The following is a 72089-nucleotide window of genomic DNA, read 5'->3' as shown; positions in this document are numbered from 1 at the left end:
TGAAAGCACAACGTGTTTCCCACAGTTACTCAGGCAACCGTATCACCTTTGAACATGTGAGAATAAAAAACCTTTACAGGCTTTGCTTTAATATGACTTGGAGCTTTAGCACTCCTTTTTATTAATGCCGACCATATGGGCAGAAGTAATGTTGGCAGTGAGTACACCAACACAAAGTGGGCCAGATTTCTGCAGTATTTTTTTTACCATGATGAAATAAAAGTGTTTACCTGATGGACTCGTTCTCATTGTTCAGTGTTTCCTCCTGTTCTCACAAAGCCATAAAACCAGTAGCAATAGTCAAGGTCACCAAGATGCTAAAGTTACCCAAACTCCCCCCAAAGGCAGTGAGCTGGGGGGTGTCCATAAATGCTGGAGGAGTTTGCCGACGCCATAAATGGAAAGGATACGTGATCTATGTGCACAAGTAGCAGCTGGGGCTATTCACAACAGAAGTGCATTTTCTACATGGTCCAGCAGTCAATGCACAATAGCCCAAGAAGGCAGCATTTACAGTGTCCTTCTACAGCTGAGGCATCATCACCCTGAGCTTTTTTTCAGATTGTCTTTGACATAAAAATGCTGTCATATAACGAAAACTGGGGAGGCACCGCTGAAAGATGGATTGAAAATGTAGAGGGAATATATTGCAAGCTTTATATTTGATGTCAAATAAAAGTGAAACAGAAGATGTGGAAATGCTGGCTGGTGTCAGCATGAATCTGCAGAGAATAGCAAAGAAGGCTAGGTGCACCAGCAGAAAAGATAAAGGCAAAAAGGAGAAACAAAACCAGGGCATATGGTTTTAAAAAATACGGTTGTACAAAACTTAAAATGCACAGAAGGTGGGGGGGGGGAAGACGTGTGAGGTGGAACTACTGAGAGCTGTCTTTGCTTTGCGTCATCATCTCTTCAATGACATTGATCAGAGCTGATTTGCATTACACTGAGGATCCCACTTTCAAATACTGAGGCAGATGAGCAGCGAAGGGAATCAAGAGATTTCCGCAGGGCGGCTTCCCTCCCTCTCCCACACACGCCTCGTACAACAATGAAGCGTTGTGTGACTCACAGCTGGGGATTCCTCGGGTGGTGAATCTGGGCTGCTACAGTACATCCTTGCCTCAGCACTTTCATCTGGATTGAGCTGACAGGTTAAAGCCATCAATGAATCCCTCTCTTAATTACCGCCATAACAAGCAGCCATTAGTTTGAGCAAGGACACTGGTTTGTTACATGATCCATCAGGGATGTTTTTGCAGCAGCCATTACTGACCCAGCATTATCGTGCAGACTCCCAGTTTCCTATTCTCACCCACATGCGCAAACTCTTCACTGATTGCTGCAGAGTGTGGCTGAAAAGACACTAATAATGGCATCCTATGCAGCTCTATGCCTATTATAGGGTGGTTTTTACCCGTCCAATTATATCCAGAAGGTGCTAGAAATGTCTCAGGAACAAAATGGCAAAAATGAACACAGTTGGAATCCACCGCAAAATAACAAGTTCTTCAGCCATTATCCACCAACCTATTTCACATTTCTACCTATATAACTTAAACATTTAATCTGTAAGCCCTTTTTTCCACTGAAATAGTCTGAGATCAGTTCAGGTTCCACTTTTAAGGAGGCAGTTATTTTGTATACAGCAGGATGACAACACTGCACTAATTTGTAATGGCTGCACAATACCTTTTATAGTAACAATGGATCATAATATGTGTAAAGTGGTCGCTGAGGGTGATAAACTCCCCCCAAAATTATCACCATGTTCCCTGCAGTAATTTAGCTTCTTCTTTTTCATTTTATTGTTTTGGTTTTACAAAGCACACCTTCGCTGTTTTCTTCTTCCTCATTTTCACACACAGTAGGCAGCTGTTTCCAGCAGACAAACTGTTAACAACAAGTCAGGGATCACTAAAGGCAGTGAAGCATTTAGCTGCCAAGATATTCAAAGCAAGGTATTTTTTTAAGGAGTTAGTGAATACCAAAACAGAGCTGCAGGGGAGGTGAGTATTACAGGGGACTCAATGAATGATTATGTTGCTGTGTGTCTCCTGGATGTGTACATGGGAAATTGTTGGCTTATAAATCCGCTGTAGATGATTTAGATGTTGCACTTCTTGAACACCTGAGTCTCAGATCTAAATAAATGATTCACTGACCAACCCGGTGTTATGAAATCCACTGAATATGAAGCCCTGGCTGCACCTCTCTCAAGTCACAATGACAAGGCACAACTGAATTGTGTACTGGGGAGCCAACCACAACCATTAGCTTACATTGGCGACCTAATGCTGCGTTCGAGACAACTCGGAACTCGGAATCTCCCAGTTGAAACTCTGATTTCCGACTTCAAGGCGTTTCAGATGCACAACGCCAGCCAGGATAACCAAAACAAACTTTGCGTTCAAAGTGCTTAAGGCAAGGCATTCAAACTCTGAATCTGAATCTGAACAGGGCACAAAAACAACTTAAAAAAAGAAGCATTTAAAAAAAATAATGAAACAGATCATCGAAGAGAAACAACATTAATTTGCTGTGTCCACTCCACACATCCCCCGCATTGACAATGCATTTGAATCGATGTTTCGGGGTGCGATGCCGAGTTCCAAGTTTGCGTGAACGCAGCATAGTTAGGTAACCACAGCAACATGCAGATATTCTGAAGTAGACACGTAGCTAAATTTATCACTGCTAATTTTTACACAAAATAAAAACAGACCTTTTAAATTGTGTAATCATCAAGTAACTTACCGGTACATAAGGAGAAGAAGAGAAAAGGGGGGAAAAGCCACTTCCGGGTCAAGATGGAGGCATTTGACGGTGTGTAAGTTATGGAGGGAAAAGCAGAATCCGTATTAGCATTAACGTTAGCTCTGTGAGGCTGGGGAAGAAATTCATTCCGTCGGTACGAAGATGCTACATGAGCCGGTATGGAGCCATAAAAACTTTGTGGACGTTGTTGTGGACTGTCCACCTGCACCCACTGGCCCTGTCAGTTTCTTTGGAGGCGATTACAGGTGGTTTCAGCAGCGGTCGAAATCCTGGAAGATCCATATTACCTTCGGACTGTAAACTGGACGGTGCCATCTTGAGCGATTTACAAAGAAGGGGGCGGAGCAACGGAGAACGGCGCCACAGCTGCTCAGGTAAATGTCTGCATAATAGAAAAGAATAGAAGAGTACTTTATTAAGTTAATCCTTTTCTGGAAATTATGGTCACAGCAGCTGCAATAGAATAATAATAATAGGAGATTTTTTTTCTTTCTATTTTTTTTTTGGGGGGGGGGGGGGGGGGGGTAAAATAACTTATGGTGCGTTCCAGGCAACCCGTAACTCGTGTTTTTCCGACCTGTTCCTATGGTTACCCGTTAGAACGTTCAGTCAAACTCGTAACTTCCCACCTGTGAACTCGATCTGCTCCCAGTTCCCAGTTAGTAACTCGTAACTTGCCTGGAACGCTACAAACTCGTAACTGGTGACTTGAAGTCGTGACTTACGGGTTAAAAAGCCTGCCTGGAACGCACCATTAGGCTAGCAATAATATTACGGGTACAGTATAAAATTGTAAGGAGACAAAATATTTACAGTAATTGAGTTAGTGCAGGATGAACAATTGTGCAAGGTAATCTAATGTACAAGCGCAGGTGTGCAACTCTTTAATAATAATTATTATTGTACTATAGCCTATTAAAGAGTCTGTTGGCTGCTGGCAGGAAAGACATCTTGCTCCTTTTGATCTTGCATCTTGGTGGTATCAGTCTGTGACTGAAACACCTCCAGCTCAAAGGATACTCCTACTGGTGAGTGACTCTGATTTTTCACTAAATGGAGAAAATATACTGTATATTTAAAAACCAAACATAATGCGCCTGATTAGCCGTTCATTTGAAAATATGAGATCAGCCGCAAAAGGGCAAAGGCAGGTCATTATCGCTACAACTGGACAAGATGTTGTTACTAGAAATTATATGGTGCCATAAACAATGATTCAGTGTGTTTTAGAGTGGGCTGACCTGGCCATTGGACAGAAAAAGACATAGCAGGCAGTACTGTGGCAGGTCAGGATTTCAGTTTCCCCCTCATACCTTAGATAAAGAGACCATTTTCCTGACGCCAGGTTATTAGCAGTAACTGAATACATGGATTTATGACCATCCTGGTTAACAATCCAGTGCAATGCCATGGAAGTGTCAGCTTCTGTCCCCAAGCTATTTGTCTTGGTCCTCTGTGTAATTTAATCAAGATTAAACTAAAAAGGTCTGAAGAAAGGCCCATACAGCAGATCTTTGACTGTACTGAGGGAACGCAACACACACTCACGGGCACGTTTATGCACTCGTATTCACACACTTTTCTCTTTGACTGCAGTGGATCTGTAAGTGCAGAGGTTTTTTTTTTTTTTTTTTTCAGTCTTCCTCTCCTCTCGTCTTATCTACTGTCAGCGGCCCTCAGAAGGTTAAGAGGCATCTTCAGTACTCCTGTGACTGATTCAGCGAGCGACGAAGGAAGAGAATCATTAGACAAGCCATTAATGAAAGGAGTCATTGTCATAATACATGTCAGACCGTCCACCTTTTAGCGTTTCCCCGCAGGTTTTCTCAAACTCAACGCTTGTATTATACTGTAGGATTCATTTTTTGACTTATTGATATTCACAGCCTGTGTCATCCACAGACACAGAGTGGTAAGAGCACTGTCTCTCTGAGAAAATCCATACTTAGTCTTCTATCAGAATATACAATGAGTTAGGGTCATTTATCTAATGTTCACAACAGCGCCCCATCTCATTCCAGAAGCTCTCCTTCCAGTGAGTTAAAGCAGGTTCATAAATCATTCTTGGATGTCTCATACACTGACCTCTCTAACGTTTTTTTTTTTATTATCAGTAACCCGTCCTGGAGAATCCTGAGTTAAATGTCAACCTTTCAAAACATTCAAATTTATTGTTATTGAACATCCATTCATTCATTCGTCAAATAAATCAAGTGAATTTCCCTGTCGCTCAAACCTCATTCTTCCACCTCTACTTCCAACTTCAAATTAAAATAGTCTCTACTTTATGAAAACCTAAACACTGCCAGCTATAAATAAGTGATGTGTTAAAGACTTTGTCACACAGACTATTATAACACAATTAATCTTCTGACCTTTTTCCACTCAAAACATGATGCAGCAGAAAAAGCAGCAAATCTATTTTTTGCCAGTTGCACAAAATGAAGTCTCACTTGAATGACTTTTCAGGACGCTTTAATACAACATAGAGCCACTGGTTATTATCATATATATTATATTAATATAGGCTATATATATATTTAAATAATAATTAACACTTAACAGTAATTACAGCCTTCTACCATCAGCACGCAGATACAGATCACTCCCACTCTGGTCAAAGAGGGCATCATCCAGTTTCTTCCCTACCTCAATTCGACTTCTCAACTTTTTGTTGTGTTTTTGTCATATTTTCTCAACTATTGAGAAAATCTCTGTGGGGAGACGGGTTTTTTCAGGAGAGGAGCGTATCTAAACCTTGCTAAAAAAGAATAAGGACCCTCATAATTTACAGATAATATTATATATAGACAAAAGAATTGCCCCTTATGGATTAGCAAAGTTATTTGTTTCATATCGTATCATATTGTATGTTTCAGTCTCTATACTAGCTAACTAGAAAAAAGTGTCAAATTACAATTGTTTAAATTAAATTTTAGTTGTTATATGTTCAGCACCATGGAGAGAGTCAGTTTGTCCCAATAGACCTTTCTCGTGGCCGACATCTTGACTTTGCCAGGTGTACATTAATGACATTAACGGAGGCTATTGCAGTTGTTTGACCCCCTAGCTCATTATTGACTGAAGTCATCTCAGCAGGCACTTCAATGGAGCAGACCCGTCATTAATCATAACACCTGTGCTTTCCTTCCTCTGATGATTAAAACTGTCTGGAAGAAGAAGAAAAAAAGTTATTTAATTTGAAATAATTGTATTTCCTTTTTGTTTGTGCATACACTGTATATTTTTCTTGCTTTATTAGTGACAGTGACCCAGTGCAAAAAGCATCCTGAGCCGAATAACAGCAATAATAGGAAAGTAAACGATTTTTGGTACATTAACTGCAGATGAGTTTCCAGATCAGTAGAAGTGATTATAGTATCATCAGTGCACCAGATGAAATCATAACTGCTGTTAGTGTTGTTGGGGGGTAAAAACAAACAGAAACAGAGAGAGAAAGAGGGGGAGGGAGGGACAACACATCTGAGGACAGTGCAGCAGTGTAGCCTACTGGTTGTTAATGTTTACTCACAGTCCTGATAATCATATGGGTTTTGTTTTTGTTTTTTTATAGCGACTGAAAGTCCATTTTTCACAGATATGCCATTTGTTATTCATTCAATACGTAAATGCATGCAAATTGCAAGTTTCCAGATAAAAAAAAGACAAACATCACATGCAAACACAATAAATAGATAACTAAATAAAACTTTTAATAGTAGAGAGTTGGAGAGCATAGAAAGAGAAGCAGGAATTCCCCCTCCAGGATGGACAGATCTATCTTGGGCGTCGTATGTTTGGGGAATCAGTAGCTGAATCAGAATCAGCACGTCGTTGATGTCGACCTGCTTGTTTGGTGCCGTGCTCCTCAGCCCTGTATACGAGGCAGGGGGAGGGGGGGGGGGGGGGGGGCGTTCTCACTCATGCGTGTGACGACTGTAATTCGACGAGAAAGAGAAACTGCTGAGTCGGCGCTGGCTGCCTGTCTGGGGAAGGTCAAAGCATTCCCGTGTCACTGACAAATGAGCTGTATTTCAGGCTGCCACTCGCTGCCGTTCTGCTCTGTTGTCTTTAAAGCAGGGACGGAGGGAGGGGAGGATGCACACACACACACGCTCTGCTTTAGCCACTGTGCAGACACACACACACACTGCAGTCAGACACAAAAATAATCTGAAAAGTTGGATTGTAATGTGCAGAAAATGTTGTTGCTGAGAGACTGAACGTGGATACTTTTCAGGATAACAGTAGTTGATATGGATTGCTAAGCAGCAGAGCCAAAAACCCATTTCATGATTGATGTATTGAAGTTATAAACTTTATATTAAGATACATACATTAGCTTTACTGCTTTGCTTCTGTATTTAAACACACATAAATCACTCCCATACACCGTACCAGTGATTCATTTGTTTCATCTTTAAAATGACAAACCTAGTGAACAAATGTGCACGACTCCTTCGAAAAGAACCAAATAATAATTTAGTGCATATATATCTCAGATGGATTGTAACTGCAGGGTTCATGCAAAGTCTCAGGCCCTCTGGTCCACAGTCACATCTTCATTCTCACTGCTACACACACAGTTGACAACTAATTTGTGCAGTGCTCAATTGGTATGTGGTCAATGAATGTCAAACTATTCGTATAAAACCTATTATCTTTTTAATTTATTCTGTGTATTCAGTGTTATATGCCATTTAACCTATTTTTTCTTTCTTGTACCTTTATATTTGGATCACAGAAAGCATGCAATCTTTGCATGGAGTAATGCTACCCACCTCCAACCTCGCTCATGCATGACACATAAGAGTGCGCAGCAGCAGGCCTGACAGATCGTATCTAATTATAATAAACACCTGATTATCGGTTTCAGTTTTCTTTTTTAAGCCTTTTAGATTTAGCACATCCGCACACACCCTTAGCTTCGACTCCACTGAACTGTAAATTAGTCTTAAACAGCAGGCAGCGCAGGGTGGTAAATGACAGCAGGTAAATCAGAGTCTCAGTATCACACTAAGACATCACGCTCCTCATGTGAAACTGTTTCAATACAGGGATACTGCTGCGTTTTACGGTGGCAGCTATGAAAGAGATTCTCCGTAATGAAGCTTCACACAGTTCAGTGGCTCAGTGTTTCCTCTGTCAGGAGACAAGTTGGATTCTGTAAATCAATTATGGTAATAGCTCAGCAAGTGTAGCATGACAAAGTACTTTGATCGGGGACTGGAGATGAGTGTGCGTATGTGTCTGTGTGTGTGTGTGTATGTGTACATAAAACTCAATTTAAAACAAATAGGAAAGGTTGCCTGGATGAATACAGTACTGTATATACACACTATATACATACAGTACTTGGTTTTGACCAGGGGGCGGAGCCAGATCTTAATCTACAATTAACCAGAATACCACACTGCCTCCTACTGGTCACACTGGACACTGAGAGATTCACTAGTTTCCCCAGTAATAGGTAAAACCTCCAATAACTAATAGTTTAGTATGGCAATACAAGTATCTTTAAGTTTCTACTAATTTTCTTTCTTTGGACACAAAACCACCACTTCTGCTGAGATCCATAAACATACAATTTGCTTGACCCATTGCTTTCTTATATTGTTACATGATTGAAGTCAAACATGTTTAACTATATGTATTCTCTTTTCTTTTTTCCCCAGCTCTCAGCAGTCTATATTCATCACAATACAATGACAAATATGCATATATATTATATGCATGTGAAAGAGTGTTGATGTGAACATTGATTATGTGCAGAGAGTTGATCCAGTCCAATGCTTGTTAATTGTTAAGGAATCATTCCATATCTCGTGAAAAACAGAAATGAAAACAGAAATGTATGAAGTAATTCTTGCTTCTATTAACAATTTGTTATCACCTGTGATTTAAAGACATTAAAGTTTAGACTTTGACCAAATAACAAACCCCAGACTTTCAGGAAATGCAAAGTGTTTAAAGCAGCTAAGTTTATGCAGACAGTGGATTTTTATTTACATGGGGCAAAGGTTTTAGACTCTTTTTACTGGCATCAGCCATGTCTTTTTTTTTCTTTTTCTTTTTTTTGTTAGCATAAAGCATAATTTTGTTTGTGAAAGGTGCCATTATTGTTATCACTATGAGAAAATACAGCATTGACATTTATTTATTCACTGTGAGAAAATGTGGAACTAAACAAACAACAACAAAAGTGAAAATGTGCAAAATATTATTTATTTATTTGAAATTCAAAACCGTATTCACAAAATAAACGATTTTTCAGAATAAAAGACTTATTATGAGATTATATTTTATAATGTAGGAGTATAAAAATGCTTTGCTGTCCCAATTTTGTGTCCTCATTCAGTCCAGACCTCACATATGCACAGGACATATCAGCCTGTTTAACATTTGAACTCCCTAGCAACTAGTTCCAAGTTGGCAGGTAGACGATGTCATGATGTCAGCAACAGTGTCGCAGCTGTTGCACTTTAATGAGATAAAACCACACACACACACACACACACACACACACACACACACACACTGTACACACACCTTTATTGTTGTCTACAGTGTGTGTGCATGTGTCTAACAGCACCGACCACCAGCAGAGGGCAGAGTGAGCTCGTCGGCTTCTCCAACCTGTGCTGAGGTTTTCTTCTTATGCAAGTCTTCTCCTCAGGCTGTCCTCCATGAGTCACGTCCACAAGCAGCTGGTGTTCAACAGCCTGTTGCTAATAAATAAACTCAGAAAAAGTTGCAATTCTGAGCTTTAACTCCTGTAATTAGAGAAAACAGCAGCAGACTTGAAGGTGTAGCTTCAACAGTAAATGTTGGACATTTAAATGACTAATAGTTCCTCCGAAGGCTACTGGGCCGTTATTTTCCTGCTCACGAGGAAGTGCATGACACAGAGGAAAAATATAACAACAATGCATCCTGGTGGACCGGCTGCTTCCTTCCCTTTCGCCCACTTGGAGCTGCTGACCCATGAGGAATCTGCAGTTCAGAGGAGGATGTGATTTAATCACATTACTGCTTGATCAGCCCTCCCTGAGTCATGGTCCTTGACTCCTGGCCTCTAAATGAATCACAGAGCCACTAAGTCAGGAGCGATTTGTGTGTCACTGTGATCGAATCAGCTGCTGAAATTGTATCTGGCCAAACAACAGGTTATCTCCAGGCCCTTCCCCACAGCATCACACCACCACGTTGCCAAGTGACTGTCAGTGTTTTCAGGGACTTAATGTGAAATGAGGGGATTGGCTGTGAGGCTGAATCAGAGCTGATTTCACTGGGTAAAGTCTGAGAGATAAGACCCGTGTCTTGTCTCGCCCTCTTTTACTGAACTGTACTTTCTTCCCTTGTGCTGCAGAGTGGTTATCACATGTAGTGTGCAGATTAAACCGTCACAGCCCGAAAGCCTGGAAATAAAAGAGGGAATAATCTGCCAAACAGACAATAACCACTGAGAAATCTATTGTGTCCGTTGTTGTTGTTTTAACCAAGTATAATGTGGATTAGTGAGTTCACTCTGTTGCAGGGTGTGGGTGCAGCGCAGCTTTCAGAAACCTGTTAACTGCTTGAAATCTCAGCATCCTGCCACTCAGACTTTTCCTTTTAATGGAGGAGAAGAGTTGGATTGTGCAGCTAATAGAAGTCTTGTGGTTTCTTCCCTTTCCAGGTCTCATGATTTCATGGAACTGAATCAGACTCACAAAACCCATGACATGGCTAAAAGCTCTCCTCCTCTCTCCTCCTCTTCTCTCCTCTCTCCTCTCCTCTCCTGTTACTGTAGTTCTCACTGAGACGTGTGCATGCGCGTGCACGCTAAATCGCATAACGATTATCACATGACACATGCTGAACATAAGCGCGGTGCTGCTGGTACAGGCTTATGTGAGGGAAGGAGACAGAGAAAGGGGACATTCTTCATGAATGAATGTGTTATGTCACTAAGCATTATGAGGTTAAATACTTACTCTTATGATTTATGCACTTTTCACCCCTGTCCTGGAGTGACTTTAGTTTATTTTTTTGTCTTTACTGGGTTGTTTATTTAATCAAATCAGAGACACATCATTGTTTTAAGCCCTGACTGGAACTGTGATGAGATTTACACTTAATTTAATACTTTTTACTACCTAGCACCACTGATATCATAAACAGTAATAACATAAAAACAAAAACTTTTTTCTATTCATCCTGATTTACGATGAGGTCTCGAATATCTGTGGGTGTTATTCCCAGTATCATTTTCTATTAGAAGAAATGGACATGGGAGCAGGCAGATTGTATAGTCATTAAAGACACACGTGTAACTAACTGCATGTATAAATAGATTTTTCATTTGAAAACAAATGAAACCTTTTAGAAACTTGATGCAATATTAATATACATATGCTAATCTTTTACATGCCAGGCCTGAGAAATGTCAACACTAAGCCTTTGCTGGTCGTAAAAGTGACACTCCCAGTTGTCAGTGGAGCTCTAGATGTCCTCATTATAAAAAGAGGTGATTCATTTCACCATGATTTGGGAAACAGGTCTCAGTTATAGAAGAATTCATAAAACTCTTCTTTGCGATTCAATCTTATGAAACACTGGCGTGGCCAACACCTGCTAAAGGAATTTAGCTTAATAAAATAGCTTAATCAAAACGCGATGACAGCTCAATGCTATTGAAGCTTTAAGACACTAACATCCTCTGCCAAAGAGGATACGTTTCCACCTGTGTCTATTTAAATGTCAAGAGGATCGTGCAAAAAGTATTGAATTGATTTCCACCAAACTTGTTGAAGGGACGAGGCGTGGACTTGGGAAAAACCCTGTTATTCAATTTTTGGGACAGATCCAGATCATTTACAACAAATTATATTTGTTTTCCTCTTCAGACTGGCTGACATTGGCTTTGGGGGAGGTCTGTGTTCTCTGACTGTCCTCATAGTTCACTCCGGTGTTGAATTGCTTATCATAATTACATCTAATTTACAAACACAAATACAGTACCGACCTATGCAAAGTGTGCAAGGACAAGCTTGGAGGGGCAAATTTGAGGCTGTGGGTGAGTTACTTAAGATCATTAGTAGGATTCCCATGTGCAATATACTTAGTCACTTTACTCTAGTTGAGAGCAACAAACGTGTGCAATACACCTAGGCACTTTGCTTATTTACCTGTTTTTATTTTTCCTTTAAGTTTTTTTTTTTACTCTAGCGTATTTGCATAGTACATTTTTTATTCCCTACTTGCCGCAAACTGTGCTCCCTTATCTGATAATGTATGTATAAATGTTTGTCTTGTTAAGTCGGTAAGAACAGAATTTGCCTTCTGGGACAAATAAAGCATACTGAATCTAAATCTGTATCATCTGATAGATTGCAAATTTGTACCCACTATGCAAATGATACAAAGTAGTTGTGCGTTGTTGCTTGTTTTGTTTTTGTACATGGTGGTGTACATAAATCCATACCACAAACAGGGGGAAAGTCCTTCATTTCATTAGTATATGAAAGCGAAAGTGGGTTAGCAGTTGCACTCTCAGTAAACTGGAGCATTGCACTTGTTATACATCTGTACTCCCTACTAGTCTATTTTCAATTTCTCCTTGACCTATTTTTTGAATGCTCCTCGGTCTATGTTGTGGTATAGGCTATTCCTCATTCTCCAGTCCCAGTCTATATGCTCTTTTACGCCTGTTCTGTGGTGGTACTGGTAGCTTCCTACCTACACAGTACTCCCCCTTTGCCTGTAACTGTTCTGTAGTACTCCTTCAGTCTATTTTCAGGGGCTGTAAAGAAGAGGAGGGGGGGGCGGGGCCTTGTTTGGAGGAGAGGATTAGGTGACGTCACACGAGCCAGCGCCCCTGCGCAGCACAGCGCAGCACAGCAGCACACAAGTTGAAACACGCGCTCACTCACCACCACCACCACCACCACCCCAGCGCGAGAGAAGGAGAAGAAGCAGCAGCAACACTAGAGACAGACGTCAGTTGAACATGGCGATGAGCAGCAGGAGAGCCAGTCCACGGAGGTAAACAACTGTTGCCCCCCCACCACCACCCAACCCAACCCAACCGAACCGCGGCCCCGGACGTCCGCAGTGTTTTCGCTGGAGAGGGAAGTCGACTACGGATTACCTGGCTGTGACCCTCTGCCTGCCTGCCTGAGCACAGCACATTATATCCGCGTTTTTATGCCACTCTCTGCGACTCAACGTAACGCCGTTGAAAAGGGGCGGCAGCAGCAGCAGCAGCAGCAGCGCGGAGTTGACAGCTCCGAACGTTCACCTGGAATGTTTCACCACGGAATGGAATGTGTGTGCCAACCGCTTTTTTAGCTGAACTAACGTTAACGTCAACCTAACGGCAAACCTTAACCAACGTCTACGCACGCGGCTGGGTTAAGTCGAGAGCTACAGTATCAGCCAGTCGATGTCAATCAATACATTATGATTCGGTGATTGTTGCTTGCTTTATATTTTCACCTTAGCGTTACATGCGAAGTTCATATCGTTTTTTGTTGTTGTTTTTATTTTATACTCTCGGTTTGTGAACTGTTTGCCGTTTAAAACGCCAAAAGGAAAATGTCAGACAATCAGAGCTGGAACTCCTCCGGTTCCGAGGAAGATTTAGAGCCGAGAGAGGAAACTGGACATCCCGTCAGTACCGGTGGCCAGTGCTGCGGGATCCTCAGTAAGGTAAGTCGTGTTTTTTTTTTTTTTTTTTTTTTTTTTTTTATCTCTCCCCCTCTCGTTTTTTCCCCCTTCCACCAAACTGAATTTCTTCCCTGTATGCTCATCTGTCAGTGTCAGTGCCAAGTGCTAAGGGCATAACTGTCAAGTAGACGCCTGCGTTCATTATTATGGGGGCTTAAACGAGGCAGTCAGGCAGTGTTATGACAAATCATGGCATGTCTGTTGGAGGTAAAGAGTTATCCAGGATCCTTTACCGTCCCGTCACTGCTACCCAGCTATATTAGCTCAGTAATCCCCACTGAAGCAATAGGAAAACCCCCTGAAAGCCCAACTGAAACTGAATACTGGGGTGTACAAATACACCGCTAGCTGCATTAATTTAGCTCGCAAATCTATCAAAAAATAGTTTCTAATCCATCCACTGTGGTAATTGTGTGTGTGGGTGGGTGGTGTTGACACCTGATCCCAGGTTTTAAATTTAATACTGGTGCTGTGCAAGCATCTGGTGATCACAGCTGATTCCACAATGCTGTTAAATAATTGGGGCAGGTGTTAGTTTTTGCCAAAGGTAGCCTATATTGTGGTTGGAGACAGATGAGCTAATTTCAAAGATAGTAGGCTATATGTACCAGCATGTGGTGCTGAGAGCAAATGTCCAGTGATACTGTGAAACCTGCTTTTAAAAACAACATACAAGTTGTAGTAAAACATCTAGTATAAATAAACTGTGCTTGTTAATTGAGTGCACTGTGTAAACAACAACACTTGAAGCTATCTGTGACCTGTTCTTTGGTAAACAGACAGTTAAGTCTACGGCTAGACAAAAGCCTTGCTAACCTATTTTACCATCTGCCTCTGCTCATTTGGGCAAGACTTTGTTTTGGGCAAACTGACCACAGTTTTAATTTGTTAAGCCCCTGCCTGGCAAGCCAATGTGGTATTAATCTCACTGTAGACTGGTTGTTTCTAAACAGATTGCACGCTGACCTGCTAACCAAGCATATTGTGAGATTAAGCAGATTGGCATCCAGAAGAGCTCACCTGTTGAATCATACTAAACCCTTAACACGTCAGACGTCTTGTGAGGATTAATGAGTATACACCTTACATAAATTCTCACGTGTCCCCCCACTCAGGCTTACCCAGAAGTGTAAGCATCTAAGATCAGGAACATACAGTTTCGTTTCTAGTTTCTGAGTTATCAGATAAATGGGGAACCACTCTCCAGGTTAACAGCCCTTTAATAATGACCAGCTTGGCATTGCTTTTATTATTGTTGATTCAGCTCTGTGGTGGTTGTTTCAGGCTGTATTTTTTTGCTCTGTTGTACATTACATTAAATTATATTGTAAGATGTCTAATCTGTTTTCTATATGTAAGTACAGTGCTGACACCTTTCAACACAACATAATCACAAAGTACAGCGTATAAACATGCTATTTGAACCAGCATACCAAGAACTAAACTGGTACTCACACCTGGGCATAGTGGTGTTTATGTGAAGATTCCTTTGACACTGTAGAGTTGTTTCTATTTACCTATTTACCTATTTACCTACAGAAATAGTAATATAACGTTGTTTTTTCTTCCAGTGGACAAACTACATCCACGGCTGGCAGGACCGTTGGGTGGTGCTGAAAAACAACACACTGAGCTACTACAAGTCTCAGGATGAGACCGAATACGGCTGTCGGGGTTCCCTCTGCCTCAGTAAAGCTATTATTACCGTAAGTAGCTCTTTTCCTGGAGTGTCACTCTTTTGTTCTGTTGACATTTTCAAAAGGTCTTACGAGAGCCGGCAACACTGTTTGTGTAAGAGATCTACATTTGCTAAGAGGGAGGAATCAACATTCTTGCAGCTTTTAAGCCACCCAAAACAGTGCCGTGTAGTACTGCTGTTGCTTTTTTTCGAGACCCAAGAGGATACTTTGTGTGTGTTTATTTAAATTGCAAAGTAGAGTCGCAAACTACTTCTGGGTGTCGCTTCACCTGCAGCTTCAGCTGATTCTCTGTTCTCGGTCATGAGTTGCTCCAGTTTGACCCCTCCACTCACTAAACCCAGACAACCAGGTGGTGTGGTGTTAAGCCATTTTGGTTGCATGTCCACGATGACCACAGTGAGTCTGTTCCCAGCACAATAAATGATATGCTGCTGTGTTGTTTATGAATAGAGGAGGAGCCATACTAAAAGGAAGGATTGGGGCTAACCAATGCTTTCTGACCAAATTATTCAGTTTTTCAAGGTTATTGCTGTGTTAACATTTCAATAATCACATCAGAAATGCGAGAAAACAAGATTAAATTGTTACAAATCAGTTAAGAATGGTTGCCATCACTGGCAGGTACATTATCTTGGTAGTCTTTCACCACTGCTCAGGTAGGTAGTGTAGTAGTGGTGATTGCAAAGTTAAAGATGCCCCATAGAAGAATTGTATAATACTAATCTTTGTGTATTTATTTAGTCAGAAATCTGTGCATGATTCACTGGATTTCAGCTTTGGCCACACTTTTTCCCCCCACCACTGCGTGCTTCGTTCGAGTCACAAGCGATAACAAAAAGATAAAGGAATTTGCTCCTTCGTAGAAAATCAATTTTTAGTTTGCGTGTTGCACATTACATTCGGTTTGCCTTGCCTGTGGGAACAACTCCACTTGTGTGAATGAGGACCTCAGAAGAACTTTTTCAGCAGCCAGGGCCAAAAATGCTGTGTCATTGTTTGTGCAGTTGATGCAGTGCAGTCTAAACCCTTTAACCCTTTAATTTGTTCCCATCTTATTAACAAGAAGCTATCATTTTCTAATGCAGTAATGCACCATCAATAGAACAAGTCGTTCACCTGTAGAGTAGATGAGGAGACATTTGTAGAGAGAAGAAAGACAGAGTTTTCTGTTTCTATCCAGACACTCTCTTTCTCTCTTAGCCTCTCACATGTTTTTGGGAATTTTGGCATGTGATATAGAAGATGTGATTCAGATGTTGGGCATCCACCATATGTTTCTCTTACATTCATTAGGAAAGGAATCAGCTCTTTCTTGAATCCATATGTAGGCCTAAGGCTAGAGTCGCTGTTAACGTCTCAATGAGAAACTTTACCCTACATTTTCTCAAACAAAGTGCTGTTAACCTTTACTTTTCTTTTCTCAGAGAACTCCTGATTATATCCCAAGTTACGCTTGTGGGTAACTGTGCTGTCAGGTGACTCTTCTAGTCACAAAAACAGCATGCTATGTTGTAAGACTGCATCATGAGATTAGTAATGCGGTGCTACAGTATAGGACAAACCACAGCAGCTGTGATAGAAGTAGTAGACTTTATATTAAAGCTAACACTCCAGACTTTCAATAATATCCTGTTTTCAAGGATTCAGAAGAACTCTCACACTCAACTAAGCACAGATAAAATAAATCCAAATGTGTCAGCAGTGTTTGAAGCTGCGTGTTCGCACCGTTTCACCTTTCATCGTGTTTCAGTGGAGATTCCAGGTCAGTCATTGACTGAGGCTCGGTCTCTGTCTCTCTCCAAACACGAACAAGGGAAATGAATAAGTTACTGTTCCCAGTCAGCATGAAACAGGCTTTGCTATTAGCTGTATTTATTCAGCTTTATCCATTCCCAGCCTATGTAAATATTAACCTGCATGTGGTGCTCTACTGTAGTTATTTCTCAGTCTAATGGAAACATGCCTCAGAAGTCTAGGGCGTAAATAATGAATAGCAACAGCTGGTGATGATCATCAACAGACTTTTTTTTTTTCTGAACATTACTGAGCATAAATATTTTCTCTTCTTCAGCAGTATTTCTTTCTTTGAATTCTCCATCTTGTCCTTCCTCCTCGTAGCTCTGACATTTCCTCTGAAGCTAGTTCCAAGACACAGTGTTGTGAGACACCGGTGATGTGTCCAGATGTATTTCTTTAGATAAATATAAAGAGAGGCGACAATGAATAGCTGACTCGCACATCCATTGCAACACAGGGATTTGAATATGGCCACAAGATTAGAATCACGTGAAAGAGTTTCCATATATGACTAACCCCATCAATCCATGTGCAAAGACATGTGCAAATGCAGTATGGGTTAAGCTCAGAGGGAAGTCACTTGTCTTACGTTGCTCTGAGTCACTCACAAATTGCAAACTGTGAGAGGACACAGATTTCTTCATTGTAGAAAAACAGGTTCAAGGAGTCATTTCTCAGAAATTGAAACATTACAAGTAACAGGAGCATCTGTTTGGCCCAGGAAAAGAGAATTGGACAATGAGCTTAAGGGAGTATTCACGCTGTTGGATTGGATTGCATATACACTGGTTGTTTCATTGTGTCCACCACCTCTCTGGATACAATAGCACAGGTAGATCAGCCTCCATAATCCCCAAGGAACTTAATTATACCTGTTGAATTTGATATCATTCAGTGCATCAGCCAGCATATCTGTGAGTTCAGATGGATAACACTGGGATTAGTGCTAAGTAACCAGGTTTGCAATCACAAGCTATTCAGCAAGTCAACATTATCTTTGATTGTATTAAATAGAAACTTTAACCCACTCAATCTGAAAAACAGTGGTACAGTTGGCTAACCATGACCAATTATCCCCCTATAAGCTGTACATTTAGTGTTTCACTGTGAGGTTCATGGTCGTAACTGGATGGTATTTGGGGAAATAATAAGACATTTTACAACATTTAATGCTGCAGCAATGCATCAAAAAAGGCCTACTCACTGACCACATATGATTGATAAGCCCCTTGTTCCCGTTCTATCTGTGACAAAGTCAAAATGGTGTGACAATGTAATAGACACAGTAGCAGCTGCAAGATAAGGCAGCTTTATTTATATAGCGCATTTCATATCAAGGGTATTTTTACTTTCCGATGTTTTCATGAAATTCAAATATGTGATCGTAAGCTCGCTGTTGGAGCAATTGTACCTACAAACGCTGCTAGCGACCACCGCCATTTTTAGATCTGTGGTCAGTAAATGAGAGCACACTGGCCTACTTGTAAGTCCTTCTCTCACTGGAATCGGCGAGTAGTGCAGACTGCATGTGTAGCAGGTAGTGGAGCTGGATGTGACGACTTGGATTTTCCCTCATCACATCAAAGTGAAACCCTCGAGGTGGTGGAAAAGAGTTCAAGGATTAAGTATGGACCTTATACACACAGGCTGTTGGTGGTGTTGACGTAAGGTTTTATGGAAATTGAAAAGTGTCAGCCAGGAAATGAGACTCTTCCTCATAGGATGTGACATCCTCTACACATTTGGGGTCATGAGCAGGGTCCAGGAACACATCCTCCAGCCTGTAGATATGCGTGTGTGTGTGTGTGTGTGTGTGTGTATTTCAAGGACAGAGTGTTGTTCTTGCCCTCGTCACCCTTGTTGATTTAGTTTCCTTTTTCCTCGCCTTACGCTCTGACCACTTGGTGAGTCAGTGTTTCCTGCTCAAGGGCGATGGGGATCCCGTTTTAGTGTCCAGTCTGCAGAAAGATGTTCTATCTAGGCAACAGACCATAGTAGAAAATGTTGCAAGAACAAAACACTGAATGTCCCAGTTTTCCAGAGAGCATAATTATGAGTTTTAAATTTGCACAAATGAGTAATGAAATTCAAGTGAGGTTTTTGAGCAGCTTTGTAGTTTCTCTGTGTTTGCATTGGTTCCAGTAGGTCCGGTTTTAAAGGGAGCTCCCGTCCCTTCACTTTTGGAGATTGTGACTGCAGACACGTACACCAGCTCCAAAGGGGTTGGACGGGAGAGGACAGAAAAGAGAGTCTTTTTGAAGCTTGAGTAGGAAGTTTATGTTTGAAGAGAACAGAGACAGAGAGAAGCTGCTTTGTCTTATCATTTTGATTTTGGCATTCATATCGCTTGATACACAAAACAGCACTGAATAGTTTCTCTCCTCCTCGCTAGCGTGCTCCCCTGCAAGACCGTACAGCTGAAAACTATCCAAAACAAACATGACACACAAATGCTTCTGGAATCAAAGGCTGACACTGACAACGTTGGGCCCTGCAAAAAAATCTGGGCCGTTAGTTAGACATCAGAAAGAGTTGCCGACACACAGAGGCTCCTCACCAGCAGAAATTGGGCAAAGATGACAAAACAATCACCTTAATTAAGAGGAAGATACAAGATCTCTGTTGTGTGACGGTTTAGTTTGTTACATTGGAGTAGACCAAAACATTACTGCTAAGGTTTGTCATGAATCGTTTTAAGAATTTATCATTAAGCATCACTAGGCGCGTTTCCATTACACCTAGAAATCGCAAAAACCTAAATATCGCAATAAAAACGTAATGGAAACGCGTACATTTCGAAAAACCTCTCAAATATCGCTAAAACATTTTTATGCTCTCATGAGGTGGTTTTTCAGACGTATCAATATAAAAGTGCATCGCAAAAGTGCTATGGAAATGGTATTATTTTGGTTCAAGAACATCACACAACGTATCATTGAACGTAAAGTTCAGAAATATCGCTTTTATTTTGCGAAAACCTGTAATGGGAACCCAGCTGTTGTGGGCATGATTTTGATTCCTTTTAAGCCATCAAAGTCATCTAAATATTTTATTTGTTGTGGGATGTAAAGTGCTTTTCTCTATTCGATCTAAAATATCCATCCATTTCTTTGTACCTGTGGAGAGACACAGAGGTATTGAACCGCAGCATTTCTGTGTGTTGATGATCCCATATTATTTCTTCAGCTGTTTATCCATCAACCAACACACAGCCTACATGCGCAAGAAGTCAGACACCCAAAGTAAACACTCGGTATATCTTTAACCGCCCTTTACGTCCGCTTGACTTTCACATAGAACCCACAGGCTGCTGGGATCATTTTCAGCGCGTCATGTCGTCTAATGAAGTGCAACAAGGCTGCTGCGATGACCTTCCCCTGATGGATTACTGTTTACTGTAGCCTTGGATCCCTGTAAACTTCTGAAACCTGGTGCAGGCTTTCCTTCCTCCACCTCAATATAACCGTGACCTTATCGTCCAGAGGTGGGCGAGAGGAACTCATTTTCTCAATTACCTAGCAACCAAATGAGATTAAAATTTCCCCTAGCAGGCAAGATGTATGCAGGAACATCCCACCTGTCTCTATAATATCACGAGGTTGTAGTTCACGAGATTAATACTCCTACTCACTGTAACATTTGTTTAACTGTTCATTTTAAGTTTATATTTTTTGAGATTTGATTTAGTAGTGATAAGTCCAGTCAGTGGGTTGTTGGAGATTTTTTTTTTAACCATGTTTTTATTTATTTATTCTTATTTTGCATGAACATATCACTTCAAATAGTACTATGAACAATCATTATGATTGGGATATGTGAAGTGGAGGTATGAAACCCAAAAGGGCTTATATGAAAACCTCACCCATGAAGAACATATTCAAAAACCAAATTTGTTACAAGTAAAGACAAGAAAATAAGGAATAATTAAATGATAAGATGATAACGAAAAAATAAGTAGAAAAAAGTTAGCGATTATACAGTGAATATAGGAAAAAAATAAATACGTGAATGAATAATGCAAAACAATAATGATACATGTAATAATGAGAAGAAGAAAAAAAACATAACAATAAATTAACAACATAATTAGTCTCACATATTAGTGTGTAGTCCTGTGTTGAAGACAAGAGGATGCTGCTGGTCTTCCTTTCTTCTTTTTTTGATTACAAATGCATCAAGCTTGTTTCCTTCCCTGCTCGAGCTTCCTCTTCTTGTCCGTGTGTCTCTGCTGCTGCTGGTGCTGCTGCTGGTGCAGATTTCATGCAAATTGCTGCTGGTAGTTACTTTCAGGGCAGCTGATGTGGAAAGCTTCCAGCATTCATCCTCATGTCGTGCATTACCGACGCCGAGCATCTGGTCTTGGCCTCGGCGCTGTCCAGGTGTCAGGCAGCCGAAGCCAAGTCACACTCCAGCAATGAAACCTCCTTAAAAGCACCGTAGTGGGTCGTTTATTACTCAGCCAGCTCACCAAAGTAATAGGATCCTCGGTAATGGTTTTGGTGCTCAGATCGTCTCTGGGCACAAGCATTCATATTAGACTGCAAGCTTGCAATTGTTAATGCTCGTACGGCCTGTGCCTGGTTTATTGTAGCTTGTCACAGTGAATGGGACGTTTTTAGATACTGTAGAAATGAATCATCAATATGTTATAATTACTTAAACTCACAATACCATACTGATTAATGAAGCCAAACAGTCGATAAGAGGCTTAAATAAACAAACAGCACAGTTGTTTACTGCAACTGCAAATTCCTCCTCAGTGAAAAGAGCCACTGTACAGTACGAGTTCTTGCAGCATTGCAGATTCTCTCCCCCCTCCACTAGTAAAGATTTCATCATAGCCAGACTTTCATTTTAAAGGTCTCTTCTCCTGTGGGTCTAACAATGGTTGGGCACTGAGACTCATTGTAGAAGACTGCACAGGTAAATACCATCGCTGTCACCATCACACACACAGACACACACACAAAGAGGAACACACACATACTCCCAGTCTTTGGTTACTGGCCATGCCAGCGCAGCAGTCCTACAGCGCTGACAGTACACTGGAGGGCTGTTAGGAATATGCTCCGTGCTGCAAGTTGCCTTAAAAGGCCAGTTATCTGCCACTTCTCCCCCCTGTGGGACAGCGTCTGAAAGGGGAGACTCGCTGTGTCTCTGGTACGCTCTTATCCCTACGAGACCGGGTCTACGATCACGACATTTGACTCGCATCGCTGTGTAACTGTGGTGGATTTGCCATCAAGAGCAGATTGTCGCCCACCATGTAACTAACGCACAGCAGGGAGATTTTAACAGTTTGCTTATTCGGGTTCATTTTAATGGCTATTTACATGAATGACCAGCACAGGCATATGTCCCTCTCTGCACTTCCAGTGAAGGAAAGACACTGGCTTTTTTTTTTCTTTTTTTTTTCCCTCTGGTATCACAGCCATATCACAGTTGTCTTGCCAGCTGGCTTCTCAAAAACAGGGCTCGTTTCACAGAATCCTCCAATATCTAATCCTGTCTCAGCTTCTGGCAAAAGTCAAGAGGATTTCAGTCATAATGACTGATACTTGGAACCAACACAGTGCACACTCATAAATCTAACCATTTTTCTCTCTGTGTATGTTTTTTTTTCCAGCTTCATGCATTTGATGAGTGCCGGCTGGACATAAGCGTAAATGACAGCGTGTGGTATCTAAGAGCACAAGACCCAGAGCACAGACAATACTGGATTGACGCCATTGAGATGCACATGGTAAGTCATGCACACTCTTAACACCCGGTAACACCCAAGTATTTGTCACATTTTACAACAAATGATTATTATCTTGCTGTTATGTGTGTGTTTCTATTAGAAAGCCAGAGAGAGGATTATTCCAGTTTGACTTGAAGCACAGTAATGTGCGATGCACTGTAATGGCAAGTGTGTGTTTGGGTTAACTAGTGAACCAGTGGATCGTTAAAAGATTCTGAAAGAGTTAACCTTGTTAGCATGTTCACATGGTGTTTTTATACTGTATCACGGCCAAAATAAGCAATGAGTGAGAGTTTCCAACCGATGACAGTCTCATAAAACCGTCCTGGGATTCATACAAACCGCAGACCTACCCTGTGAACTTGCTGGGACTCAAGTGGGTGGGGCTCACAGAATAAATCTTAAACGTTGCCAGTACATACACTGACAGTTTGTATGTGACAGTGTCTACAACTGCCAGTTACAAGCTGACAAACAACATGGACAAATAAGAGATACTAACTACCACAGTTTAATACGTTTGCTAGTTGAGTCTCTGGTGTTTCCTCCACTCGCCATATTGATGCTTGCTGCTCTGACATTCGTGTGAACCCCGGCTAAAGGGCTTTCTCAGCTGGGATGTAAACATAGATGTGCTTCCAGACATTTGAATTTATGCGGGAAATAACTAGTGGTGTGAATCTTAATTAAGATTCATCAGTCTACGATTCGGTTTGGTGAATCACATCCTCAATTTTCTATGTTTCCACACATGGCGTTTTCATTATTTAACATTAAATAGTCAGATAAATATGATAACTTTTTATTTACATAAAATAAAATTGAAAATATAATTTATACATTTTTTTCACTTAAATCTTGGCATTGTGCTTTAAAATAAAATAAATCACTCTCTCTGTATGTGAACAACATCATCGTCAATCATCCCATTAAGAATCTCGATGCATCTTTGAAAAGATAATTTTCGGCACCCCGAGAAAAAATTTTGTTGAGCAAAATATTAATCACTGTAGACTAGAGTATTTTCACTGAGTTGAATGTGTGTTTGGAGATAAACTTTAATTTGAAATGATTAGCTGCTGCTGGTGCATGAATTATGCAAGGGCTTTTATCACAGGGCTGAGCCTTTGCTTTGCTAACCCTGAAAAAGGTTACAACAAGACTTGTCGATAGCTGTTTCGTCAACACAGTGAAAAGATAAACCTGTTTAAATGATTTTTTTTCTGGGAACGGCCCTGAACGATTAAGGTTAATCTGCCCTGTCCTGGAGGAGAGAGAGTCAGCTAGACCTGGTTTCTCCTGCTGTGTTGTTTACCTTAGATACCAGTACAATGTGAATTTACACAAGGGCTGAAAACAGGCTCGGCCTTTAGGTGCTGTGTGAAAAGCAGTGTAGTGCAGGGAGAGCACAAGTGACACCTGTCATAGACATTCAGTGCGTGTGTGTGAAAAGAATAACATGTAACCTGTGCAGCCTAGTGATTATTAGTCATCCCCACATGCGAAAGATTAGGATGGTTTCCAAGTGCATCATATCGTCCTGAGACCCAGCAATACATTTCTGTACTGTAGTAGACAAGTGCACATCATGTTTTAGCTCATTTCTCTTATACTATGCATGTCACCTTTTTCAGTCCTGTTGTTCATTAGGACAACTGGCCCTTTATAACGATATCTTGTCTGGCCTTCCAAACTTCCTGTCTCTTTTTAAAATGGCTGACATCTCAACAAGCAATGTCAAAGTGAGCTGATATTGACAATTTAAAGCATTTTGAATCCTATATTTTGATTGTTTATTATAAGTAAACCAAATAAAGAATGATTAATCAATGAAAAATATTAATGGATGGACAACAAACCTTTGTTATGGTGTCAAGCATAGGAGCATAAGATGCAACCTGTTTCTCTATGTGTCTTAAAAGTCTGAATGCTCAGTCTGGATAAATGTCTAATGATGAAATCACAAAAGTAAATAGTGTAGCTGATTAAAAAAGAATGAAAAGCCCATATTCGACATTATGTGTTATTGTACTTTACTGGATAATTCTAGTCCTTCAATGCACATAATAAGCATCAAAATGTTGCACGTTTTAGACCAATATAGTCCTGTTCTTCACCACCCCAACACTTAATTTGTGTAAAAAACAAAACAAATCAAAATTAGAAGAAAAAAAAAATCCCTGGGTCTCTCTCTTCCCTCTTCCATAGCTTTAATCTCCTGAGGGCTGAGGCAGAGTTCAATGTTCATCAAAACACATCTATGATGTACCAAGTTGTCCATAACTTGAATCCTGGGCTCTTCAAACTCACCCCAGTCAGCTGCCCTGTGCATACTGACAACACCAGAAATACACATCTTATATACAGAAAGAAAAGACCACTGAAATGCACTGGCCAAAGTATAACAACCAGATCTGGAAAGGGCTCGACGAGAGCCTGAAAACATCTCAATCCACCTCCGTCTTCAGGAAGAAACTGAAAGAAAAACTGCCTAATTCATATGTATGGCATAGGTTATTGTATCATGTTGTTGGTAAATATCTTTGTGACCATCTTCCTGCTTAGACTCCCACCATAAGCTTTCAGTAGCTTCTTGGGAGACCTTTGGGGCTCCACACAACTGTGTCTTGTCTTGTATGATCCACATGTCGACACTGTGTGGTGCGTGTGGTGTGCGAAATAAACAAACAAACAGTCTCAGGATATCAAGATATTTTCACGTACTCATTTGTGTGTTTGACAACACGATCAAAGGCAGACACAATCAGAGCGAAGCCACAGCGGAGTTTGTTTGATATAGTTGAGTAATGCAGCCACCACACCTTCAGAAACACACGCTGCTCACTTGTCGAGTTCGGGAACCCCCCCTGCCTCGCCCCTTCTGGCTTCCCTCCCTCCCTCCCTCCCCCCTCTCTCTCCCTCCCCCGCTCATCCCAGCGCCAGGGAGCCACCGTGACTCAGACGGCGCAGGAGGGGGAGTCAGCCCTGTGCACACACAACATGCACACCCCAGCCATCACCATCCCATCACCATCCCACCCACAATGAGTCACTGCTGAAAACTCTGCTTCCTAGAAGGTCCTGCTTCTCTTTGTAACCCACATTACTCAGAGCACTCAGAGGTCCGGCCGAGCGTCTCCAAGGAGACACAACAACACACTAACACTCGAGTCTTCCTGTATTTTTTTTTTTTTTTTTTTTTTTTTGAGCCAACGAAGCATCTGAAAATGAAAACAACACTTGTCTCTAGGATACGGTCGTAATTACAGCAAGCTGTGCTGGACGTGTGACGTGTGCAGCGAGGGTTTTAGTTTTAGTTTTAGCTGAGTTTTGTTTATTTTGCACCATAAAAATCAAGGACTATTACAAAAACAGAAACAAAACAAGAATAGTAAGTGCAGGAGAGGTTAAAAACTCTCAATTGGCTTATACAAAATACTTCCATGAAAAATACACACAAATTCAACAACAACAACAAAATAGAAAGCAATACAAGTGCCTTTTTATAACAACAAGAGTTAAAATAAAATGTCTATTAGTGTAAAATGATTGTGAAGGAGTGGGTGAGCATGTATTTATGATCTAATGATAACAGTCAGGGTGAGAGGCAGTCTTATGAAATATACTCTGTTAATGATAGCTTATCTATTATTGCTTCACCTCCCTTGTCAAAAATCAGGAGTGTGTACTGACGTGAACCATCAGATGCTTACACAACAGTTGCACAGTATTTCTCTGTTGGATGCAGCTGAAGAAGATGTCGGTGTATTATAATAAACAGTTGATATTGATATTGTTTGACAGGACATCCAGCAGCTGATAGGTGCTACTTTCACTAACCCTTTTTTATTTAGTATTTTCTTATTTGTATCTAACACTTCAGCCTCTCCTTGCTTGGATACATTTTGTTTTTCTCCTCTGTCATCAAACAGATTAAGCGGCACAGTCAGACAGCGCTATCTGTTCTGATGAAGTCAGTGGGGTAGGAGTATGTTGGCTAAAGGGCGAACAGCAGTGACAGAAATCCATGTGAACTCAGGCGGAGTTACTCTTGGTCGTTGACCGACAGTAACCCTGAAGCTCTTACAAATGCCTGTCACGTGCGTTTACATGCCCTGCCCCCCTGTGGCCGAAAGTGGGAAGTGTCTCTTAAAGGGGCAACACACACAAACACAAACACACACACACACACACACAGCTCTATGGGCATGTCAGCGGTCTGTCTATCTCCACCATCACACACCGTCTATTCTGAGGACCAGGCTGTTACGTAAAAAGGAAAAGGGGAACAGGTCAGCTTTACAGGAAGTCAGCTGAGTTGTGTTGCCATGGTCACTGGATCTGTGGCAGATGCAGATGTAGATGTCACAAATGACTCATCACAACCTTAAGTCCAGTGTTATGAAGGTTATCTTTTTTGGTATATTTTTTTATTCCACTTTGGTTTACAAATTTACTTAACATGTCATTTCAGTAGTAAACAAGTGGGTTTTTTCTCCCCTTACAAATAAATTACCAAAAAATTCATATGAAAAGAGAGAAAGAGAAGGAGAAAATAATGATAAGGTAAAAAATATATATATAAAGGTTATCTTTTGCTGTTGTTGTAGTTAATAATAGGACTCCTGCAAAATCTAAACAGACATAACAGTATTTGGAAACCTGTGAAACACATACCTGCGTGTTGTGGAGTGATGAGAGCGCTTCAGGTCACAGCTGTCAGGACAGTTTAACTCTGTTTTTTGTTTTGTGTCACTGTGTTTGTTTAATAAGTCGCTGTTAATTGAATCATGGTCTCTTCTTCTGCCGCTCAGCCCGCCGTTTTGATTAAATCTTGGGCTTAAATGAAATAATTGTTTGTTACCACATGGCTGACTTGTTTTCTTTATGTCTTGCTTGTTTGTTTTTTTCTTCCCCCCTTCACAGGCCGATTCTGGCTACGGCTCAGAGTCCAGTCTGCGGAGACATGGCTCCATGCTGTCTCTCACGTCGGCCACCAGCGGCTACTCTGCCACCTCCACATCCTCCTTTAAGGTGAGCTCTCTGCTTCATGTTTACTCTCACTGAAGAAGTCACTGGTTTCACTTCTCCATGTGTAAACACTAGGGATGTTTGGATATTTTTAGATGCACACACACACAAGCGGTTGAATTTTGTCAGCAGATACATACTGGAATGATTTCTTAGTGGTGCAAAGGAAGCTTTTTAACCACTGTGTTGCTTTACTGTTTGCTCAGAAGGGTCACAGCTTGAGGGAGAAGCTGGCAGAGATGGAGACCTTCAGAGATATTTTGTGCAGGCAGGTGGACACACTGCAGAAATACTTTGATGGCTGTTCAGATGCCGTGTCCAAGGACGAGCTGCAGAGAGACAAAAGTAAGAACCTCACGCACCCACGCTCCTATTGATCAGCTCTTTTGTTTCTCAGTTTTGTCTTCTTAAAGGGGGATTTTTGTTGAGTACTTAATTGAAATCGATACTATTTTTTAAACGCACCACACTTCAGCTTTCTAGGTTTATTTTTTGATTGATGTTTTGGTCAGACAATTACAAAGAAATAACTGTTATATTAATACAGTTAACATGAATAAGAATAATATACCAGTCATACCAGTCTTCTTCTTTTTTTCTTTACAAACAAAAAATAAAATAAAAAGGAGTCTGCAGTCCAGCAACAACATACAAATCAAGCCAGACCTACAACACAAAACATAGATCCACAAAACAAAAAACAAAGCAAAATCACAACACCCTAGCAAGTCAAGAAGTAAGTAGTGTCATCCTTTCATATCCAGTATGGGCCTCGTACTTTATAGATCTTCCCTCCCAGCCACTCAAGCTTTCTAGGTTTATTATTAGTCAGAGAAAAGATGTTAAAGTAAAACCACTGGAAAAAGGAAGAGAGCAGATCAAAGCATTATTGGTTTCATAGTTAAGACAACACATAGAAATATTATTATGGATAATGGAGGATCAATCTCTGCCCTCAAAGCTTTCCCTTTCTTTTTGTTTTCTTCTTGTTTGTTTTTTTCTTCTCTTTTCTTTTTTCCTTTTATTCTGTGTCCTTGTCTTGTTTTATATGATTGTTAGTTGTTTGGGGTTTTGTTTTTGTGTGTTGTGTATGCTTAAATAATGATTTGTATGGACTGTATGGTCATTTTTAAACCAAATCAAATGAAATAAGTGAATAAAAAGAAGTAAAACCGGTGAATTCAAGGAACCAGAAACAAGAATTGATTACAAACATATGGACGTCTTTTTTCTAAGTTTGCATATTCCAGACACAGACTGTGGAAACATTAGTTGTTTTATAAGAAACATGTACTGTGTGTTGTGGGGAATGTGCTTGTGTGCGTGTGATGAGACTCAGAAAGCAGTCATTCTCCAGGCCGCTCTCTCTCTCTCTCTCTCTCTCTCACCCGGCCTTGGTTGGCTGAACATTTGTTCATGGCAGCCTGCGCTGTGCGTCTGTGGATGACCACACTGAATGAAGCCCTGCTTTTGTTCTCCTCCTCACCTCCCTCTCTCTGCCCCTCGCTCTCCCCTTCCTATCTCACCCTCTCTCTATTCTGAAGATGAAACCAGACCATTGTCATGTTGTCCAGCACAGCAGAGTTCTGTCAGTCTGATGGTGCACTCACTGTGTGTGTGTTTGTGTACGTGTGTGTGTGTGTGGTGTAGTTTGAGTTGTGAATGGGCCACAGGGCGCTACCCTGTCCTGGAGCCCTGCTGGACTCTCAGTAGGATCCTTTAAGATATGGCCTGTGTGCACTAACTACCTGTTAGTTGTTTTTGTGTCTGTTCTCCCTCTTGACTCTTAACATTTGTGTTTCTTTTTTTTATTATTATTATTTTAGTTGTTGAGGATGATGAAGATGACTTCCCCAACACCCGGCCTAATGGAGACTTTCTGCACAACAACAATGGCAGCAAAGAAAAATGTGAGTAGTGCTGAATTCTTCCTTAAAACCCCTGAAAAAACTTGGTTATTTCTATGTAAAATTAAAAAAAATGTTCAGAACTAAACAAACACCAATCAAGGCTGTACGATAAAAGAAAAACAATTAATGTGGTTCCTGTGCTTCTCTTTTTGTGTAGTGTTCCAGTCCTTGAGTCCCAAAGGAATCAATGGCATAGACTTTAAGGGTGAAGCCATCACATTCAAGGCCACCACAGCCGGGATCCTGGCCACTCTGTCCCACTGCATCGACCTCATGGTGAAGAGAGAGGACAGCTGGCAAAAGAGACTGGACAAGGTGTGTAACATTCCTGCAACGTCCAGATAAACATGTTTTATCCATTATTTAAACAGTTCTCTCCATATTTTAATAAGAAACATCCATGAAATATTTTGACAGTGATTGTTTTTATTCATTTAATGATATCAGTTCAGAAAAATAAGAATGTAGAGAATGTGGCAGAGAAGGATACTGTGGGATCTGGTGCTCGATCAGCAAACTGTCCACACTGTGTCTTTCTGCTGTCCCACTCTTGTGGCTGTGGATTGATTTTTGGATGCTTGTGTGTGTAGGAGATGGAGAAGAGGCGAAGAATAGAGGAAAGCTACAAATCGGCTCTCAACGAGTTGAAGAAAAAGTCTCACTTCGGAGGTCCAGATTACGAGGTGAAGTAATTTGTAAACAACACAACATGAACATGAACTTTGGCCTGTTTAAGACGCTGTGGTGTAACGCTCGCTCTGCCCTCTGGTCACAGGAGGGTCCAAACAGCCTCATCAACGAGGACGAGTTCTTTGATGCAGTCGAAGCTGCTCTCGACAGACAAGACAAAATTGAGGAACAGGTGAATATGAACTTGAGTAGTGTTGACTGAAAAAGTGAGAGTTGTTCAATCTTAAATTGTGGAAAGAATATCATTTTTTTTTTGTTTAGTTTTTTTCTATTTTTCTTTTTAATTCTGTATAAAAAAGGATGAAGTGCTATTGTCATGGCACAATCATGTTTTTCCAAATAAAGATTGAATAAAATAAAAAAAAAAATATATATATATATCTTTTTTTGTGTCAAGTGTGATTAAACGGTTTGTGTCTGTGTGTTTCCAGTCTCAGACGGAGAAGACCCGGATACAGAGGTCCAGCCCCGTTCCCCTGGGAGACATCTACTCCAGCCCCAGCTCACATCGCTTCTCTGACAAGGTATTTACATCCTTCACTTCCTCACTTCGCTGCACCAGCTCCTCTCATCACTCCACCTGCTCCACCTACATTTCTGCTACTTCCTCTTTTTCTTCTTTTTCTCATTTCACATGTTTCATTTCTTTTACATCTCACTTCACTTTTGCAAAAAAAAAAAAAACTTGACTCTTCCTCTCCTTCATTTTATGTGTCCATCATCATCATTTCATCCTCCCCTGTAGCCTCATAGTCAGCCTCCCCCTCCTCTGATAGTCAGTGCTCCTCATGATGTCCACAGATTCAGCGCAGAGGTAACTCACTGCCCAGACTCAGCCAGTCACCGCTGCCCCTCCCCCTCCCCTCCCCTGTGTTTCACCTGTAAAGACTAGGGATGTCACGATTACTTGTTTTCACAGTTAATGAATTGTAAAGGTTCCTAATACCTAAATACTTTGCCAAAAAGATTATGTTGTTACCACGAGGCAGATTAGTGCAACACGCACAAAACAAAAACAAAGTTACACAACAACTATGTGTGTAACTTTGTCTTGCAGAACACAGAGATGCCTGAGTGGTAAAGTTTGGCAGAGGAAAACGTATTCCTTCCAAATAAACGTATTACTGTAAGTCGGTAACGACTCACCAGCCTGTAAAACATGCTGTGAAAAATTAGCAGCCAAAGGAGGAAATAAGTCTTAATATGTATCACCTCCTGCAGGACACCCACCTGGCAAATGCACTAAATAACGTTAATGTCAATTTACCTAACGTAACAATGAATTGGTAGGAATTTAAATGTTAGCGTCTTCTGTAATAGGAAAAAAAAAAGCGATTAAAATAAACTTAAACATGACTTTTAAACGTTTGGTCAAGTGGTCATATATTAATTGCATTTTAACTACTTGATTATACACATTAATAAATGAATAATAATAGTAATACCATGATTATTCCTCACAGTAATCGTACCAAGAACATGTATAATCGAGACATCCCTAGTGAAGACTAAACACCACGTCTGCATGAATCTCCAGTAACTGCAGAAGCTCATTGAAGAAAACTGACTGAAGCAGCATGAAGCATGAGCTTATGTTTAATCTGTGTGTTGTGAAATAATGATTGTTCATGTTCTTAAGACAATGTGCAACATCAAAGTTTAGATATGAGCTGTGTCCAAACTCAGAGGCTGCACTCTGGTTGCATTTGTTTTGATCACATGCAGCCTCTGAACTGTGACACAGCATGTTTAAGGCTTTGTGTTGGTGTTGCTGTAACTTTTTTTTTTTTTTTTTGATTTTCAGTCCATTTCAGTCACTTTTTATTTAATATTTTTCTTCTAGCTAAAAAAAAAAAGAGTCTGGTTTTCATCAGGGAAACTTAAGTCTTGTTTTGTTGATTGGTTTTTATTTTTCCTGAGGGTGGTCACTGCCTTTGATGTCTGTCTCATCATGGTTAGTAAAGTAGAGACTGTTTGAACAAAGCAGCTCAGTCACTGGAAGTAACAGCACAATGATCCATCCACAGGCCTGGACACTGTCATGTCCCAGTCCGTTTGCAGCCTGCATGGGTTTGTGTGGTTCGTCCCCTCTGTGTTATTGTTGCTCTGTGTTCTGGGGGGCGACTGTTGGATGCAGCCTGTTACTTTACTCCTTCAGTGACATTAACGTAGATCACAGGCAGAGACATGAGTAACAGACGTGTCCCGACCTGCGGCACTAACGAGACAGAAGAGATACGAGCCGCCCGACGTGTGTTTGATTTGTTGTTGTCCTCGTCCGGTTCAATGTGCACGTCGACTCCATCATGCTCTGGTGAATATCTGCCGACCTTTTCAAGTTGTTTATTACATAATCGATGTGACCGCCCTGTTGTGTTGTGTCCCTGGTCCTGTTGTTATAGGTGGAGGAGATGGTGCAGACCCACATGACCTACTCCCTGCAGGACGTCGGTGGAGACGCCAACTGGCAGCTGGTCGTAGAAGAGGGAGAGATGAAGGTAAGGTGTAGATATCACTCACTCTGGACCGTAGTCTACTAGATTTACTGTCAATTCTCAAACAGATGCCGGGTCTGTACAAGTACAATACAATTTGATGTTACACAAATCCATAATTACTTTCAGATCAACACTTTTCATGATTGGAAAGGAGCAGTAAGAAGAATATAATCCTTATTCATGTCTGCCCCTAACTTAAACTCAAAGGATCTCTGTCACTTCCAGTCACCTACACCTTCATCTACACCCTTGATTACATCCAACAAACAAAACAAGTTAATTAACAAGACCAAGACAACTCTAAATTAAACATCCAGTTCAAATTTCGAATGCATATTTTCTAATTTGTTTCTCTTTATACATTTTTTAAAATGAAAAATATCTGTTCAACCCTTCAAATCGTTATGTTGAGAATTCAAAAGTTTTACTCCAACAACAGAAGAACACATTTGTTTTAAGGCCCCCCCCAAAAAAGGTTATTAGTTTATGTTTCCGACCCATGGAAAGAGCCGGAGCCTGTGTGCAGTCTATGGTCGAACATTTAACTTCTAAATGAATGTGTGCTCTGGATCCGGCTCTTTCCTTCTCTTACCCTTTTAAACAGTAAGAACAGAAGTTTTTTGATTATATTATATATTTTCCATCTTTGCTGAGTATAAGATTTGTTCAAAATCAAATAAACGCCTGTCTCTAATATAAGCCGGGTCAGTTCGGCAGTTGAAGCAAATAAAAGCCTCGTCCCTCTATTTGAGAATTTATGGTTTACGAATTCTCCTTTTGGAAATGTGGTGGACTGTTTGGCTCAGATTCGGCATGTGTGTGTTTGTGTGTGTGTGTGCAGGTTTACAGGAGAGAGGTGGAGGAAAATGGGATTGTTCTGGACCCGCTGAAGGCCACCCACTCAGTGAAGGGGGTGACCGGTCACGAAGTCTGCCACTACTTCTGGGACACGGCCTATCGCAACGACTGGGAGAGTAAGTCCCCTCCTGTTTAACTTGAACTCAGAGCTACTTCAGAAACCGTTCTCTGTTAAAATACCTAAATGTAATCCTCCGTGTCCTCTGCCCCCTCCAGCCACCATCGAAAACTTCAACGTTGTGGAGTCGTTGTCAGAAAACGCAGCTATTGTCTATCAAACCCACAAGGTAAGAGCCACGAGATCAGACTCAATCGCCGCTCAGTCAGCAGCATCAGTGAAACGTATCGACTCGTTCTAATCCCCTTTTGTACCAAACAGAGGGTGTGGCCTGCGTCTCAGCGGGACGTGCTCTACCTGTCCGCCATGAGGAAGATCTTGGCCAACAACGAGAACGACCCAGACACCTGGCTGGTCTGCAACTTCTCTGTGGATCACGACGACGCACAGGTGAGCCGTCGGTCCTCACGTCCGGTCAGATCCAATTTTATCGAGAGTGTGTATTCATCATTACCCAGCTTTTTCCTCATTCTACGTCCCGTCTCGTCCCGCAGCCGACCAACAAGTGTGTCAGAGCCAAAATCAACATCGGAATGATCTGCCAGACCCTGGTCAGTCCACCGGAGGGAGATAAAGAGATCAGCAGAGACAACATCCTGTGTAAAATCACCTATGTCGCAAATGGTGAGTGTGTGCGTCTGATTATATCAACTGAAGCCAAAAGCACAGAGTGTGTGTGTGTGTGTGTGTGGGTGTTAAGAGGCATTAAAAGTCTTAAATGTAATTTACAAAAGATTTTCCCGCTGTCAGCAGCAGACAGCCGACAGGAGACAGTAAACACCCAGAAACTAAACCGGGATTCTCCAGACTGAGGCTGTTTGATCAGACCTGTAGAAAACACTGTGTTGACTATTGGCTAAGAACTTGGGTGGTGAACGCTTACACCCTCCCTGCTGCTCAGATCACATGATGTATTCGAAGCGCCGTAAAAAAGCACTGTCGTCAACATCTCTCTGTCGAAAATGCAGTTTTGAAACTCTCTCCTAGTTTTTATTTGACTTTGACTATATGATAGTTTTAATTTGATAGTACAAAATATATTTATCCAGGGGATGGGATGGGATGGGAGGGGCAGGCGTTGCATTTTCTTCCATATATCCGGGGAAGATTGGTCGAATCAGCTGATGAATGTGCCAGAAAAATCTGATGTGGGTTTTTTTTGTTTGTTTTTTTCAATTCGGATTTGATGATTTTTGTGTATTTTTGGGCACAGTGTGTGAATAAAGTAGGTTAAAGTGAAAAAATAGATGAAGTTGTGCTGAAAACAAGATACAAAGCATGGGCATGTTAAACATTTTTTATGGTGTGTGTGTGTGTGCATTTAAAGGCAAACTCAAAAGTGTTCAAAAACAAAATAGGCTCAGACCTCTTAGGGTTAAACTGATATTATGTTGTGTTCACCTTTTTGTGTGTGTGTGTGTGTGTGTACAGTAAATCCTGGAGGTTGGGCTCCTGCCTCCGTGCTCAGGGCTGTGGCGAAGAGAGAATACCCCAAGTTCCTCAAGCGCTTCACCTCCTACGTCCAGGAGAAAACCGACGGCAAACCCATCCTGTTCTAAAGCTCCCAGGTAACACCAGGCACCCGAGTACCACGGAGTAAAACTATGACTTCTTTCTCGTAGTCTGTGAAAAAAAAATCTCATTGTGGCCCTAATACTCCATGGTACCAGAGTTCACTCATCTTTTTGTCTTTTCATGCATCATCTGTGAATATTTCCTCAGTAAATCTAAATCTTCCGTCTCCACAGCGCTGAGACACAAGGACAGAAGAATCCCCCGTGAAGCTCCGACGACCCCGTTCCCTTCAGACTGACGCCTGCTCTGCCGCCCTCACAGCGAGTTTCTCCTGCCCGGCTCTCGCCTACAAGTTTAGATCCAGTAGGGGAGGATGGGTAATAATGGCGCCATCTGGTGGCTGCAAATCAAACACCTTTAATCCCCTGAGATATCACTTTCAATTGAACTGAACCCTGACATCATAATGTAGCATAAATAGCAGTTATCCTACCTACCACATGTTCTCTTCCCATCATGATGGTTTAATTGATAAAATAGTAAATAGCTGTTCTTCTAAAGGACATTCAGACTCTCCTGAGTGATTGCACCCAGCAGCTGGCCGTTACCTTCCCTCCCAGATGTTGCAGTGGCAGCAGCTGATTCCATCTTTTCCCTTTCACCGACTTGTAAGAGTAGCCGTCATGTCAGGTCGTGTCTATTTTCTGACAGATATATATTAATATTTAAATGTATGTATGTTCTATAAGAGGTTTGTAAAGATAAATGAAAAAGGTCTTCGCTAATAGATACAAATATTTAGTTTCTATTTTGTGTTGATTTTTCATATTTTTCCTAATTAGTCATTTCCCAGCTTTCTTTTTTGAAGCTGCTAACTTTTGTGAGTAAAACAACACGATCGATTGATTTGAGATGATTCTCATCTCGGCCGTATTAAGTCCAGAGGGCTGTCGTGAACCCATGACCCCTATGAAATAAGACTTGACCTCTCTGACCCCGTCTCTCTAATGAAAACACCTCAGGTTGGTGCTGATGGAGCGGCGGGGGGACAAGAGTTTTTTCTTATATATTTAATGTACAAAAAACAGAGTTCATGTACATTATTTGCTCAGCTTTGTATTTGTGTCATATTTGTTAATATGTTCCAGTGTCATAGCAGCACATCCTGTATTTTGAATGTTAATTTGTAAATAGTGTCGCTAACATTTTCACTGAGAGTCCGCAAAGCATTTTTTGTGACTGAGTCGAGCCCAAATGCCTTAGTTTAACGAGAAGATGTAGCTTCGGGTGGGAGCAAGGTGTCGTCGTCGTCGTCGCTGCACCGATAAAATCAATATAGTGAAGTGCCTCGTGGCTGGAATCCCCAAATTATTGTCCTTCCTTCATTTGGAGTCCATTTCAAATTTGTGTCCTACCCATAGACTGTAAAAATGTATTTCCTCCATTTACTGCACATTGACATGGTCAAGTCATGTGGTCTTTGTAATTTCTGTCTAAAAATTATGCTGAGATAAAGTCCAGAGTTGATATTTACAGGAGCTATTGCTATAAAAATCCAAAGCTATCCAATTGATTTTTATAGAAATACTCCGAAAAAAGTCAAAATTTCTTTCAGAGTAAAAGAAAACCCCAACTCTGAACTCTGGATCTTTTTATAAGAACATTTTAAAACTTCTATTTCACACATTTCAGTCTCGGGTCAAGTCGATGACAACAGATTTGTAGCAGTCGCCAGTCTTCACTCTTCCGCCTTTTTTGATTTTAGAGCTTCTAGCTGAACGATGTGGGTGAGAGAGGAAGTGAAGCCAGATGAAACTCAGCCCCTCGGCTAAGTGGAGAGACGCCGGCTGAAGCTCTTTCACCCCAAAAAGCATTTGTTTAATAACAAGTTAAGCAGGTTGTTCAAAGTGAATGTAATCAGAAACAAAACGCTTTTCTTTTTTTTGCTTTCTTTCTTTTGTAAATAATCAGTTCGTACTAATGTAACTGTGACATCATGGCACCTCTGCCCTGTTTTAAAGAGAAATAAATACGTCTATCCTCCCACTTCTCTGTGTTTGGAGTCAGTTCATGTTACACAAAGACACAAAAAAACAAAAAACACAGCATTAACAGGGAACACTGTCGTTTATTTCTTTAAATAAAACATTCATGACAGTCTCTTACAGCTCACAATTTGTTATTCTAACTAAAACATGCGATGGCTCAACTTCTCTAAGACATACTGAACTGTAAGGCCACTTCTTTATACCTCTCCTCTTACTTCTGCCATGCCAATAAATCTAAATCTTGCACATGTTAAGTGTACCATTAAAGTGTATTAAATTAATTTAATATGGCTTTGGTTTTCCTGTCAGCCTTAAATAATAAAAAATAAAATTAAAAAAACAACCAACCTGCCTCTACAGTCTGATTACAAACTGATGGCAGCAGCCAGTCACTCTACAGTATACACAGTATACAGTAGCACCTTCGCTCAGGAAAAGGTGGTGCAAGTGATATTCCTCCCTACAACACCGATAATAGTACGACATTCATACATTCAGAGGAGTTGGCATTTTTAAACTTAGACAAACGTTGAGCTTGTTGCAGTTAACGGGCGCCGTCTGGAACAAAAGCTTATGGCAAGAACAAAACATGTTCGAACTTTCTGAATAAAGGTTGTGCACAGGGTTGAATGTAGAAACTGTGTACAAAAGTGTGTGTGTGTGTGTGTTTTGGCTTCATGACTCTCGAGGCACAAGATACTGGTTCAAGACTTAGTGCAAGTGAATCCCGTCATGATTCCCAGTCGTCTGAAAGATCATCGCCAACAACAACAACACCACCAACAACACCAGTGGGTTTCTTCAATGCAGAACAATGGCACAAGTAAGTAATCGCAACATAACAACTTAACTCAAACTCAACCCAGGAAGTCGTTAAGCAGTCGGGCGGGCGGGCGACACACACACAGAGCAAGCAGCACACGCCGGCTGTGGTCTACAGCTTCTTCAGCGTGTGTTGGTCTGTTGTTCATCAGCATGTTAGTAAGTCTTTAAAGGTTTGGATTCCTCTTCCTTTCTCTCTCTCGGATGAACTCTCAGCATTCACGTCTCTGACTTCTGTGTAGGAGTTGCTGCTAAGTTATTTTTAGACCTAGGAGCAGAGAACAGAACAAGTTTTAACTATGAAACACAGGGTTCCTACACATTAGAAATTTCCAAATTCCATACTCTGCAAAAAAGTTCAAATAATTTGTGATATTTAAGTAAATAGATGTGCATAATATTTTTAAAAAAGCATGCAATTTATCTTGTTTTCATTATTCTGAATGTGTATGCCATTATGCAACCAAATAATTTCCAGGAGATTGTAGCTAAGTACAATAGCACATACAAAATAGTTAACCCAAATAACTTCAGATAAGACCAAACCAAGATAAGATAAATAAAATAAAATATATTTTCATACAATAGTTTCCATTTTCCATACTTTTCCAGACCTGGAAATGTATAAAATCAAATTCCATACTTTCCATACAGAGACTGGAGAGAAGCTAGGATGAGTTTTTTTTTGAGCATCTGACCTGTTGAAGGCCATGTGGCTCTTGACCAGGTGTCCGGCGGCCAGAGCGGCCATCAGGGAGAGCTCTCCTGCCAGGACGGTGCCACAGACCACGCGGGCCAGCTGCCGGGCGTTCTCACCGGGCTGGTTGGGCCTGGTGCCCTGGACGCCGAGCATCTGAGGACGGACAGAGACGGACGCAGACATTTAATGTGATGAAAACTAAACACCTGACATCTGGACGGACGACCATGTACAGTACATGCTGATTGGCTCATGGGATTTCTTGGTTTCCCCTCATCGAACTCATCAAATACACAATCCAACAGCTCCAAAACGCTGTCGCTGACAAGTTGTGACCTGCACATTCACCACGCTATGAGATAATAACAGAACGTTATGAGACAAGAGTTGTTTTAGAGGTAAATTCATGCAAAACCGGTGTTGCATGTTCCCATCGGGGGCAGTTTTTCAGCAAGCAGTCTCTGCATTTACCTCGAAAACAACTCAGTCTCATAACGTTCTGTCCTTATCTCATAGCGTGGTGAATGTGCAGGTCACAACTTGTCAGCAACAGCGTTTTGGATTGTGTATTTGATGAGTTTGATGTGAAGCTTTACTCATGAACTAACATGCCCCCCCCGAAAATTAAAATCTTTGTAGTTTGGAAAAGCAAATAAATAAAAGAAGAGCGAAGAGTACGTTACCTGCAGACAGGCCTGCTGCGGCGGCAGGTTGGTGCCCCCTCCCACTGTGCCCAGCTCGATGGAGGGCATGGTGCAGCTGATGTACAGGTCCTCTCCGTCTGGCCCCGCCGGCTCCATCTGGGTGATGCAGTTGGAGCTGCCGATGGTCTGAGCAGGATCCTGAAACACAACGAGGGAGGTGATGAACCGACCTGACCTGTGTTTCTGCCTGGCAGCATCGACATTTTGTTTTGTTTTGTTTTACATCAGCTACAACTTTATAGACACTGAGCTAAACTGGTTTTGTAATTATCCAGGGTTTCTGCAGGTACCAGCAAATCTAATTTAATGCTTTTTAATGCCCTTTTTAATGCCATTTCAAACATTTTTAATGCATGTGACTGTAAATACTATACGTGTGCATAGCGTACATACACTTACCTATATACACATTGACAATTACCCAATTACTTGGTTCTGCATGTTTATCATACCAATAGGGGTGCACCGACTGCAATTTTCTGGCCAATCACCAATTTTTAAAAAGCCTGACCTGCCGATTCCAATTTTTGCCGCTAGCAATTAAAAGAAAAAGAAAAGTCAACAGTAGCCTGCCACCACCTAAAAATATAAAATTTGAAAATACTCCATTTCTTCACCCACGTTTAATTTTACTGTAGATTGACTGTATAATCCCCCTATTTTTCTGCTCTTTGTGCTCTATAGGGATGTAATATCAAAATCTCACTGTATGAATCAATCAATTTTTTTATCAATTTTTTAATGCCTTTGAGAATCGAATTTAATTCCTTTTAATGCCATTTAAGGCCTTAATTTTAGGAAAATATAATGACTTTTAATGCTTTTTAATGACCCGCAGAAACCCTGTTATCAACCACACTGAATCCTCTCACCTGTCCACAGGCGATGTATATGGCAGCCACTATGTTGGCAGCGTGAGCGTTAAAGCCCCCTATGCTTCCAGCCATGGCCGAGCCCACCATGTTCTTGTTGACGTTGAGCTCCACCAGAGCGGCGGTGCTGCTCTTCAGCACCTGCAGCACACGTGACGCCACATTAGAAACAGCAACCGACAGCAGCAAACTATCATTTATCATTCTAGCCAGTGGGCAGAAGAAGATTCTCCACCGTTTCGTTTTCAGTTTTAGTTTTCTTTACCTCCCGCACCACCTTGGCAGGGACGGTGGCCTCGCACACGGCAGACTTGCCCCGGCCCAGAATCCAGTTAATGGCGGCTGACTTCTTGTCGGTGCAGTAGTTTCCGCTGAGCGACAGCACCTCGACATCCGGGTACTGCTGCCGGAGTCTCTGCAGAGCCTGTTCAGTGCCCTGGGAAAAACACAGCACACACACACACACACACACAGGTCAGGATGTGAGGTCCTGGAGACACAACAAGTCGTTGTTGAGGAGCAGCGACTGCAGACAGACAGACAGACCTTGGAGAGCATGTTCATGCCCATGGCGTCTCCCGTCTGAGACTGGAAGCGGATGTACAGGTTCCTCCCGGCCAAGCCGACCAACAGCTTCTCCAGGCGAGCGAACCTAGTAGGAGCAGATAATCACATGTAATCTGTTTGTTCCTCAATAAAACAAGAACAACCGGTGTCTGCAGGGAAGATGACAGGCAGGAAGTTGGTCTTCTTCGTGTATATTATTCGCCGCTCCATACTGAAAATCTGATCTACCTGAAGTTTGCAACTGAACTCTGAAAACACTTGAACCATCAATCACACGTCTCTTTCTCTTACTGATCTATCTCTTCGTATCCACCGCCAGAGGACTAATATTTAGTACGGACCTGGACGGAGCGCTGAATACGATTTTTTTTTTTTTAATTAATCATTTACAGAACATCAAGACATATTAACAACGAGAATAGGGGTTAAAACTAAAATTATTTTAATAATATATATATATAAATAATATAATATAATGAATAAGATACACAAAAAGCCCAACGTCCGATTAGGACTTCCGGTATGGATTGGACCTATGGTGGCGCCCGTGTCCGCCATCTTCCCTGCAGGCGGGTCCCTTTCATACACATCATACATGTCATTCATTCTGTTTTTGAACTAGTCAGTTTTTCCTCTGACCTGCTGGTCTGGTCGAAGACCTCTTTGATCAGGCTGAAGCCCTCCGGGGTCTCCAGCCACACTTTGACCTCTGCGGCCCGGCACGCCGAGGGCAGCCGCACCACGGGGCCTCGGGTCATACCGTCGGCCAGGATCCTGCTGCTGCAGCCCCCACTCAGCTGGACAGGCAGGAAGAGGCAGCAGTTAGTTTAGTTTATTTGTTTCATTCATTGAAAAAAAGAATATCAAACAGTTCAATCCAAAAGATTATAATAACGCAACTCCTGAATAAGGGGAAAGAAAAACGTGAACTTATGTTGTCTACCAGTTTTTTCAAGAAATCCTTTCACAAATTAGATAATATATGTATTAAAGGAAAAAAGAAGAAAAGCCATCTACTCATCATCCTAGTAAATTCCTCGGTCTGAAACATGGCGCCATGCATCTTTTTTTGCAACTATAAACATACCTAACCACATTTATACATAAACATACTGTACTTATTTATACACATACACACATATATACATATACACACAGATATGTACACACAAACACACAGTGAACACACAGCTAGAGTGTAATGTTCATCACTTACAGAAAGTGCTCTGCATCCTCTGTTAGTGCTGGCGACCAGACAGCCCTCTGTGGTTGCCATGGGGACGTAAAACTGCTTCTCGTCCAGCAGGAGAGGACCAGCCACTCCCACTGGCACCGGCATGTACCCGATGACGTTCTCACAGCAAGTTCCCATCACCTACAAGACACAGTCAGAAATACAGGCTGAACACACACGAACAGAGAAGTTTTTTTAGGGGCCAATTGTTTTCTCCAGTATTGTTCTTCTTCCTCTTTAGTAATCCTACTTCCCATACATGAAAAATCACCAAACTTTGAACAAAGCTCCAGTCCCATGCCAGATTTACTCAACTCCAAGCACATGTCAGGATTCTTCATGGGGAAACTTTTGTACATTGAAACTCAGTACAAATTGTGAAGTCCATCACTATTTATAAAAACTTTATTAAACATTTCTTGTTCGACAATTTTTGCTCAATTGACACCAAATCCACAAATTCCACACCTCGATTTACCTCGATATTTGAAAAATTGAGCCTATAGTGCATGAAAACGTTTGACTGTAAGCATATAAACCAATTAAATAAACCAATTCTTTCTAAATACATTTTCAATCTTCCTGAAAAAATTGACAATATTTTGGAGTCGTGGTTGATGAAGTTTGGCAAATATCTGAATTTTATCTCAAAAACTCCATTTTTGAAAACATTTTGAATTCTGCTCTCATGGGAACAATTTAAGTCAATGTAAAAGTGGCATTTTTAAACATTAGATTTTCTCTTATGAAGCAAAACACTTATTGTTAAAAACAAATGACCAACATTTCCATGCTGTCAAGATGCAATTATGCATTATCAGATTTCTATCTTCATAACAGAATTTTTGACATGTCTCTTGTTGCTCAGAATTGCCTAAATTAGTCCAAAATTGCCTGGCCCTGACCAACTTTAATTTGAATTTCAAAATGAATCTATAAATTTTACAACAAATTTTTACAAATATGCTTGAAATACCTTGGAGTAGTCGTAGTCCTTGTAAGGCAGACAGGACAAGGCGGAGGGAGCAGGCAGTTTGGGTGATAACATGTCCCTCCTGATGGCCACGCCCCTCTCTGGCGTCTCAAGGGCCGACTCCAGCTTATAGTTGAGGATGTTACGCGAGTTCACCAGGTTTATCACCTCGGCGTCACTGAGGAAACGGGCGCCTCTCTGGAAAGCATCAAGGACAAACCAGTAGACTCATTAAACCTTTGGCCTTCGGTGCCTTGTGCTCGTGGAGGAGGATCTGTCTCTGCGCCGGCGGCTCACCTGAGGGTCTGAGAGGACGGCCAGACATTCCTCCAGCGAGCGCGGCTCTGAGTCGGAGCTGCTCGGAGGAACTGAAGGCGTCGTCGGAGCTGGAGGTTCCTCAAGACACGGAGCAGTGGGGACGTTTTCTACTGAGACGGCTGCAGCCTGACTCTCGTCGACTGTAGAGAAACCAGGACACACACACACACACACACACACACACACACACACACAAGGTCATGTTAAGCAGCTACAGCAGTGAGAAGAGACATTATTCACGACTCAAGAGCTTTATCGTCGTTGTGCAGTCACTTGGATGACGAAATCATTAAAAGCAACTGCTGTAAGGTTCACTCGAAGGGAGTTAAATAGATTAAAAGTAAAACAGCAATATATACATAAATAAACACAATACATACGAAATTCCTACATGGTTTCCCCCTAACGTGTGTCAGTCCGCTGGGCTTATCAATAAACAACGTTGACGATATTATTGTAGCCCATAAGTTGGTACCCTTTTTGTCGGTACTCCATAATGTTGTTACCTTAACTTAATATTTAAACATTAAGTGTAGGAATAGAACAACAGAGTACACACAAACTACGATAAATATGAAATTGCACGCAAAGTTTGCAGGGGAAACTGTAACTCTCACCGTTGTCTCTGACCGCAGTGGCAGGTTCAGGGGACGGTCTCGGCTCGGGGACGGCCGCTGGGTTGGGGCTTGCCGTCGAGACATCATTCGTGGTCCTCTGGACTCTCTGGGCCGGGGGTTCCCTCCTGCAACAGTCCTCCGACGCCCGGTGCTTCTGGGCCGGAGAGGAGCTCATGATCGGGGTCTTGATGGACAGGGAGGACTCTGTCTCCGTCTGCTCAAAGAGGACGTACTTCACCGCCAGGAGCAGGGCCAGGCCGAGCGTTATCACCTGCTCCAGGTCCATGCTGACAAAGAGGAAGGGGTGGATCAGCGGATCAGTTACTGCACAGGAACCAATGAGTTCCTCCTTTTGTTGCTGTTTTTACCTGGTGAGCTTCAGAGGCCACACGGTCCTGTCAGAGTCCAGTCTCTTGGCCACGGGTCCATCCACCGCTCTACTCTGACCTGGATTCTCAGCTGCCAGTCGAGTCTGAGCATGAACCAAAGCCAGGCCCAGAGACTGAGGAGGAAGATATTATGAAATATCACAGTTAGACCACGTGCCTCGAGCAGGCAGCTCGTCAACTGAGCTCCTGTCTTTCCAATATTCTGTCCACATGTGTCGTAACAGAGCTGGATTCAGTTTCTTTCTCACCATAATGATTTTCACCCTCTGCGTCACGGGGTTGGGTTTGTCCTCCTCTTCGGCAAGCACACGGGCAAAATGGCCCAGCTGCCAGATCGGACGACCCTCGCGATTTTCCCTGGACAGCTGTAAAGCAAAACGCACAGATGAACCGTCAGATGCAATAACTCATTTTGGCTTCCCGTCAAAGACTCTCTAGGACGATGGCACAGATCGTTCTTCTTACCTCCAGGACCAGAGAGACACATGCGGGGAAGAAGGTCATGAAGACAAAGTAATTGGCCAGGACAGACATGCAGCCAAAACAACACATGATCTCTAACTGAGGAACACCTGGACAGAAAACAACAGAGAAAACAAAAAACTTCTGCTCACTTTACCGTCATTACACAGAGTTTTATATTCGGAGCACAGATGTCACTGCTTGCTAGAGGTGAACAAATATTGCCATTTCCTCACCTGACATGGTGCCAATCCCAATGACCAGACACTCAACTAAAGCATCCAGGGTGAAGGTTGGGCCCAGGATGGCCATTCCCTGGGAAATATTCTCCCTGACCTCCTCCTATAAACACGACACAAGGCCACAGCACTAGTAGTCAGTTACACCCCGTCTTCTACAACCATATGAGTATATAGATCTCAGTTCAGCTAGTTCACATATACAGGTGCATCTCAATTAATTAGAATATCGTGGAAAAGTTTATTCATGTCAGTAATTCAATTGAAATAGTGAAACTAATACAGTATATAGATCCATTACACACAGAATGGAACATTTCATGTCTTTATTTATTTAATTTCTTTTAATTTTAATGATTATGGCTCACATTTAATAAAGACCTAAAATTCAGTATCTCAAAAAATTGAATATTACAAAAGACCAATTTAAAAACGCATTTTTAATATGGAAATGTTAGCCTTCTGAAAAGTATGTCCATCTATGCACTCAATACTTGGTTGGGGCTATTTGACTTTAACAACAAAAAATTGACTTTTCCATGATATTCTAATTTATTGAGATGCACCTGGTTTTTGTATAAAGGGTGCGTGACGTTACCTGAGAATTTGAGCTGAGAGCAAATTTAGCCAGCGCACAGGCTTTGGACAGGTCGATGAGCAGGAGGAAGAACGGCAACGCTTCACTGGAAGGAAAACAGTTCAGGGAATGAAATTTTTCACCGCAGCTTTGGTTACACTATCAGAAAGCCGATGTACATGGGCTGTTGTTAACTACAATACAAACACTACGATAATTGCACGAACTCTGAACCCAGATTATACCCAGTTATATTTCACTCTAAAATACACAGACTAAAATGTTGATTATTACAAATAATCAGTAACCGGTCTGCAGAGCATGTCATCTAGCACATTAAAACACTCACTTGAGGCCGGTCAGCTCTTTCCCGAAGAAGTGGATGACCACTGTGCTGAAAACGAAGCTGGAAAACACTGTGAATAACCCTGCAATACCTGTTAGACGAGAAAAGACAGGAAGTTGGCTGGTTAAATTTACACAGTGTGGCATTTTCATATCAGTGTCATTTATAGTTTATTGCTGCACCTACTAACAACATCTCATAATACTGACCCAGTATATATTTGGACCCCAGTTGTCGCAAATTCTTGAACTGGAAATAGATGTAAACGATGGCCATGCAGCGTGTGACTGTTAGGATGATGATGTCACTGCTGTAGACTTTCTGCAATAAAGCATTCAAAGGGAGATTAATCTTATTAGCATGAAAACACACAACAGTTTCAGTGAGATGGCCTGACACGCCCACACCATTAACTTACTACTCACTCACCTCCTCGACTTTGGGGCACTCATTCCAGCTGCACATCTGGCTGCTACCTGTCAGGTTGTTCATGGACACCAGGCAGACAGTGAGAGCCAAGGTGCCCACTATTACCTCCCATGGGTGGGAGGCGACCAACAGGCCGTGGAGCCTGAACAGGCGTGCCAACATGATGTGAGGATGCTTTCCTGCTACCTAAGGTGACAGCCTTACCTGTAGTAGAGAAGAAAGAGAACATCAGCCTATTGTTTTCCAGTCAAAGAGACAACAAGCAGCCCAGTTTAGTTGCAAGACGGTGTCACAAATAAAGTTGGCAGAAACCGTGACTGTTGTATTTTAGGTGATAAAGATGACAAAGCTAACGTAACTTACAGTCTGTATGTTTACCGGGCAGCTGTCAACACCATAATAGATCGTTTTTATAATGACTAATAACAACGAAAATGTAACTTTTAGCTCACAATGTACCAGCAGGCTCGGGCGCTCCCTTCTGGACTCATAACACAAATAATATCCTCGTTAAAATATGAAATATGACGCTCGTAGCTTGCTGTTAGCATTAGCTACATTAGCCGTCACACCCGAACAAACCGTCGCCAAGGTCAGTTCGCCCCCGGCGTTACGACGTTTTCACAGTAAAAAAGTCTTACAAACTCAAACAATTGAACTCACGTACTTCCAGAGGTAAGTTTCGCCGCGGTCAGAGATTATTTTCCATTATATTAGTCCCTCTCCTCTACAAATCGCCCAGTAGCAGCCTAGCTACTTCGGTCTGATGTAATTTAAAAAAAACAATATGGCGTCTGCGGAAATCCTGACGTCAGGTTTGCGTCAGACGTCGGGGGGCGTCGCGAGAGGTGATACAGAGGTGAAAGCTGTGGAAAGAAAAGAAAAAAAAGCCCTTAGTTATATGCTTTCAAAACAAATTTTGAAATGATTTGGATTGCTCATACACTGAAAAGTCGAAAGTTTGGACACAAACTTTTTTATTTTCTTTACTTTCTACATTATAGATTCAAACTGAAGACATCAAAACTATGAAGGGACACATTGCAGTTACGTAGTAGGACTAGGAGAATATGTTTTACATTTTAGATTCTTTGATGTAGGCTAGTCATATTTTGTTTTGATCTTAGCTTTTTGCACTCTCTTGATTCTGTCAGCTTCATGAGGTGGTCACCTGGAATGATTTTCAGTCTTGATCGAGTTCCCAGAGGAGCTGAGCATTTGCTGGCTCAGTTGGGTTTAGGTCACACTTGGTTTTAATTTACACTTTTGTGTTTACAACATAACTCCATATGTGTTCCTTCATGGTTTTGATGTCTGAATCTACAATGTAGAAAGTGATAATAAAAAAATAAATTAAAAAAACTCTGAATGAGGCAAGTGTCCAAACATTTGACTGGCAGTGTATATGTTCATACAGTCTACAAGTCATTTATATATTATTCAATTACTAAACATTGTAATAGACATTTGAATTTGAGCACTAATGAGCTTTCCTGCTAGAAGCACGTCATATGCAGTGATAATGAACCATAATAACATATGACGCACAATATTACATGAATAATTAATCCAAACGTTTTAAGTGCCTTCAACTTTTGCATAAGGCTACTACCTTATTTCCCCTTCACAGAAACTTCCTTTGGACTCAGCATCCCAGAGTAGTCATCTTCAGACCACCTCAGCACTATACATGAAAGTAAAATGAATCACGTAAATGTTCATTCACTTATATAGGATGTTATATATCTTGGGCCCAGCAGATTCTCCAAATGGAGACTGGCTGCAGGGGCCAATAAAGTGATCTGGTCTGAGATGTTGGTGGTATAGTGTGACATCTAGTGGAAGTGATGATAGTCTGCAGTCTGGGTGATACTATAGACTCCTTGAGAACCTACTACTGGTTATTTATACAACATTTATAAGCTGGTTTTATTTCTGGGGTCCATGCAGTCAACATTAAGGATTATTTTACAATACTTTCCCATCTCTTCACTCTTTTCAAAGAGCCTCAGAGCAACAGTTTGTTGGGACTGTGAAAATATCATGTTATTCATCATGACCGGGCATTTTAATAAATCAGTTAGCTGTGGTTGATTTCCCTAAATATTGAGAGATAACTGACAAATGACTCATATTCAAGAGGCTCTTGTGAATGTCATGTAGCGTTACTGTCGAAATAATTTTCATATTTTCATTTGCATAACCACAAACAGGCCAAAGATATCTGTTCAGAGTAGAGAGAGTAAATAAGCCAATTTGTGCTGCTCATGGTATGTGGACATTTAAATGTTCAGTTTAATTAAATTAAACATGTCCTATTACTTTGACCAGAAAATACTTATCTTTCCAGCCTGTTGGAATTTTTTAGATTAAATGTAAATCACATTAATTGTGCATGATTTCATGCATCCTGAATGGCATAAATTACATTATTTGAAATCAAACCCCATTCTTATAGGCCTATATGCACACATTTAGTCTTTAACCCCTAGAGCTGGTATTGTTAAACAACCATTGAGGACTTTACACAGGTTGGCATTACACATTGACTTATTTCTCCTTTTCAATTCCTGTTCATATCAATTTCAGTTTATATTAGGAGCAGTAGCATAAGGACGAACATCTTTTCTATCCTTAATTTTTAAACTTTATAGTAGCATAGGCCTACTGGGCCTACCAATATTATCCACAGATGTGTTAAGTTCAACCAAGAGCAGTTAAGTCATACTTAACGGCGTGTTCCCACCATAAAACACAGGCTAAAAAAACACATTGTCCAGGGGCAAAAGAAGAAGAAAAAGAAGAATAAAGCGAAAGCAAATGTCAAAGTCTTGAATCATGGTATCCTGTGTCAGGGAGAAAATATTCCTCATTGGGAAAAGTTAAGGAGTGAAACAGTTAGATTGTAATCTGGAAGAAGAAAAAAACCTGGAAATGAGAAAAACATTTAAAGTGAATGTGAAACTAATCTTATCAACCAAGCGTGAACTGCACAGGAGCTGTTCAGGCTGCAGTATCTTTGGTGGAGCAGCAGCAACAACAACAACAACATGGCGCCCAACACAGCGCACTGAGTCTTTCAGATCCAGCTAGCCTGTTAATTACGTTAAATAAATTGTATTAAGTAAATCTGACAGCTGTCTGGTCTGGGGTCTGGTCTGTCTGGGCCACACAGGGCTCTTTTTACTCACTCACTCCGCCTCCTGTACAAGCGACCGAAGACCGACGTGCTGCCATGGATACGCTGCTGCGTCAAGGCGTGACGTAACCGCGTAAGCAGGAAAAACTGCAATGAAATGCATCTCTTCCATGGATCTATAATAGATCTCTTCATTCATTTTTTTGTGCACAAAAATAGTTGTGAATAAAATTAATTCTAAGTAATTTTATGATTTGTCTCTTGTAAGTAATGTTATAGCCTAAACAAATCTCTGCTACATAATATACATAATGTGGAGGCTATAGCCTATAATTCAAACATAATGTAATTTAGAATAATTTCCTACATATTATTTGTAAGTAATTTTATAATAAAGATTATTTTACAACATAAGATTATGTGCAAATAACTAGATGTTATGACATTTCTTGTAGCCTAACATTTATTCAAGAGCTCAGCACCTGGAGGCCACTGTGCAGGTCCTCTAGCCTGCAGGTGTCCCGCTCTGTTAAAACAGCACACATTTAGTAACTGATGTTCTATCTTTACCCTGTGAATGTTCACTTTGCTTGTTTATTTCAAGACTTAGATACTATCTCTCCGCACACATTGGACACCTGTTGCCTGCAGTGAGCCTCCAGTAGGCTCATTGTGTTGTAACAGCATTATCATCCTAGTATCATCCAACACACGATGCCACTCACTGAAAGCCTTTTCCTGCTTGATAAGAAGAACGGTTAGAGTCGGTCTTGTGCCAAACTCCAAATTTAGTTTACAAATTCAAACCACGTGTTCATCTGTTCAAAGTGAGCAGCTGCTGTTTGCAACATCACTGAAAAAACACAGATGTAAGATTAAAAAAAAAAAAAATGAAATGATAAGCTTCTGTTGAATTGAAGAACCACACCAAATCATGTTGGCATTTATCTATTATCTTGTTTTTTCTTTGGCACTGAATCTCTTCTTTCTCAGCCATTAGTGCGGGCGCGGACGGTTCCTCCCCGTTCTTTAATAATGGGATAATCGGAACCTAGTTTCGCTTGGACAATAAACAAAACACTTGACTGTTTCCTTGACGTGTTTTCCCCCAGAGGCTTAAACCTGACATCATCTTATAAATAAAACAATGCAGCTGTGCGAAATCAGATTAGGCTGCATTTCTTTAGTTTTTTTTTTTTTAATTCTCCAACTTTTACAACTGCGTGTTGTAAAGTTTCCTTGATCTTCTCTGTTTTCTCTCAGGGTTCAGATGACTCCGGCCACGGGGTTTCCAATCATCCTCTGTAATCAGCTGCGGCTCCGCTCTCATCTGCGCAAGTACGTAAATCATTTACGCTCCTTCCCCTCGCGCTGTTTATTCACTTTTACATTATGCTATAGCCCACGTCATAACCGTAATTAGCCAGACTGGGTGGTGATTTATGACTCACATAGAAACATTTTACAGCCTTTAACGCATCGTCTTAGAGCACATATTAGCGCCCCCGAGCCCCTCCCTCTTTCTTTCCGGGTTATTTTTTTCCCCCACTCTCTCTCCTCCTCAACAAGTCACTGAGACGGAGCGCAGCGTCGGAGCGCGTTGTTGACCTCTTCATGTGTTCATGCGGTGAGTTAACAGAGAGGAGGCGATGAGTGAGTGAAGGGATGACAGACGTCGGAGCGCGCTCATGCGTAAAAGTGGAATGGCACTGAAGACAAATGTCCACTCCGGTTGTTTCCTCTGACATCGGTGAGTTGTTTTATGGTCAAATCTAAATCTAACTAAAAGAGGAAAAGACCTGAGTGAGATCTCACTGTCATGTCTTCGTGTTTATAACTTTCAGAGCGCGGCTTCATGAGCCGGGTTCAGCGGAGCGGCGCCTGGACCAAGGTGAGAGAGAGTGTGTTGAAATTGAAAGGCGTCAGGCGCATGGATAGGGGAGACCGCCCGGGGATGGTTTGTCACATGGGTCAGTTGTAACATTTACAGTTTCTCCAATCAGGTACAAGTTATGAATCATCTGATTGGCTCTTTTATGTGCTCAGTTTAGTCCTTCTTCCATATGTGAAGAAGTAGCATCCTGAGCCAATTTTAGAAGAAAAAGACAAAACTAATTTTGAGGCATGAAAGCATTTTTCTCCCCTCCATTTACAGTATTTTCGTGAAAGCATTGCCTGCTTTGTAGTCAAAGTCATAAAAGTAAATCACGTTTATTGTGTGTCTATGAAGATATCTTTCATGCAAGTTGTTATAGTTCTAATGTTTTAGCTGTAATGTTAACCTATTCCAACCAAAATTTAATTATGTTGTCTTTGAATTTCAGTGACCTAGGTCTTGAAAAACAAAGATGAAAGGGTTAAAGTTCAGACAACCAACAGCCAAACAATAACAAATATACTTGAGACATGCACACACACACCAACACATCATTTATGTTAAAAAGTAATTTAAGTGTTGAATAAAAACCTTTCAATATCATATTTTTGTCATAATACTTACTTTAATAATCTCACCCCAGGGTGTGTTTACAACTAACCCAGACTATGGAGTGAATTGTAACATTCCACTCCTTGTGTTTCAGACTAAACCATGCATTTTCTGTTTGTGTTGCAGAGATAACACCTACGCCATTTAATAGCAGACACATGTAACTAGTCTGTCTCACATTTTGAACGCACTGGCTTAAAAGAGCTCCAAGATACAGACAGAAATGTCAAAAATGTTACAGCCATCCCCGGTCTCCCCTACTATTAGTCAACCTACACATTTCTAGTTGCAGGTGTCATGTCAGTTACTCACTTTTAAGATATTATCAGTCACACATCACCTGTTTTCCCCCCCTCCTTTACCCCAGAATGAATACAAGATTTCTACGTTCGAGGCTCAGAAGAAAAAAGGTGTTGCTCCTGCCGCCTCTGTTCGTCCCACTCGTGTTCTGCTTGAAGTACATGCACATCACAGAGACTCTCCCGCCCACAGCAGCTCGAGACGACATCAAGACCTTTCACAAGTACAACATCAGCTGCAGAGACATCTATGACATGGACCCAGGGGAGGTGGGTAAATCTCTGACCATCCGGAGGAAGCAAGTGGTGGAGGATGTGGATGAATCTCTATTGAATCTGACCTCAAACTGCCCCTTTTTTATCAAATCAAGAGGTTATCATGATGCGTGTGAGTCAGAGGAACAAAGGGACTTCCCTCTCGCTTATTCTTTGGTTGTGCACAAATCAGCATGGATGGTGGAGAGACTCCTCCGAGCGCTGTACTCGCCGAGCAACATCTACTGTATTCACTACGACCAGAAGTCCTCAGCTCAGTTCGCTGCAGCCATGGAGGGTTTGGCTCGCTGTTTGCCCAACGTCTTCATCGCCTCCAAGAGAGAGCACGTCTACTACGCCAGCATCAGTCGACTGAAGGCTGACCTCAACTGTCTCTCCGACCTTTTGGCCTCAGAGGTCAAGTGGAAGTACGTCATCAACCTCTGCGGCCAGGATTTCCCCCTCCGGTCCAACATTGAGCTGGTTTCTGAGCTCAAGAGGCTGAACGGCTCCAACATGCTGGAGACGTGCCGACCCACGGAGCTGAAGAAGCAGAGGTTCGCCTTCAAACACGAGCTCAAAGAAGCCAGCTTTGAATACAAATGGCTGCCGGTGAAAACGGAGCAGGCCAAGGCCCCGCCGCCTCACGGCATCGAGGTGTTCACTGGCAACGCTTTTTTCGTGCTGTCCCGTGACTTTGTTGCGCACATGAACTCCTCGGCCGTGGTGAAGGACTTTCTGGCCTGGTCCGAGGACACCTACTCTCCGGACGAGCACTTCTGGGCCACGCTGGTGCGGTTGCCAGGCGTGCCCGGGGAGGTGCCCAGATCGCAGCCGGACATCACTGACCTGATGAGTAAGGCCAGGCTGGTGAAGTGGCATTACCTCGAGGGCCAACATTACCCCCCCTGCACGGGGCAGCACGTTCGCAGCGTCTGTATTTACGGCGCCGCAGAGCTGCGTTGGTTACTGAACCACGGCCACTGGTTCGCCAACAAGTTTGACCCCAAACTGGACCCCGTAGTCATCCAGTGCCTTGAGGAGAAGCTGCAGGAAAAACAAAAGTTATTCCAGCGGCCGGCGAACTGTCGTAAGGGTTAACCCCAAGAAATGAAGATGCTGAATGTCAGAATTGTCTTCAGTGTCCAAACTCGCTGCTTCTCTTTCTGGGAAATTAATTATTGATGATGTTATCTAAGATATTTTTCTTGGTTTTATAACCAAATAATTAATTTATAATGACAACAAACCATCTGATTCAGCTCCAGTAATATTTGGTGGTTGCAGTCAGAGAGCTGTGGATTCTCAGCCTTTACATTTTGGCAAATTGGCCCATTGCCATAATCCCTATAGTTTTAGCAGTAGGTTTTTTACCTTTAATTGTGGGTGCAAGCTATTTTTAGAACGGCGGAGCAGAGCCGCAAGCTGCTCAGAGCTACGCTACGGAGGCTAATGGGATTTATTAGTTTCCCTCATCAAACTCATCAAATACACAATCCAACAACTCCAAAACGCTCTGGTGGACAAGTTGTGACCTGCACATTCACCACGCTATGAGATAATAACGGAACGTTATGAGACAGAGTTGTTTTAGAGGTAAATTCATGCAAAACCACTGATGCGTGTTCCCGTTGGAGGCAGTTTTTCAGCATTTGCCTCAAAAACAACTCTGTCTGGTAACGTTCCATTATTATCTCATAGCGTGGTGAATGTGCAGGTCACAACTTGTCCACCAGAGCGTTTTGGAGTTGTTGGATTGTGTATTTGATGAGTTTGATGAGGGAAAACAAGAAATCCCATGAGCCTCCATAGCGTAGCTTTGAGCATCTCGCTTTTAACTGCTATGACTAATTTGCCAAAATGTTGAACTATCCCTTTAAATTTTCCAGTGGAACAGATAGTCTCTGTTTTATCTATGCAGGCATTGAGGTTACTTCCTCTATCAGGATGATGGGGGTTTGTTTTGGGGGGGGGTTTTCACTGTGGGTGAAAGACGTAGACCTAACAGATCCCAACCTGTTTATTCTGGCCCATAGAAAGACAAGACTTTCACAAGACTTTACACAACACATCAATGTTGTTAGGAGGTAACTTTTATATCCACAATCTTCTGGTCAACTGATTAACATGTGACAGTGAATAAAAATGTAACTTGTACATATAAAAATAATTATTTACATTCTTGTTTGCTGTATTTGTGTGTGGTTTTCCCAGAAAAGGAAATAATTGGACCTCATTTAGTGATGAAACAGCACAGATAAGCCAGTCAGGAAAAAGACGCTTCAACACCACAGTGGTGTTAGGTTGAAACTATATTTTATTGTTATTATCAAATGATTATTATTAGGGCACTGCAGTAGCTCAAAGCTGAAACTGAGTTTAAAAGGCAGTGTCTCAGAAGTCCATCCAGGTCTTGTCTGTGGCTCACATCATTTCCTCTTTGTCGCCCGACTTTCCTGTCTCTCTTGCTGCAAAAACATAGATCAGAAAAAGCTACATAGCCTATGTGTACGTGATGTAGACAAAAGAAGGAACACATATAGAGGGAGTGTTAAAATAACACACAATGGCCAATCCCCCAGTATTGTGCAGCACACAAATCCTCCCCAGACATTTTTACCACAAAACAGTGTGTCCTTTTTATCATGGGAGCTTGAAAATCTAAAAGTACGACAAAACTTCTTCCTCTTCGTCTTTAGAAAGTCCATTTTCAGTGTGCATGTATACTGAAGGTTTCAGGTTTTCACATCACGGCTGTTTTTAGTTTCATATCACAACAGAGTTTGGTTTCCATGATCATCAAGCTCAAACTGAATGTGCATGCAGCAAAACTCAGCACATGTGATGTATGAATACGTCGCGTTGTTCTGCACAGTGAAGCTCAAACATCAAACACAAGAAAATAAACACAAATTGGGATGAAAGTGTTTGTTTGTGCAGACGGCACAACATGCAATCTGGTTTTTGACATGTGCTGACACTGGACACAAAACAGCCTCAGTAGATTTCTGAAAGCAAAGTGTCTCTGTCTGCTTCTCATCCATGGTTTGTGTATTCATGAAGTTTGGAAAGAGGAAAGAGTTAAAAGTTTCTTCAGACTGAAAAAATCCACCGACGTCCCTGAACTCTGCTGCTTTATTTTCATTTATTACCCCAAGTGTGCATGTATTATGCTGACCCTAGTGTGGTCAGTGTATGTGATGCACATGGGAGGAAGTTTAAAAAAATGGACTGACGTCTAGTTTGCTACATGAAGCAGCCAAATTAACTGGGAGGATCTGTTTCTTCAGACCTCAGTCGATCATTGCAATAATATAACCATCATGTGCTGATGTCCACAATGAAGAAAAGACATGTTTGATTACACAGGTATAAATCTCAATGTGTGAATTACTGGTTATTCATGAGCAGGAAAACAGGAAGTGCTCTGAAAATGTAAAAAAAAAAAAAAAAAAAAAAAAAAAGTGGTATAGCGGAACATATTTCCCTAAAGGTTGTAAAAGATATAAGTCCAACTTCCTTTTCTGTGTGGTGCATCGCAGCAATAAACACAAAATAATAACTGTGCTTGCAGTGGTGTGTATGATACAACTGTTTGAAGCCTTATACTTCCTCTTGTAACAGCACACAGGGAAAGTAGATTTGCAAATTTTTCCAGAGAGATGTCGTCAACATAATACAGGTAGCCTCTGTTTCCCCTGACCACAACACATTATATGGAAATCTAACCAACCTTTAACTATTACTGTACACACAGGTGGTTGTTAAGCACATCAGTATCACATTCAGAGTGTCATTAACCATTAGAGCTACGTCTTTCCTCCTCACTCTGTAGTTACAGTACACAGGGGACAGGGGACAAGGAGGTCGGGGAGTTAATTATTAATTCAAGTGGATGTTCTAGTTCATGCATGAGTGAGTGAGTGAGCTAGCGGTCGGGCATGTGAACGCTACACCTGTGGAGCAGCAGCGGTGTCAGGTGTTCAAGTGTTTTTACCTTCACTGTTGTGACGCCATTTGGTAAAACCTCATGTTTCATTGAATCTGATACTTAAGAGCTGTTAATTATAGAAATGTATAGGCTATCACATCACCTAGTGACTTCATCTGTCTTGTTTGTCCTTATTAATTCTTTGTAAGATGCCCTAAACGCAAAAACTAGGTGTTTTAAAGGTCTATAAATGTATTCTTCAGCTTTTTACTAAGGAAACCTAAATAAACATACAATAAATGCCAAAATCTGAAAATTAGATGTGATTTGGACAAAATGTCTTGACAGTAACTCTTTTGGTTTTGTTGTGCTTGAAATGAAACTTTATTTCATTGTAAGTGACTCATACGTCACAAACTCAATCATGTTCCACAGAGTTTGCAAAATCACCTTTTGTTTGTCATCAGGTGTGATATCATCACTTATTCATCGCTGAAGTCTGACTCTGAGCGTGTGGCAACATGAGTGAGTGAGCAACGTAATCACACACTTCTGAGGAAAAGCCACATTTTCTTCCTGTTAACTTATAATCACTTTAGGGGGGAAAAAACTCTTTTACCAAGAAAGAAAAGTTGGTATTTTATTGCAAACGTCTCAATAAAAGTGTGGATGATTCAAGATTCAAGATTCTTTAGGCTATTTGCACATGCATAGTCAGAGTATACAAGCAGTGAAATGAAGTCCTAACTACCCCTAAGACTGTGCTGTCCCTATAAATAAAGAAATATAGCCGAAATAACACGTTAAAAATATAAAAGATAATTTCATTCATCATAGCAAGTAAGCATCTAAGTACCTAAAAAAACACACGTACACATTTTGTAAAAGGCTGGAGGTTTCAGGTTTTCACATCACACTTGTTTTAGTTTCATATCACAACAGAGTTTGGTTTCCATAATCATCAAGCTCAGATTGATGATGCAGCAAAACTCAGCACATGTGATGTATGAATATGGTGCATTGTTCTGCAACATGCAATCTGTATTTTGACATACTATGCTGACACTGCACATGTGCACACATGACAGATACCCATTGACCACATGCAATATGCTGTATAGTGAGAAACAGCCTCAGTAGATTTCTGAAAGCAAAGTGTCTCTGTCTGCTTCTCATCCATGGTTTGTGTATTCATGAAGTTTGGAAAGAGGAAAGAGTTCAAAGTTTCTTCAGACTGAAACAATCCACTGACTTCCGTGAATTCAGCTGCTTTCTTTTCATTCATTAATTGAGCCATAAACCAGGTAAGTGCGCATGTATTTTCTATTTCAAAAGCCACATTTTCTTCCTGTTATCAAATAGTCGCTTACTGGGGAAAAAAGGAACTTTTTAACAAACAAAGAAAAGTTTTTATTTCATTGCAAACTTCTTAATAAAAGTGTGGATGATTCAAGATTCAAGATTCTTCACATAGGCCTGGTACACACCTACCTACACGTACAACAAGCAGTGAAATAAAGTCCTGACTACCTCCCAAGACTGTGCTGTCCCTTGCCTCGGATAAGTTAAAAATAAAGAGATAGAGCCTAAATAGCAAGTTAAAAAGATAAAAGATCATTTCATTCGTCATAGCAAGTAGGCATCTAAGTACCGAAAAGTAAAACAAAAACAAACAAACAAACAAAACACACAAGCTTTGTAAAGTGCTCAATCAAGAAGGCGTAAAGTGCAAGATGCATAGTAGTTAGAAACCCCTTTTACTGTAAGTCTTGGAGTAGGAGCTGCAGTAGCCCATTGCAGGGGTGGAATGGACCATCCGAAGCAAAACAAAATGGAGGCACCATTATTACATTGTCATGTCTGATGGTGATGATGACAATGATGATGGCGTTGGTGTTAAATCACAGCTATTTTTTCTAGGGCAAACTGTGGTTATCAACCGAGGGAATGTAGGCCTACATCTAGGTTTCACTAAGTGCTGATACTAGAGACAACTTGTGTCAGTGAAAAAACATGTAGTCCTGTTTCAAAGTGGACTATGAGTCTTGACATGTGTACATTTTTAAAAATGTATTTATATTGAAGGATTGGATGTCAGACTGCTGTTGCTGCTCAGGAACATTTTCACCTCCTGCCCTGTGTTTGGCACAGTAGCAACAGTATGTGACAGATTGCTTCTTCTTTTTTCCTACTTCCTGGAAGAGGTCATGCTGTTTCCATATATGGCAGCTGCATGGGACTGTTGAATGTTTTTAGTGTTGGACATTGTCTCTTTCCTCTGTTAGTTTGAAAAGTTGAAGTCTGGGTCTTCAAATGTGCAATTCCTCTTCTTCTTCTTTTTCTCCTTTTCTTTTTACAATGCAATAACTTCCTTTCCACCTGAGTGTATTTATTCTATTTTGCAGGTATTCAAAGTCTGTTTATGTCTATAAAATTAAGTTCCTGGAGTTTTATATACAGTATAGACGTTTGCTGGTTTAGGGAAATAAAGGTGAGTCATAACAAAAGTTTTAAATAGCTCTCGGTTTCCGTCCGCTAACGGTGTGTCCCAGAAGTGAGAGGTTTCTTTTCTGGCTGAACTGTTCAACAGGGGTTAACGTTCGTTATTAGATGCACCCAGACCGCATGTTTTTGCATGGTAGCTTCACTATAGTTCACTATAGTTTCACTAACCCTAACCCATATCCCTCCCTGTCAGAAAACTGCATGGTCAAATCCAGTGGAAGTGCTGTACAGAATAATAAGTAATGGGCATCAGAAATAAAAGACACAACAGCTCACATAAGGCCTAAAATTACACCTAAAATACAAAGAAAATAAATTAAAAGACATACAACATGAGTAAAAATAATAATAGCCATACAATAAAATCACACAAAGTCAATGTCTTAGGGGTAAAAAACCAAGGAGAGGAGGTGGGGTTAAGAAGAGATTAAAAACAGGTAGAAAAGAGGCCTGTCTATTGTGATTAGGCAGATCAATACATGACAAAGAGGCGAGGGCAAGCTCAGTCCAAGAAGTAGATCTTGAAGCTTTAGCCTGGGGGAGGTGAGTTGGGACGCTCATAAAGTTCCACATTCACTGTGATCCAGTTTTACGAAATCTTCTGCAGAAGGTCGAACATCCAGCAGTGTTTGGCGATGGTACACGCCAGCAGGGAGTTGACATCTAGAGCAACAAGCAACACAAACACACACAGCAACACAGACGTGCAGGCCACGCACCCCCCGACACCATCTTGATCCACTGGAAATAATTCAGTTGTTAGAAACTCAAAGAGAAGCTGTTATCGCTGTTAAGTCCAAACAGAGATGAATTAGTTGAGGACGATGAAAAGGAGCTTTCAGGCCTCAGTCACATATTTCCATTCCTTCTGAACCACACAGCTTAATTGTCTTTGTGATTTCCGCTATTTGTCTGGGAAAGTGTGTTTATTTTCCTTCCCTTTAATATATTGAACATGAGAGCGCGCCCCATGGCAAATTCAATACAGGACTGTTTAGGCTGTCGTTTTAAGTAAACTCTGGACTGTATCCCTTCAGGACACTTGAATTGCAGTAGACAAACAGTGTGGAGGAATATTACAAGGTTTTTGTGTCTGGGCCCTATTGACTCTCATATAAAGTTTTCGTTGGACTATAAACCAGCCTCCCGGGTCTAAAGATGCACTTTGAGGAATAAAAAACTACTCTGGAGTATTCATCAGCAGGGTGAGTCAGTAATGACTGAATTTCATTTTTTGGTGAACTATTCCTTTAATGTGCCTTTTTTTTTCCTATCAGAAATATATTCTGATGGATGGAGATTTCAGAACTTGCTGCAAATCTGCTGTTTTAGGATGAAGCAGGACGACATTAAATCTGCCACACCCATAAAGATCCTGTAACTGACTGGTCAGACTGGTTGTCATAGCAGCAGCAGCAGCAGCAGGTGTTTTGACAAGAGCTCCATTGAGAAATCTCTCACTTACTATTAAGGGAAGTATGTGGTTTTATATGTGGTTTTATGAATATAGCACAAGCTTAAAAATAATGATGATTCAACTAATGCACAACGTCTCACAGTGTGTGAACTGCATTATTGTGCAGGAGGCTCGGCTGCACAGTTACAGTTTTTCACTATTACAAAAACTGTTAAAGCAGAAGTAAGTGATATATTTGTGTTAATATAAGTCTTAAATAGTTATATCTTCCGGCAGCAATCACTTACCTAGAGTGTTTGGACCGAAACACGGGTCTCTCAGTCACTCTGCTCTGCTCTGAGCCGAGGAGAAAACATTTATCGTATCCTACAGTTTTTATCCAATGAGGAGAGAGAACGGCATGCAGGGCTGTGTGCAGCCAAGGGACGCCGTGAATGTGGCGACGTAGGGACGAGGACTGTTATGGTGCGTTCAAGGAAACTCGTAGACTCGTGTTTTTCCGACCTGTGAAGTGGTACCAGTTCGATCTGGTACGAGTTCACGGGTCGGAAGTTACGAGTGGCAGTTATAGTGACTTTCACAGGTAAAACAGGTCGGAAAAACACGAGTGGGTTGCCTGGAACGCTACAAAGTCGTAAGTTGTGACTTGAAGCTGTAATTTACGATTTCAAAAGCCTGCCTGGAATGCAGCATTAGCGAAAACGACCGGATCGCTTACTTCTGCTTTAAAACTTCACACACTCTTGTATAAAATGAAACTCTTGCATCAAAACTTTACTCAGAAACACTAAATAATTGTCATTTTACCCTTGTTGTAAAGCACTTTGTGATTTTATCTATGAAAAGTGTTATATAAATTAAACTTACTTACTTACTTACACACCACCTCCTGCACACCAAAACACTTAAAAGCATCTACCTTCCTAATGATATGCACTAAATGTAAAACACTATTCTTAGCTATATGTCATTTTTATATGTCACAAGAAAGAAAGAAAGAAAGAAAGAAAGAAAGAAAGAAAGAAAGAAAGAAAGAAAGAAAGAAAGAAAGAAAGAAAGAAAGAAAGAAACCAAAATGCAATGGGGACAGAAAATTGGTTTATTCTCAATACTCTCAATTCTCAATAGATCAAGTGATGATCATGAAAAATGTTAAATCTTTTACTTCATTGCATTTTTTTTTGGTAGATATATTTCTAATCCAAAATGAGACTGAATGGTTTTCTAACCATTGAAGTTTGTTTACACAGTTTCTTCAGTTGAGCAATTCAATTGTCAATTCTCGTCTGAAAAAGTACATTTAAAGTGACACAAACAAAAACTTTGCAGGTTGCAGGTGTTGTTCAGGAGGCTGGTCGTGCTGGACGGAGCAGGTGAGGTTCGTTTCTTTTCTTCTTTTTTTTGACGAATCCTTCAGCTTTGTTGGTTTTCTCCTACACCAAGGTTTCCAAGTCAGGACATGCTGCAGCAGGCATTTAGCCAAACAAGATGTTGTTGTGAGTTGCGCTCTGGCTCGAAAAACCTTGACAAACGCCTCACAAAGGGAATGTGGCCGACTGGCCGTGATGTTATAACAACCCACGGCTGAACGGGATATTTAGCTGTAAAACCAAACATTTCCTCATATTATCTTGGCAAAGTGGAAAGAGAATTAAACAAACAACTAAACGAAAAAACCATGATCAACCAGGAGTACACACACATATTATCATCTCAGGGTCAAGGCTGGAAACTTAAAACAGGAAACAAAGAAAGAGGCAGGGAGGATCCAAGAGCCCACAGAGAGGAAGAGAAAGTCCAGGTGTTGTGCTTTGACTTTTCATTTAGTTTGGGACTAGCTGTGCTACTTTAAATAGCTTCTACAAACGTTTAAATTAATTTACGAAAGCACAACAAAAGCAACGTTAGGACTCAGTAACTACTCAGTAGGCTAACATTTGCAGCTGGTCTCTCAATGAACTGGTCTGAATGTTAGCACAGTGTTTTTATTATTAGATTATTTCAGATTATTTTGTGCAGATGCATTTTAATTTGATGTACATGCGTTTCAAACCATGGTAAATCACTGTTAATAATTATTGTGAGGAATCATTAATGTGCATATGTAACAGCCTCAGAACATATAGGATATAGGCCTATGAAAATAATTACAGTATTACTGTAGCTAAATATTTAAGATGGATGTTGCAACTTTATTTTTTTTGGATCAAACAAGCCCTTCATGAAGTTTTTCAAGCAGAGTGCAAAACAGAAGTTTTTCAATTGTGTTAATACAACAAAATTGAAAAAAAAAAAAAGTAATGTAGAACGTAAATACTGTAGGCCTACATGTAAAAATTTGAACATTTGAAAAGTGTCGCCTTGGTTAGTTAGTTAGTTGTGCTATGCTTTGACTTTTCATTTAGTTTGGGACTAGCTGTGCACTGTACACTGAGCCAGCTAGAGTTTCCCTTTTGCTTTTCTGGCAATATTTCTGGCATCTGAAACATTGTTGGTGTAACTTGAGCTCCTCTGCCTGAGACCGGAACTGAAACCTCCAGGTTCTGCAACCGTCTGTCCGACCACATGCTTGTTTGACGGAAACCTCATGACATTTTAGTCTGGAGAAGAACAGCCTATATAAAACAACATAGGTACAGTCTGGTCATGCTGTTGGCTCTGGCCCAGATCTGTATGAGCACAGAACAACATGTTGTCGGCTTGTTAGCTGTATTTTTTTCACATGATGTGACTAATGCAATAGATCCACTTATTGCTCTTAATCATGAAATCACTAGTCACGACACCACTCTGATGAGACAGGGGACATAATGTAGCTACAGTAACATAAAACAAACATAACTAAGGACACTGTACGTTCATAAAAAAACAACAACTTATGAAAGTTATTCTTTATTGTTGAGCAGAATAAGTGTTTTCATTAAAAGCCCCTCGTTCAAATGACAGAGCCCTCTAATGGCCGTAATAATTATGACAGTAACAACCTTCATGTAAATGTATGTTGTATTGACATATCTTTCCCATATAAATATGTTCCTATATTTATGTTTATAGAGGTCTATGTTTGCTTATATCTATATACATGTTACATAAATATAAACATCAATATATGTTAATATCATAAACAGAGTCATTAATGTGGGAAAAAATTGTTCAGTAAGCATACTGATTTTTTAAAATTGTTTGCTATCTTAAAATAAATTTGCTTATATATATATATATATATATATATGTGTGTGTGTGTGTGTGTGTGTGTGTGTGTGTGTATGTGTGTGTGTGTATATATATATATATACAGTATATATATTCAAACATATATGGTAATGTGGTAATAACATATTATAGCCTGTGTGTACATAAACTAATTGTATAGTATAATTCTTTTGAATAGCAGCCTGTTATAAAATTATATTTTCATATAGCCAAAGGATGTGTATTTCATATATTGCATTTTTTCATGGTTAAAGCAGAAGTAAGTGATATATTTGTGTTAATATAAGTCTTAAATAGTTATATCTTCCGACAGCAATCACTTACATAGAGTGTTTGGTCTGAAACACGGGTCTCTCAGTCACTCTGCTCTGCTCTGAGCCGAGGAGAAAACATTTATCGTATCCTACAGTTTTTATCCAATGAGGAGAGAGAACGGCATGCAGGGCTGTGTGTGCAGCCAAGGGACGCCGTGAATGTGGTGACGTAGGGACGAGGACTGTTATGGTGCGTTCAAGGAAACTCGTAGACTCGTGTTTTTCCGTCCTGTGAAGTTGTATCAGTTTGATCTGGTACTAGTTCACGGGTCAGAAGTTACGAGTGGCCGTTATAGTGACTTTCACCGGTAAAACAGGTCGGAAAAACACGAGTGGGTTGCCTGGAACGCTACAAAGTCGTAAGTTGTGACTTGAAGCTGTAATTTACGATTTCAAAAGCCTGCCTGGAACGCAGCATTAGCCAAAACGACCGGATCACTCACTTCTGCTTTAAGTATAAAATGCTGCATATGGAGCTCTAAAATAATCAAATCCACATTTCCAGCATAAAAAAATAAATAATATGATATAAAAGTGCAAATTAATGAGAAAGTTGTTTTCTGGAGTAAAAACAGGTGAATGTAACAGCTTTATGCAGAAGGATGTGTTATCACAATATATCCTGTGCAAACCCTCTTCACATATGTTTGCAACACTACGTGTGTTAATTGTTTGCCTGTCTCTAAATTAATCGTCTAAACATTTAATACGAGCAAATGTAATAATCATTCACAGCGTAAACATTCCTTCAGACATAATGTAAACTCCATCTGAGTATAAATGTACCGAGCAGATTAATGGCCGATTAAAGCAGCAGGGTGCAAAATGATTATTTAAATAGTTTATGTTTGTCTCCATGACAACGCTGTAGCTTCCTCTCAGACCATTCAGCTGACTGACGGATGAAAGAGGCTTCTCTCGGTTTCAACCTTATACAGTCTATCTATGGTTTCGACACATCTACTGTTTAATGGCTGCAGGAGGAACAAAATACAAACGTCATGTGATGCACTAGACGTCCTCTTGAGGCAGATCAGACTCAGAGCTCACGACCCGACCACTTCCTTTTGAACTCACAAGGATAAGCACAGACTTTCTAAAGCTGCAATCACAAGGACGATTCATTACAAAAAAAAAAAAAAAAACGCTCCTACTTGAGAATATGTATTAAATCCGAGCAGAAAATACAAAAAAAAAAAAGATAATAAATGTTTGCATTGTGCACAAAAAAAGCATAGGCTATTGCTCAAAGGGAATAGGTAGGCTAAAGTATTCAATTATCGTTTTTTATTCTTGGTATGAAACTGATATTTCGTCAATAGACTTTAATGTTTTTCAAACCAGAGAGGAGTGCAAGCCTTGAAGATTTCCAGGGTCAGTCCAAGTATTGTGTCTTTTTATAGTAAATTCATGGTGACCTCTGCAGAGAAAAACAGAAAATACCACGTAATATACTTTGGTATTTAAAAGGATGAGCTGGGCAATTAGATTAGCAATTTAATTGTTTATTATTGAAGTCACATTTGGACTTATATTGAAAAGGTTGTGAAATATCTATCAGAGTCCAAGGCCTCTTTACATTAATTGAGTTTCCTACAGATCAAACATGCAACACTGGGTTTTTTTTTTATATAGATGTTGAATTTGCATGTTTTTACTTTTGCACATGCAGTGTCAGTGGGATGTGAAGCGGTGATGACAGAATTGGAGATGTTTGAAGTTGAAGCAAAAGTGGAAAACATTTCAGGGGAAAAAAAACACACACACACACACACACACAGCCCACATCCTTCCTTTCTCTCTAGACCACACCACCACGCGCACTGACCTCATTTAAAATTCAAACGTAGCTACTTCCTGTCTGAGTGTAAATGGTCCGAGGTCGACAGACAGAAAGACAGACAGACGTTTTCCACAACGTGAAGTGATGCAACAGTTTGACTGAAGATAAGGTTGTGCAAGTCAAACATATACTGATTATACACGATAATCAACCCATATCATCGTGAGTGTTTTGACTCCCGTTCAGTTGTTTGTCACCAAGTTGAAACCATGGCAATTTGAAAAAACAAACAAGAGAAGCACAATATCATCCCAGTTTCCATTTTTGACCTCACATAGGCCTATATATTTCATCAGGTGTTTTAGCTCACTGACACTTTTTACCGACTCAAAAGTTCAAAATCTTCATCACAATTAAATGTTCAATCATCAGAGACTTGACAACTGAGAATGTGACTTCTGTTTAACCCAAAACAATGTGCAGTTTACACCCACACACACAGGGAACAGAGGTTTTGAAAGGCAACATCCAGCCGGCCTGTACGCTGCCAGTTCCCTATGTGACCTACCTACTGTATCGCACACAAAAACTTACAGGATCAATAAATGGTTTTGGTTTTTTGTAGGTCCAGTTCAACTTTAAGCCTCAAAAGAAGAAGAAGCAAATCATGTAAAATGATCTATAAGTTAGGCTCTTTCATCCACAATGCCATCAACATGATTAATAAATCAAGATAATTAATTAAGAAGCTGAAATAGGTGTCTGTATGTAACCCATGTAGATGCTCCCGGACGTACCTATACTCCGAGTTTGTGTTTTTATGAGACCAAAGACAGATTTCCTGCCTTGGTTGGACAATAAAGTTTTTCTATTTTTATTTATTTATTTCTATTTCTATTACTTAAAGGTCCAGTGTGTAATATTTGTCAAGGTTTACGGGCAAAATCTGAATATACTATCAATGAATATATTTGTATAAGTGTATAATTGTCCTGGTTTTCGTAGCCTTATAATTCTTCTTTTATATATACATAAAGCAAGGGTCTTGCTTAGAGTGTGTCGCCATCTTGTGCCGCCATGTTTGTATGGAATGGAAAAAGTCAACCAGAAAGCACATTTCAAGAGTTTTATGTTCATAAATAAACAATAAAATTATTTAATAGATAAATAATAGAATTGAATGCTAGATGTCACTGTTTTCCCCTCATTTTACACACTGGGCATTTAAAAGGGAACTGTGCAAGTCTGGTCACTTTTTCACTGTTATGGTCGCTTTTTTTTTCTCTCTTTCTACAGCTCCCCCTACTGTTTCAAAGTGCATTCCTCCAACATCTCACCAAAGGAGCAGTTTGACATTTTGGGGAAAAGATGATCAAATTGATAAAATTGCATTCAAATAACATTTTGCTCAAATTACTTTTAAGTTGCTGTTATTTGGGGTGGAGACTCCAGGAGGTCACTTTACGTTTCTTATTTATTTTCTTATTTCTCTTTCTCTCTTTTATTTTTTGGTCATTCTCTGACTGATTTAACAAAAATGATTCAACATGTTAATTAGTTTGGTTTGCAATCTTCTCATTTAACTGTTAGAATATGAATGTAAGAATAAAACAAGTTTTATGTAACAAACTATTCCTATGAAGGCTTATTGTCACTGGATTTATTATTTCTAACATGCAATCATGTGATATTTGTGTTATGCTTTTACCCACCTGTTCAAAGAGTTGATGTGGCCGATAACATTAAAGAAAATACCATTCACATACATGATCTGATTTATAGTAAAAAAACAAAAAAAAACAAACAGGAGGAGGAATTTCTCCAGCAGATTATAGAAAACTATCATCCTCACTTGTGTTTCTTTCTAAATAGACTGCGGCTGAAAAGTTGGATATTGAAACGATAAAACGTCAGAGACAAAGTGCAGCCTGTCTGCTCTGACCTATTTAACCACAAAGAGAAGTTCCCGCACTCTCTCTCTCTTTCTCTCTTCCTCCATCAAAAGTTTGATTCACTCCATTTATTTGATTCACTCTTTCAAATGAACCATTCTGGCACTGAGTAAGCACTGAGGAATAAAAGCCAGATCTTCCTTTCATTTTTAATTCTTTCTTTCTTTTTTTATTTCATCATCCCATGACCTTGGTATCTGCATTTGCAATAAATTGAAATAATAAAAAAAAGGTACTTCACGTATATTTGAACTGGATCTCCTCACCCAGATCTCACTCCTCCCCTCTTCCTCCTCGTCCTTTGTATCCAGAGCTGATCTGGGGTCAGTCCTGCTCTGCCCCCCCTCCCTCCCTCCCTCCCTTCTCGGTGCAGTGGCAGCGTGGATCCACTTGGTGGCGCTGTGGATGTGTGGTGTGTCAGCAGCAGGGGAAGCTTGGCACTTTATTCCTCTGGCACACTTGCTCTTCTCTTTTGTCTTATTTTAGACAATTTAAAGAAAGAAAGAAAAAAAATCTGTCACCTCCCACAGGTTTGACTCTGGAAAGCAGAGAAAGTGGTGAAAAGATGAAAAGAAAGTGATGTTAGAGCTGAATATTATATTAAAACACTATTATACCACACACATGCATGGTGTCTAGTTCATGCACAAAGTATTAACTCTTGTTTTTCACCTGAAAGTGATAAAATATTAACATTATTTCATCATGTACTTAAAAAATGTCACATTTCCTCTATTAAATAGTCTATTTTATATAATTATTTCATATGAGAAGAACATTATTTTGATATAGAGCCATCAAATATACAGAAATTCACAATCTAGCTTCAAAATTACGTAATAAACAAATACAAGATGATTGTTTGACATGACGAATCAGTTCTTTAACTGCTTAACTCTTGTTTTTCACCTGAAAGTGACAAAATATTAACATTATTTTATCATTTTCTTAAAAAATGTCACATTTTCTCTATTAAATAGTCTATCTTATATAATTATTTCATATGATAAGAACATTATTTTGATATAGAGCCATCAAATATACAGAAATTCACAATCTAGCTTCAAAATTACATAATAAACAAATACAAGATGATTGTTTGACATGACGAATCAGTTCTTTAACTGATGAACTCTTGTTTTTCACCTGAAATTGATCAAATATTAACATTATTTCATCATGTACTTAAAAAATGTCACATTTTATATTAAATAGTCAATTTCATATAATTATTTGTTATCATATGAACATTATTTTGATATAGAGCAATTCAAATATACAGAAATTCACAATCTAGCTTCAAAATTACATAATAAACAAATACAAGATGATTGTTAGACATGACGAATCAGTTCTTGTTTGTTCATTCTGTTGATATATGTTGATATATGCTCATTGTGTGTGTTTATGCATAATATGTGTATGTGTGTGTAAACGCTCAACCACCATCTATAAAATGCATTTTCTGGAACAGTGCAGCTCGTATATGAGAAGATGTGGAGGTGTGGGATCAGTCAGGTCGTTGATCTCATCTGTTTGTGCATCTCATTAATCTGAACCCACGTGCAAAAAAACAACGATGCAACTGATTGTTCAGGGCTCATCTGGACATGTATGACCAACGTAACACCACCAACACCTTCCTCCTCCTCTGTCAATGAATGAAGTGAACCCAGTGTTTTGCTTTTTTTGACAGCTGTGACTTAATGTGTCCTAAAGGTGCCCACCTGGGTGCATAAACACTGGGCCTGACAGTGCTGGCTGGCTATGCATGGCTTACTCCTCCTCTGTTCATTTTTATAGTGGTGCATGTATCACTTTATGGCATCCATCTATCTGGTAAACCTTGAAAAGGCTGTTGAGGCTGTGGATAAATCTGAGGGTGACACTCTGACAGTCCCTGATCTGCCTGTCCATGTTGCCTGAAATCTCTCTCGCTGATCGTAACTTTTACTCTCTCACGCTTTCTGACATATTCCTCCGTGATGCTCAGGTGTGTGTGTGTTTCTCTCCCTTCTTCCTCTTCTTCTCTGTGTGTGTGTGTGTGTGTGTCTCATCAGATAAAGCAGCTCAGCTCTAATGTCACCTGTCAGGGTGCTGCAGCTGACAGGTGAAATATACAAAAATATTTCAGCATGATACAGCTTATTTTGGAGTCGAGGTGTCAGCGCGAGTATAGCTGCGATCTAAGTGGGTGGATGTGTGTTGCAATTGAAGCTGGCATATAGACATGTTTGTGTGTGTGTAGCCTATGTGTGTGTGTGTGTGTAAAGGAGTATGTGAGTGTAATTAATGATGTGTTCCTCCTCTTCATAGGGTAATAGGATTTCCCCACCCCAGGCGGTAAAGAGATTGGGAAGGGGGGGAGAAAACGGGTCTGCACGTATTTATGTGTGTGTGTTTGTAGAGTTAGTGAATGGGAGCCCCATGTAGTGATGCCAATAGAGGGCCTGTGTGTGTATGTGTGTGTGTGTGTGTGTGTGTGCAATAGGGGGGAGGGGGAACAAGCGAGTGATTTATAACAGCTACTCCGGGTCTCTCCTCTCTCCCACAGCAGCACTGCAAACACATCCATTACAAAAGTACTGATGTTAATGGGATTGTTGTGTGTGTGCGTGTGTGCATGCCCTTCTCTCTCTCTCTCTATGTGTGTGTGTGTGTGTGTGTGTGTGTGTGTGTGAACATGTGTGTGTGCATGTGTGATACAGAGGCTGCACAAGTGTGAGTGTGTGCACCTTCATGTGTGTGTCTGAGAGTGATAACCAGATGCTACTGGGTGAAAGGAAGGTGAAGGTTACTGAGGGTGCTGCGTGGAGGTTTACTAGTGTTCAGGTCCCAGTGCTGCATGGTGGTGCACATGTGTGTGTGTGTCTGTTAGTGTGTGTGTGTGTTAGCGTGTTTGTGTGTGTGTGTGTGTGTGTGTGTGTGTGTGTGAACTAAGCACAGGTGCGTGTGTATACAGGCAAACGGCCGATTTGTTTTGGACCCTAACAGAGTCGGCTAATTTCAGTAGCCTGCCTCCTTTGCTCTCTCTGGTTTTGTGTAGCTATGTGTATGTGTGTGAACATTATTGTGTGTGTGTGTGTGTGTGTGAGAGTGTTTTTGTGTGTGTGTTGTGCTGAGGAAACGGAGCCAAGATAGAGTGATAAAAAACGGAATTGAGGAAAAATACTCTAGAGAGTAAACAGAGGAAGCAAAGAAGAAATAAATAAAGAGGACGTAGAGGTTCTTGGTAATGGACTGGTGGGTGCTGAGGACCACATCCACTTCAGTGCATGTGTGTGTGTGTGTGTGTGTGTGTGTGTGTGTGTGTGTGTGTGTGTGTGTGTGTATGAATATATATAGGTCTACACACACACACAGTGTCTGCCCGTCTCTGCTCACATTACCCTTTACATTAAAACCAGTCAGGGGGAAAATTACTGCAGACCTGGGCCACCTTCTGCCCACCTGGCCCCACAGCGAGAGGAGGGGCCGTGGAGCCAGAGGAGGGGATAAAGAGGGGGATAAGGGGATGGGGAGGTGGGAGGTGGTATTGGGAGGAGGAGGGGGGGTCATCAGAGGGACCCAATGAGGGACACAGCTGCCCAGAGGCTCTGGTCTGTAGTCATTTTCATGCAAGAGGGGAATTTCTGGTCCTGAGTCTGAGCCTGAGGGCCTCCGGGGAAAAAAAAAAACCCTGACTCCACTGCTGTTACAGTCACGGTTAAAGGGATAAAGGTTGATCCATTAAAAAACTGCATTTAAAATGTAACTTAAAGTCTAATCAATATTTTTGTATAATCAAAGGATCAAATCAGAAGAGACAAATCCATGGAGAGTCATGAATCCGCTCTGTTTGGCGTCTTTTAGCTCATTGTTTTGGTTCCTGAGTCATGATGACATCATCACTATCGTTGTGGTTCATTATCACCACTAAATTGTTTCCAGAGAAGATTCTTGTCAAAAAACAAAACAAAAACAAAACTCTTTTAAACTCATTAAATAAATTACAACCTGCACAGCACCAATCATCTGACAGATTAAAGTGTATAGCGACTATAGCTGGTGAAAATATAGCTAGCGCAGCATTTAGCCGCTAACTAACCAGATATTTCCCCGAGGACAAACAAGGCGGAGAGGAAAAATAAAGCTCAAATAAGAGTAAA

The 72089-nt window shown here is 40.8% G+C and overlaps 3 protein-coding genes across 6 annotated transcripts; 2 read left to right on the top strand and 1 right to left on the bottom strand.

The window, feature by feature from the left end:
* Positions 1 to 12677: 12677 nt before the first annotated feature.
* LOC310994399 (ceramide transfer protein-like) lies at positions 12678 to 36758 on the top strand. Of its 4 annotated transcripts, none has more exons than XM_083983078.1 (18): positions 12678 to 13470; positions 15060 to 15194; positions 22612 to 22728; positions 27655 to 27762; positions 27969 to 28104; positions 29586 to 29669; positions 29827 to 29984; positions 30260 to 30352; positions 30445 to 30531; positions 30791 to 30883; positions 31105 to 31173; positions 32762 to 32857; positions 33699 to 33831; positions 33932 to 34002; positions 34095 to 34223; positions 34328 to 34457; positions 35265 to 35401; positions 35582 to 36758. In XM_083983078.1, the coding sequence occupies exons 1-17, from the start codon at positions 13357 to 13359 to the stop codon at positions 35390 to 35392; spliced, it is 1881 nt and encodes a 626-aa protein (XP_083839204.1). In that variant the 5' UTR covers positions 12678 to 13356; the 3' UTR covers positions 35393 to 35401; positions 35582 to 36758. The 4 variants fall into 4 exon arrangements, with proteins under 4 accessions (XP_083839204.1, XP_083839203.1, XP_083839206.1 ...); XM_083983077.1 differs by having other exon boundaries at positions 27966 to 28104; XM_083983080.1 differs by lacking the exon at positions 31105 to 31173.
* Positions 36759 to 37518: 760 nt separating this feature from the next.
* Positions 37519 to 49861, bottom strand: LOC310994568 (3-hydroxy-3-methylglutaryl-coenzyme A reductase-like). The gene is made up of 22 exons (XM_083983300.1): positions 49833 to 49861; positions 48258 to 48329; positions 47309 to 47511; positions 46646 to 46849; positions 46426 to 46537; positions 46220 to 46307; positions 45892 to 45976; positions 45291 to 45396; positions 45058 to 45164; positions 44841 to 44957; positions 44572 to 44705; positions 44204 to 44490; positions 43566 to 43726; positions 43272 to 43466; positions 42278 to 42436; positions 41701 to 41858; positions 41041 to 41146; positions 40760 to 40930; positions 40495 to 40635; positions 39602 to 39760; positions 38917 to 39071; positions 37519 to 38486 (listed from the first exon to the last, which is right to left on the bottom strand). Exons 4-22 carry the CDS (start codon positions 46805 to 46807, stop codon positions 38438 to 38440), a joined length of 2652 nt encoding a protein of 883 aa, XP_083839426.1. The 5' UTR covers positions 46808 to 46849; positions 47309 to 47511; positions 48258 to 48329; positions 49833 to 49861; the 3' UTR covers positions 37519 to 38437.
* Positions 49862 to 51417: 1556 nt separating this feature from the next.
* On the top strand, positions 51418 to 54242 carry LOC310994450 (beta-1,3-galactosyl-O-glycosyl-glycoprotein beta-1,6-N-acetylglucosaminyltransferase 4-like). Its single transcript, XM_083983153.1, has 3 exons — positions 51418 to 51534; positions 51629 to 51675; positions 52640 to 54242. The coding sequence occupies exon 3, from the start codon at positions 52641 to 52643 to the stop codon at positions 53925 to 53927; it is 1287 nt and encodes a 428-aa protein (XP_083839279.1). The 5' UTR covers positions 51418 to 51534; positions 51629 to 51675; position 52640; the 3' UTR covers positions 53928 to 54242.
* The last annotated feature ends 17847 nt before the right edge of the window (positions 54243 to 72089 follow it).

Source organism: Trachurus trachurus (genome assembly GCF_905171665.1).
Source record: "Trachurus trachurus genome assembly, chromosome: 12".
Taxonomy (NCBI): Eukaryota; Metazoa; Chordata; class Actinopteri; order Carangiformes; family Carangidae; genus Trachurus; species Trachurus trachurus.
The sequence above is the reverse complement of the archived record's forward strand: the minus strand, read 5'-3'. Positions and strand labels throughout refer to the sequence as shown.

Coding starts and splice junctions, on each gene's coding strand:
- LOC310994568 (XM_083983300.1), bottom strand. CDS start 46,807: ATGTTGGCACGCCTGTTCAGGCTCCACGGCCTGTTGGTCGCCTCCCAC. Junction 42,437..43,271: donor AGGACTACGACTACTCCAAG/GTATTTCAAGCA, acceptor TGTGTCTTGTAG/GTGATGGGAACTTGCTGTGA. Junction 39,761..40,494: donor TATACATCGCCTGTGGACAG/GTGAGAGGATTC, acceptor GTTGTGTTTCAG/GATCCTGCTCAGACCATCGG.
- LOC310994450 (XM_083983153.1), top strand. CDS start 52,641: ATGAATACAAGATTTCTACGTTCGAGGCTCAGAAGAAAAAAGGTGTTG.
- LOC310994399 (XM_083983077.1), top strand. CDS start 13,357: ATGTCAGACAATCAGAGCTGGAACTCCTCCGGTTCCGAGGAAGATTTA. Junction 22,729..27,654: donor ACGCCATTGAGATGCACATG/GTAAGTCATGCA, acceptor CCCCCTTCACAG/GCCGATTCTGGCTACGGCTC. Junction 31,174..32,761: donor TCCACAGATTCAGCGCAGAG/GTAACTCACTGC, acceptor CTGTTGTTATAG/GTGGAGGAGATGGTGCAGAC.